Source organism: Amblyraja radiata, chromosome 30 (assembly GCF_010909765.2).
Source record: "Amblyraja radiata isolate CabotCenter1 chromosome 30, sAmbRad1.1.pri, whole genome shotgun sequence".
NCBI lineage: Eukaryota > Metazoa > Chordata > Chondrichthyes > Rajiformes > Rajidae > Amblyraja > Amblyraja radiata.
In genome coordinates this window covers 29125436-29197524 of record NC_045985.1, presented here as the reverse complement: position 1 = coordinate 29197524, position 72089 = coordinate 29125436, and the positions used below count along the sequence as shown (strand labels likewise).

Genomic DNA, 72089 nt, shown 5'->3' with positions numbered 1-72089 from the left:
TGCAGACCCAGAACCATCAAACACTCCTCATACGTTAACCCAATCTTACCGTACATTAATATGTTAACCCAGTCATACCGTGTTGTGTGCAGTGATCTCCTGATGTTGACGCTGTCTTCTCTCCCTCTCTCTCTCTCTCTCTCACAGGGTGAACAAGGAATTCCTGGAGTCCCAGGACAGGTCGGCCCACCTGGCCCAATGGTAGGTGCATCTTGGAGCCTTCCCCACTCTGTCTCTCCTTGGCGGGAGATGAGATCTGGTCAGCCAACAGGAACCGTCCGACAGTCAACCACTGCTGCTCCGTGAAACGTAACCTGAACCCTCCAGCCCACCGATACCCTGCAACCTTTGTCGCCCTTGCAAATCAACAACCTATCAATCTCCGCTTTAAAAACTCCCAATGACTTGACTTCCAGAGCCTTCTGTTGCCACAAATTCCACAGATTCATCACCCTCTGGCTAAAGAAATTCCTCCTCATCTTCATTCTAAAGGAAAGCCCTTTCATTCTGAGACTGTGCTCTCTGGTCCTAGACTCTCCCAGTAGTTTAGTTAAGTTTAGAGGTACAGCGCGGAAACAGGCCCCTTGGCCCTTAGCCCACCTAGTCCGCGATAGACAATAGACAATAGACAATAGGTGCAGGAGTAGCCAGCATCGCCATTCAATGTGATCATGGCTGATCATCCCCAATCAGTACCCCGTTCCTGCCTTCTCCCCATATCCCCTGATTCCGTTATTTGTAAGAGCCCTATCCAGCTCTCTTGAAAGCATCCAGAAAGTATCCCGTACACTACCACTATTCCACACACACTAGGGACAATTTACAATTTTATCAAGCCAATTTGCCTACAAGTCTTTGGAGTATGGGAGGAAACTGGAGCACCACCCGGAGCAAACCCACGTGGTCACGGAGAGAATGTACAAACTCCGTACAGACAACACCCGTAGTCAGGATCGAACCTGCGTCTCTGGCGCTGAAAGGCAACAACTCTACCGCTGCGCCACCTGCTGGAAACATCCTCCCCTCAACCACCTTATCTCGGCCTTTCATTATTTGGTAGATTTCAATGAGATCCCAACAGTATGGAGTCCCCTGTCCCCTCTCCCTAGTACTGAGAGACCCACATAACCCAACAGCACCACCCCTCCCCACCCACCCCACTCCACCACCACAGTTCCAAGCCTCCCAGTACTAATCAAAGACCAGTCGCACCCCGGCCACTCCCTCTTCTCCCTCTCCCATCGGGCAAAACGTATAGAAGTGTGAAAACACACACCTCCAGATTCAGGGACAGTTTCTTCCCAGCTGTTATCAGGCAACTGAACCATCCTACCACAACCAGAGAGCAGTTCTGAACTACTATCTACTTCATTGGAGACCCTCAGACTATCTTTGATCAGACTTTATTGGACTTTATCTTGAACTAAACAATATTCACGTTATTCCCTTTATCATGTATCTGTAAACTGTGGACGGCTCGATTGTAATCATGCACAGTCTTTCTGCTAACTGGTTAGCACGTAACAATAGCTTTTCATTGTACCTCGGTACATGTGACAATCAGTCTCTCAACTCACTCGAGCCCCGCCGGTTTCGAAGCCCCAACAGCAGCATCCAGAAAATTCACTGGTAATAAACCTCGATATCCTGACAGCCTAGAACCACCCTGGTTCCCACCGAAGATAGACACAAAATGCTGGAGTAACTCAGCGGGACAGGCGGCATCTCTGGAGAGAAGGAATGGGTGATGTTTCGGGTCGAGACCCTTTTTCAGACCCACAAAACTTCACCCATTCCTTCTATCGCCAGAACATTTTCTGAAAATGAAAGTGGCAATGCCTGCGGGATTGTGCAAAACAACAGAAAGGAACTGAACCAGTATATGCATTAAAAAAAACACACAACAGTAATCACTACCTGGTGAGATCAGAGTTTACAGCCCTGATGGCCCTGTGGGAAGAAATTCCGTCTCATCCTCTCTGTTTTCGCAGCGTGACAGTGGAGGCATTTGCCTGACCATAGCAGCTGGAACAGTTCATTGCTGGGGTGGTAGGGGTCCTTCATGATCTTGCTGGCTCTGGATCTGCACCTTCTGGTGTACAGGTCCTGCAAGGGGGGGGGGCCCGAGTGTAGTTCCCATAGTGCGTTCGGCCGAACACACTACTCTCTGCAGAGCCTTCCTGTCCTGGGCAGAGCTGTTGCCAAACCAGATTGTGATGTTATCTGACAAGATAATTTCAACTGCACCAGAGTTAAAGGATTGAAGGATCCTCAGAGAGACTCCGAGTTTCCTCAGCTGCCTGAGGTGGTAAAGGCACTGCCTTGCCTTTCTCACCAGTGCTGCAGTGTGTGCTGTCCATGTCAGATGTGTGTTGTCCATATCAGTGGCTTAGACGGCTGGACAGAGACCCACTGATAACCTAACAACCAGATCTGAAGAAGGGTCTCGACCTGGAGGGTCTCCATTCCTTCTCTCCAGAGATGTTGCCTGTCGCATTGAGTTACTTGCATTTTGTGTGTTATCTTCAGCTCTACCAGCTGCACCACTGTGCCGCCCCTGTCTCTCGGTGACAATATTGCCCCTCCACCACTCTCTCTCTACATACTGTATTTGATGTGCCTGGGATTTGTATTTAACCCTGTATGCTGCCTTATCGACCTTCTCTGACTCTCTGCGGATTTGTCTTTTCATCTCTCCACAAGACTATGACACACAGGAGCAGAATCAGGCCATTCGGCCTATTGAGTCTACTTCACCATTTGGCAGTGGTCTACCCCTGAAGCCATGTTCTGCCGGTTCTACGGTTTGGCTGCAGAAGGGTCAAAGCCTTCAGCGAGAGTGGTGTACAGTGCATGCCCGCCTATTCTAGTGTCGCTGCACTGTGCTCTGCTCTTACAATGTTAATCCTTTCTTCTTTACTCCTCTGTCTATAGGGTCCCCCTGGTTTGCCTGGACTGAAGGGAGATGGCGGATCCAAGGGAGAGAAGGTGAGACTTACGATACGATATGATATGATAAAACTTTACTCATCCCAGGAGGGAGCTTGGTCTGCCAACAGTCATAAAAACGTAGAAACAGAAAATAGGTGCAGGAGTAGGCCATTTGGCCCTTTGAGCCAGCACCGCCATTCAATATGTTTATGGCTGATCATCCCCAATCAGTGCCCCGTTCCTGCATTCTCCCCATATCCCTAGATTCCGTTAGCCCTGAGAACAAAATCTAACTACCTCTTAAAAACATCCAGTGAATTGGCCTCCACTGCCTTCTGTGGCAAAGACCACGGATTCACAACTCTCCAGCTGAAAAGGTTTTTCCCCATCTAAATGGCCCAGACCTTATACATAAACCGTGACCCCTAGTTCTGGACTCCCCCAACATCGGGAACATTTTTCCTGCATCTAGCCTGTCCAACCCCTTAAGAATTTTATATGTGTCTATAAGATCCCCCTCTCACCTTTTTGTAAATTCCAGTGAATATAAGGTCTGCTGATCCATTCTTTCATCATATGTCAGTCCTGCCATCTGGTTAACCCGGTTAAACACAACACGAAAGATGAAACATGAAATTAAAGTGAGGAGTGGAAAGCCCAGGATTGGGGATATGCAAAGACTTCCCAAGGTTTAGTTTTGTTTACAGATACAGCGTGGACACAGGCCCTTCGGCCCACCGAGTCCGCACCGACCAGTGATCCACACACATTATCACTATCCTTCACACACTAGGGGCACTTTTTTTTAAACAGTTACACCAAGGCAATTAGTGAACAACCCTGCACGTCTTTGGAGTGTTTGAGGAAACCGAAGATCCCGGAGAAAACCCATGCGGTCATGGGGAGAACATGCAAACTCTGTACCGACAAGCACCCATAGTCAGGATCGAATCACAAGACCATAACACACAGGAGTAGAATCAGGCCATTCGGCCCATCGAGTATTCAATCATGGCTGACCTATGCTTCCCTCTCAACCCCATTCTCCTGCCACCTCCCTTCAACCCATGACGCCCTTACTAATCTCTCCTCTGTGTTTCTCTCCTCTGTGTTTCTCCTTTAGGGTCACCCCGGTCTCATTGGATTGATTGGACCTCCAGGAGAACAAGGGGAGAAGGGAGATCGAGGAGTCCCTGGTCGGACGGGACAGGGAGGTGTTAAAGGCGATGATGTAATTACCTGCAACCTTTGCTCTTTGGAATGTCTCAGCAATGGGGTCAACCATTGATGGGGTCAGCTTTGTGAAGTTGCTCCAACACACACACTATGTTCGAACTTCCATCCTAACCTGTAGCATAGAAACATAGAAACATAGACAATAGGTGCAGGATTAGGCCATTCAGCTCTTCGAGCCTGCACCGCCATTCAATATGATCCAAAAATATTTCAAAATCCAAAATCAGTAACCTTTCTCCCCAAATCCCTTGATTCCATTAGCCCTAAGAGCTAAATCTAACTCTCTCTTGAAAACATCCAGTGAATTGGCCTCCACTGCCTTCTGTGACAGAGAATTCCACAGATTCACAACTCTCTGGCTGAAAAAGTTTCCCCTCATCTCAGTCCTTATTGGACTACCCCTTATTCTTACACTGTGACCCCTGGTTCTGGACTCCCTCAACATCGGGAACTTACCGAGGCGGAGTGTATCTTTCTCAGTTGCAGTACTGTCACGAAACACCAGGGCAATGAAAACCATTGATAACTATGTTTATTTGCTTGGATCCACAAGCAGAATTGAAATGAATGGAGATATATTTCAAAGGTGACTCCATCAGTGGACTGACAGAAGTGTCTCCACACACAGATTTTCTCATTATCTTCTCTTTGCCCCTAGGGTATTTCTGGTGGAACTGGCCCCATCGGCCCAGGAGGCCCTCCAGGTTTACCGGTAAGTTTCACCGCCGGTGAAAGGTGGTCATTGCTGGTGCTGGTGGCAGGAACGCCGGGAGGGAGGGCTCCAGCCCCCAATCCTCCCAGTTCCTGCTATCTTTGGGAGAGGGGGGGGTGGGGGAGGCGTGTGTTGGGTTGGGACATTTGCTGGGGTGGGTACACACTGAGATGGGACCTTTGCTGAGGTGGGACAGGTGCTAGGGTGGAACGCATGCTGAGATGAGATGTTTGCTGGGGTGGGACGTGCCCTGGAGTTGTTAGAGTTAGACGTCTGTGGGGTTGGGCACTTATTGCAATGTTGTTGGCTGTGAGTTCTTTTATTCGGCCGGGTGTACAGGTCCACCTCCGATTATCCGGCAACTTATGGTCCAGAACCTCCTTTAATCTGAACACAATCCCGAGAGCATTGCATTCTTTTGGGACCTGCGCCTCCATCATGAAAGAGTTAATTCTTTGTTAATTGTTAATTCTATATTTAGGTTTCTGGCAGGAGGGGCATCATTAGTGGGTCAGAGGTGTACTGTTCAATTATTATTGAAAGTGGATAAAACGATACGATATAATATGATTCGATAGAACTATTTATCTGCCAACAATCATAAAAAACAAACTACATGAAGCATGAGATTAAAGTGATGAGTGGAAAGGCTTGGGGGATGTGCAAAGACTGGGAAGGGGGGGAGGGGGGGGGGGGTGGAGGATGGGAGTCGGTCTCAGTCTACCCCACGACAGAAGGGGGTGGCGTTGTACAGTTTGAAAGCCACAGGGAAGAAGGATCTCCTGTGGCGTTCTGTGCTGCATCTTGGTGGAACCAGTCTGTTGCTGAAGGTGCTCCTCAGGTTGACCAGTGTGTTGTGGAGGGCGTGAGCTGTATTGTCCAAGATGCTCCACAGTTTGAGGAGCATCCTCTCCTTCAAGACCACCTCCCATGAATCCAACTCTGCCCCCAGGATGCCCCCAAAAGCGGGCAAGGCTCTGGAACCAAGGGTGCCGGAAAATCGGTGGTGGACCTGTATTTGGGAAGGGGTTCTTGGTGGGGCATGTTACTCTTTAGGTGGGTGCTATTTGTTTGACGGGTGTGTGTGTGTTTATGGGCACAGGCCTCTGGTAGGGGATATGATGCAGATTAGACTCATGCTACAGTAGATGCGGTACTGGGGTTAGGGGGTCTCGTTAGTTGGGGGGGGGGTTGGCATGGAGGTGATGTCAGTTCCGGGGGGGGGGGGGGAGTGTTGTTGGTCGGCTTCTCTCTCACCGATGGGTCAGCCAATTTTCTAAACCCATCTTATACATTCCCTGTAAGTTCCCGCATTCTTCCTCAATGTCATTATGCTTCATCTCATCAAATACCCATTTTGCCGCCCATGTATATTAAATCAACCAACAATTCCATGTTCGACCCTCCCTGTTCATTGTTTAGTTTTAGGCTAGAGACACAGTGCGGAAGCAGGCCCTTCAGCCCACCTAGTCCATGCTGACCAGTGATTCCCGCATACTAACATGGTCCTGCACACACCAGGGACAATTTGCAATTTGCCAACCCAATTAACCTATGAACCTGTACGTCTTCGGAGTGTGGGAGGAAAATGGAGATCCCAGAGAAAACCCACATAGGTCACGGGGAGAACGTACAAACTCCGTATAGACAGCACCCATGGTCAGCATCGATCCCAGGTCTCTGTCACTGTAATAGCCCTGTCTCACAGTACGAGTTCATTCCAAGAGCTGTCCCGAGTTTAAAAAAAAATTAAACTCGTGGTAAGCACGGAGAATGAATGTAGCGGGTACGTCGGAGCTCGGGAACGTCTCTTAACGGCTCGTAACGCTAACGGCAGGTACTCGGGAAGACTCACTAATGGCAGGTAAGCTCGGGAAGACTTGTGAAGATTTTTCCACATGTTGAAAAATGTCCACGAGGGCCCCGAGTACCGACGAGCGGCCATTACCGTAAATCTCAGAGTTCGAATCAAGGCAAACTCGGGAGAACTCTTTGAATGAACTCGTACAGTGGGACAGGGCTTTCAGGCAGTAGCTCTACTGCGCCACCCTTAATTCCCATCTCTAGGTTAGACATGATATTCCTTCAACATATTCTTGCTGACTTTACAGTTTATTTAATCTATTATTTTATTTAATTATTTAATAAACTATCTAATCTACTCAATTCACTCTTCAAGTGACTGCATTCTGCCGCTCGATATACTAAACAAGGTTATACTTCAAGTTATACCTCGATACATTAGTTTATACAATGAACTAAACTCAACTATTGGTGTTTGACTTAGCATTGATCCCCCGTTAATCCGATGCTCCTTTGGGAGAAATGTAATCTTCAGAAAGACCAGCAAGACCTCAAGAACTCAATGAAATATGAGCCTGAATAGGAATTTTGAGTTTCTTAAAAAAAACTTCCTCCTCAATATTAATCACAAAATGCTGGAGTAACTCAGCGGGACAGGCAGCATTGCTGGAGAGAAGGAATGGGTGATGTTTCGGGTCAAGACCCTTCTTCAGACTGATGTCAGGGGAGTGGGTCTCATCAGTCTGAAGAAGGGTCTTGACCCGATATGTCATGCATTACTTCTCTCAAGAGATGCTGCCTGCCCCGCTGAGTTACTCCAGCAGTTTGTGACTATCTTCGATTTAAACCCGTATCTGCAGTTCCTTCCCACACCCCTCAATATTAATGTTTCATCTCATCAAATATCCATTTTGATGTCCATGTATATTAAATCAACTCACACTTCCATATTCGAACCTCCCAGTTCAATGTTAATTCTTATCTGTAGGTTAGACATGATATTCCTTGAAAATCATCTGCCTCCACTTTAAACACCTCCAATGACTTGGACTCTGCAAGTCTCTGGGATAGCGAACTCCAGAGGTTCATCAACCCATGTTAGACGTTTATACATATCACATTGTTAACCTATCAAGCAATCATTTCTATTGATGCTTGTGTATCAATACTCCAGTAAGCGATGGGACATACAGCCTTAGGTAGTTGTAGCTTTTAGGCGCAAAAATACACTAAAAACACCTTTGTTATTGAGAGAGTGAAATGTTCCAACTCCCACCACCGTTTTCCCCTTTGAAGTAATATGACTTAGTCATGGAGTCATCCAGCGTGGAAACTGGCTCTTCGGCCCAACTTGTCCATGCCGACCAACATGTAGTGCATCTACACTAGTCCCACCCGCCCACGTTTGGCCCATATCCCTCTAACCCTGTCCCATCCATGTACCTGTCTAAATGTTTCATGAATGCTGCAATAGTACCTCCCTCAACTATCTCCTGTGGCAGCTCGTTCCAACGCCCATCACGCTTGGTGTAAAAATGTTACGGCTCAAGTTCCTATTAAATCTTCTCCCCCTCCTCACCATAAGCCTATGTCCTCTGATTCTCGATTTCCCTATTCTGCAGCAAAAGACTGTTTGCCGGATTTTCTCCTCTCATAATTTGATACACCTTGTAAGATCACCCCTCATCCTCCTGTGCACCAAGGAATTAAGTCCTAGTCTACTAAACCTCCCCTGATAGCTCAGGCCCTCGTGTCCTGACAACATCCTGTTAAAACCTCTCTGCACCCGTTCCAGCTTGACATATTTCTATAACATGGTGACTAAATCTGAACACAATACGCTAAATGTGGCCTCGCCAACATCTTATATAACTGCTGCATCACCTCCCAACCTCTACTTTTTGACTTTACAATGTAATTTTCAGAAGCGCGAGTTTTATGAAGCATGCAATTATCACATTATAGCAGAACAACCTGTACTTGCATTCTTTAAAACGCCAAGAGTCAAGAGTGTTTTATTGTCATATGTCCCAGATAGAAGAACACAATTCTTACTTGCAGCAGCACAACAGAATATGCAAACATCGTACACTGTAAACAATATAATAAACGAGAGAGAGAATAAAAGTTCAGTGTGTGTATATATACACATACTCACAAATACACATATATGTAGATCATATATAAACATATATATAGATCATGCACACAGATGTACACACAAAAAATCAAACAATAATAGTGCAATAACAACAATAATAGTCGATGTAGTTCAGAGCTTATTTGAGGTTGTTGTGTTTAATAGTCTAATGGCTGTGGGGAAGAAGCTGTTCCTGAAACTGGACGTTACAGGTTTCAGACTCCTGTTCCATCTTCCCGATGGCAGGGGTGAAATGAGTGTGGCCAGGATGGTGTGGGTCTGTGATGATGCTGGCTGCCTTTTTGAGGCAGCGACTCCGGTAAATCCCTTCGATGGTGGGGAGGTCAGAGCCAGTGATGGACTGGGCAGTGTTCACTAATTATTGCAGTCGTCTTAGCTCCTGGGTATTCCAGTTGCCGAACCAGGCCGTGATGTAACCAGTCAATATGCTCTCTACTGTACATCTGTATCCTCTCTGACATGTGCCCATCTTAATACTCTTTGCTTTTGGTCTCTTTCTCTTCCAGGGTTCCCCTGGTCCAAAAGGTTCCAAAGGTTCTATGGTAAGTTAACCCGTTTCATAGTTATGATACGATATGATAGAACTGTATTCATCCCTGGAGGGAAATTGGTCGGCCAACAGTCATAACACACAAGGTACACAAAAACATGAAATTAAAATTAAATTCAAAGTTAACAAGAGAAAAAGACAAGCGACTGTTGGCTGGCTGCCGTTTGCACAGCGCCTTCACTGGAACAAACAAACAAACAAACAAACAAACAAACAAACAAACGTGGGCTTATCCCCTGGGCAGAGGATTTTAAAACTAGAGTGCCCCCCCTTTGTTCTACCACTGTCCCTCACGGCGATCGCCCCACACCGGGTGCTCCATTGTTCTTCAAGGTGGTCCCCCCAAGCTGGGTCCCCATTGTCTTCCCCTTCCCCACCCCCCCCCCCCCCCTCACGCTCGCGCCCGGAGCCAGATGTAGGAAGGAGAAACAAACCACAAAGGGTCAAGAGCAAACTCCTAAAGAGAGGATGCTTTGTTCAGGGATAATTGCTGGAAGCTTGTGTCCTTCCATGAGATATCGGGCGTCTAGAAAAAAAAACAAAGCAGTTGGAGACGGAAGAATCTAGAGCACTGCTGGAGGAACTCAGCGGGTCAGGCAGTATCTGAGTTTTAGAGATACAGCGTGGAAACAGGCCCTTCAGCCCACCGAGCCCACGCCGACCAGTGATCCTCGCTCATTAACACTACTCAACACCCACTAGGGACAAATTAGACATACACCAAGCCCAATTAACCTTCAAACCTGTATGTGGTGGGGGGGGAACAAACGATACCAGAGTAAACCCACGTGGGTCACGGGGAGAACGTACAAACTCCTCACAGACAGTACCCATAGTCGGGATCGAACCCGGGTTACGGGCGCTGCAAGCGTTGTAAGGCAGCAACTCTACCGCTGTGTCACCGTGGCCGTTGTTACCGATGTGTTTCACTAACTTCATCCCATTTGATTCTCACAGGGCACTGCCGGTACTAAAGGACAACGAGGTGTTCCTGGTGCTGCTGGCGCTCCTGTGAGTAGTACTTCATTACAATCTTATAACTTCATAAGCGAGAGGAGCAGAATTAGGCCATTCGGCCCATCAAGTCATCTGCAGAATTGTTAATCATATTGCCATCCAAGGCATCGTTGTATGTGACAAGCAACACAGGATCTAACACTAATCCTTGTGATCATAATTAGGCCATTCGGCCCATCAAGTCTACTCCGCCATTCAATCATGGCTGATCTATCTCTCCCTCCTAACCCCATTCTCCTGCCTTCTCCCCATAACCCCTGATACCCGTCCTGAGCAATAATCTATCTATGCCATTAAAATATCCATTGACTTGGCCTCCAGAGTCGTCTGCGGCAATGAATTCCACAGATTCATCACCCTCTGACTAAAGAAATTCCTCCTCATCTCCTTCCCAGGGAACATCCTTTAATTGTGAGGCTATGACCTCTGGTGCTGGACTTTCCTACAAGTGGGAACATCCTCTCCACATCCAGGCCTTTCACTATCCACAATCTCTGTCTGACCTTTCCTTCCTGCACAGAGCCAGACTGAGCTCAGTGAAGAGCTGGGGTCTCTGTCACAGTTGTTCCTGGTGTAGAGTAGTTGTCAGGCCAGACTGAGCTCAGTGATGAGCTGGGGTCTATGTCACAGTTGTTCCTGGTGTAGAGTAGTTGTCAGGTTGTCCACTCATGACCCTTGCCTGACAAACCAAATCTCTGGGCAAACTGAGCTCAGTGATGAGCTGGGGTCTCTGTCACAGTTGTTCTTGGTGTAGAGTAGTTGTCAGGTTGTCCACTCATGACCCTTGCTGGGGTCTCCGTCACAGTTGTTCCTGGTGTAGAATAGTTGTCAGGTTGTCCGCTCATGACCCTTGCCTGACAAACCAAATCTCTGGCCACACTGAGCTCAGTGATGAGCTGGGGTCTCTGTCACAGTTGTTCCTGGTGTAGAGTAGTTGTCAGGTTGTCCGCTCATGACCCTTGCCTGACAAACCAAATCTCTGGCCACACAAAATGGAAACATCAAAAAAAATCTACACCATGTCGTGGAAGTGTGAGATTGGTGAGTGTAGAGCGAGCTTCACTCTGAGTCTAAACCCAGGAGTGTGTGATGGGATGTGGGGAGAGCTTCACTCTGTTTCTGTCCCTGGGAGTGTTTGATGGGACAGTGTACCGGGAGCTTCATCCTGATGGGATGGTGTCAAATGAGATTCAATCTGAGTTTAACCTGTGTCTTTGTAAACTGGGATGGGACGAGCAGAAGGAGCTTCACACTGTGTCATAGAAACATAGAAACATATAAAATAGGTGCAGGAGTAGGCCATTCGGCCCTTCGAGCCTGCACCGCCATTCAATATGATCATGGCTGATCATCCAACTCAGTATCCTGTACCTGCCTTCTCTCCATACCCCCTGATCCCTTTAGCCACAAGGGCCACATCTAACTCCATCTTAAATATAGCCAATGAACAGGCCTCAACTACCTTCTGTGGCAGAGAATTCCACAGATTCACCACTCTCTGTGTGAAAAATGTTTTCCTCATCTCGGTCCTAAAAGATTACCCCCTTATCCTTAAACTATGACCCCTTGTTCTGGACTTCCCCAACATCGGGAATAATCTTCCTGCATCTAGCCTGTCCAACCTCTTAAGAATTTTGTAAGTTTCTATAAGATCCCCCCTCAATCGTCTAAATTCTAGTGAGTACAAGCCGAGTCTGTCCAGTCTTTCTTCATATGAAATTCCTGACATCCCAGGAATCAGTCAGGTGAACCTTCTCTGTACGCCCTCTATGGCAAGAATGTCTTTCCTCAGATTAGGAGACCAAAACTGTACGCAATACTCCAGGTGTGGTCTCACCAAGACCCTGTACAACTGCATTAGAACCTCTCTGCTCTTATACTCAAATCCTTTTGCTATGAATGCTAACATACCATTCGCTTTCTTCACTGCCTACTGCACCTGCATTCCTACTTTCAATGACTGGTGTACCATGACACCCAGGTCTCGTTGCATCTCCCCTTTTCCTAATCGGCCACCATACAGATAAAAGTCTGCTTTCCTGTTTTTGCCACCAAAGTGGATAACCTCACATTTATCCACATTATACTGCATCTGCCATGCCACGCCATGTCTAAGCCATGCACTAGCAATGTGTAATGGGATAGCGTAGAGGGAGCTTCATGTAAGGACAGAAGATGTGCAAAATGTGAAGCCAGAAGATTGACAATAGACAATAGGTGCAGGAGCAGGCCATTTGGCCCTTCGAGCCAGCACTGCCATTCATCGTGATCATGGCTGATCATCAACAATGAGTACCCCGTTCCTGCCTTCTCCCCATATCACCTGACTCCGCTATTTCTAAGACCCCCAGATAGAAGATAGAAGATTTAAGATAGAAGAATATAGGAGGAAGGGGGTGGATGGAGGGAGGGGGAAGGGGAGAAATTAATGCAACTCCAGATGGGGCACAGGGAAGATAGGGGGAAAAGAAACAAAAATGTGGAGGGAGAAGGGGGGATGTAATGTTGTTTGTAGGTTAGTTATATAAATTTGTAGAATCCAGTGTTTGTATCATTGAGTTAGTTGCCCAAGCCTTATGCACTTGTTACTAAGGCATTCTAAGCAATTACTTGAAGCTCTTCATCAGAATGGATGGTACTGGTTCAGGCATGTCACCTTGGTGTCTCTATTGGGAGAAAGGATATGTCAATCCATGAATTAGTCAAATCACTGAGCCTTAAGGCAGCGGCAGATAGATCCTTGAATAGTACGGGTGTCAGAGGTTATGTGGAAGGCAGGAGAATGGTGTTAGGAGGGAGAGATAGATCTGCCATGATTGAATAGCGGAGTAGACTTGATGGGCCGAATGGCCTAATTCTCTTATGATCCTATTATCTAAATGGAATATGAGGTGCTGTTCTTCCAGTTGGCTCGTGGTCTCACTCTGGCAATGGAGGAGGCCCAGGACAGAAAGGTCAGCGTGGGAATGGGAAGGGGAATTAAAATGGTTAGCAACCAAGAGATCGAGAAGGACTTGGTTGACTGAGGGCAAGTCTTGGGCTAAATGGTTGTTGAGTCTACGCCTGGTCTGGCCGATGTAATGGAGGCCACATTGGGTGCAGTAGATGGGGTTGGAGGAGGTGCTCGTGAACCCCGGTCTCACCTGGAAGGACTGCTGGGTTCCCAAGTTGGTTTTGGCTGGGTTTGACTGCAGCCACTGATGATGTCCTTGCCTCTCCTCCGTGGCCTTGCTAGGGTCCTCCAGGTGAAGTTATTCAGCCGCTGCCCATCCAGAGGCGCAAGAAGAGCAAGCGCTCGGTGCCCATCGACGGGAGCCAGATCCTGCCAGACGAGAGGATGATGGACGATGAGATCATGGACTACGCCGACGGCATGGAGGAGATCTTCGGGTCACTGAACTCACTGAAAACGGAGATCGAGCAGATGAGGCACCCAATCGGCACCAAGGAACATCCTGCCCGGACCTGCAGAGACCTACAGCTCTGTCACGAGGAGTACACTGACGGTGAGTGTTTTAACTACATGTCAGTTCCAGGATCTTTACTCCATGACAGTGGGCCGAAGGGCCTCCTCCTCTGTGCTGTACTGTTCTATGTTCTACAATAACATCAATTAGTCTAAGTACATTAGACCTTGACAGTGCAAAACAACACTCACTGGATACCCAGCCTCTGACCAGATGTTGCTAACTGCTGGAACAGTTTTCCTTGTGTAGGAAGGAACTGCAGAAGCTGGGTTAAACCGAAGATAGACACAAAAAGCTGGAATAACTCAGCGGGACAGGCAGCTTCTCTGGGGAAAAAGAATGGGTGACTTTTTGGGTCGAGACCCTTCTTCAGAATCTGATGAGGTCTGAAGGATGTTCTGATCAAGAAACGTTTTGGGTTAGGACCATTCTTCAAACATTCCAACCCGAAATGTCACCTATCTTTTTTCTCCAGAGATGCTGCCTGACCCGCTGAGTTACTCCAGTACCATGCGTCTATCTTCACCATTGATCAATGTCTCTGCAGCCTGACATCTTTGTTTATCTTTAGCCTCCTGTTTCCTGTTACTGGAAAACCAATCTTCCATTGATCTAACAAATGTGTGCTATAAAGGTCACCTCTATTTCACAAATTGACACATTCACATGTTTTAGGAGTTGAATTAGGCCATTCGGCCCATCGAGTCTACACCCCATCCAATCATGGCTGATCTCTGCCTCCTAATCCCATTTTCCTGCCTTCTCCCCATAACCCTTGACACCCATTCTAATCAAGAATTTGTCTTAAAAATATGGCCTCTGTGGCAATGAGTTCCACAGATTAACTATTCTCTGACTAAAGAAGTTCCTCCACATCTTTCTAAAAGAGCTCCTTTTAATTCTGAGCCTATGACCCAAAGCCTTAGACTCTCCCACCAGTGGAAACATCCTCTCCACATCTGCTCTCTCTATGCCTTTCATTATTCTGTAAGTTTCAATGAGGTCCCCCCTCAACCTTCTAAACTCCAGCGAGTAGAGGCCCAGTGCTGTCAAACGCTCATCATTTGCTAACCCACTCATTCTGGGATCATTCTTGTAAACCTCCTCTGGACCCTCTCCAGAGCCAGCACATCGGTCCTCAGACGTGGGGCTCAAATTTGCTCATAGTACCCCAAATGTGGCCTGACCAGCTCCTCGTAGAGCCTCAGCATTACATCGCTGTTTTTGCAATCAGTTCTATTGTCCTCAGCCAGGTTTACAACCCTCAATGATTAGTTTTGCTTTATTTAACTATGCTGTGGAATCTAAACACTGATGAAACTATTTATTACCTCTTAAAAATATCCTCACGTTCCTTTCACTATGTTGGTACCTTTTCTCATCATACTTTCCCAATGCATAAGCTCTTGGTTCAAACATATTACAAACTACTCACCTTTCTTATAATTTTCAGAATTTCATATCATAATTGTTTACAGACTCTGGTCACCTCAGTTAGGGCCTGTGCTACTTAGTTTACATTCATTTTAGAGATCTAGGTCCTTTGGCCAAACGAGTTCGCACCAACCAGCGATCCTAGCACATTAACATGGTCCTGCACACACTCGGGACAATTTACATACTGTATATACCAAGTCAACTAATCTACAAACCTTGTACGTCTTTGGAGAGTGGGAGGAAATGGAAGATAGGCCATTTGGAAGAATGGGCTGAAAGATGGCAGATGGAGTTTAATGCTGATAAGTGTGAGGTGCTACATCTTGGCAGGACAAATCAAAATAGGACGTACATGGTAAATGGTAGCGAATTGAGGAATGCAGTTGAACAGAGGGATCTAGGAATAACTGTGCATAGTTCCCTGAAGGTGGAATCTCATGTCGATAGGGTGGTAAAGAAAGCTTTTGGTGTGCTGGCCTTTATATATCAGAGCATTGAGTATAGAAGTTGGGATGTAATGTTAAAATTGTACAAGGCATTGGTGAGGCCAATTCTGGAGTATGCTGTACAATTTTGGTCGCCCAGTTATAGGAAGGATGTCAACAAAATAGAGAGAGTACAGAGGAGATTTACTAGAATGTTGCCTGGGTTTCAGCAGCTAAGTTACAGAGAAAGGTTGAGTAAGTTAGGTCTTTATTCTCTGGAGCGCAGAAGGTTAAGGGGGAACTTGATAGAGGTCTTTAAAATGATGAGAGCGATAGACAGAGTTGACGTGGACAAGCTTTTCCCATTGAGAGTAGGGAAGATTCAAACAAGAGGACATGACTTCAGAATTAAGGGACAGAAGTTTAGGGGTAACATGAGGGGGAACTTCTTTACTCAGAGAGTGGCAGCTGTGTGGAATGAGCTTCCAGTGGAAGTGGTGGAGGCAGGTTCGATTTGATCATTTAAAATTATATTGGATAGGTATATGGATGGGAAAGGAATGGAGGGTTATGGTCTGAGTGCAGGTAGATGGGACTAGGGGAAAATAATTGTTCGGCACGGACTTGTAGGGTCGAGATGGCCTGTTTCCGTGCTGTAATTGTTATATGTTATATGGTTATATCGAAGCAGCTCTACCCGCTGCACCACCTCATTGTCTGTGGAGTTTTTACACCTGCCTTTCTCCTTGTCCGCTCAGGTGAATATTGGGTCGACCCCAACCAGGGCTGTGCGGCTGATGCCTTCAAGGTTTACTGTAACTTCACCGCAGGAGGAGAGACCTGCATCTTCCCAGACAGAAAATCCTCAGGGGTGAGTGGAGAGACGGGACCGTCTGGGGCAATCCTTGGCATCAGCTTCAGTTTCAGTTTAGAAACATAGAAACATAGAAAATAGGAGCAGGAGTAGGCCTTTCGAGCCAGCACTGCCATTCAATATGATCATGGCTGATCATCCTAAATCAGTTCCCCATTCCTGCTTTCTCCCCATATCCCTTGATTCCATTAGACCCAAGAGCTGTATCTAATTATTTCGTGAAAACATCCAGTGAATTGGCCTCCACTGCTTCTGTGGTAGAGAATTCCACAGATTCACAACTCGCTGGGTGAAAATTTTTTTCCTCTTCTCAGTCCTAAATGAGGAAATTCTTATATTGATATTGTGACCCCTGGTTCTGGACTTCCCCAACATCAGGAACATTTTTCCTGCATCTAGCCTGCCCAATCCCTTAATAATTCGATATGTTTCTATGTTTCTATAAGTTCCTATAAGTTTAGTTTAGTGTCACCTGTAACAAGGTACAGTGAAAAGTTTTTGTTGCATGCAATCCGGTCAGAGGGAAGACAATACATGATTACAATCGAGCCATTTACAGTGTACAGATACATGATAAGGGAATAACGTTCAGTGCAAGGTAAAGGCAGCAAAGTCCGATCAAGGATAGTCCGAGGGTCACCAATGAGGTAGATAGTAGTTCAGGACTGCTCTCTGGTTGTGGTAGGATGGTTCAGTTGCCTGATAACAGCTGGGAATAAACTGTCCCTGAATCTGGAGATGTGCGTTTTCATGCTTCTGTACCTCTTCCCCAATGGGAGAGGGGAGGAGATGGAATGGCCAGGGTGTGATTGGTTCATGATTATGCTGCTGGCCTTGCCCTCACTACACACACAAACATGAGAAGCAGCAGAACAAAGAAGGACCCGGCCACTGGGGGGCCATTGGAGGGGCTACAGTTAAACGAAGAAGGACCCAGCATGTGGGGGGCTGCCGAGAACAATGGGGGACCTGGCGTGTTGTGGGGGGGGGGGGCTGCCGCGAGAACAAAGAGGGCCAGGAAGGCACAGTGGGCTGCCAACAGCTACCCTGCCCCACAACCCCAGAGACCCGGTTCGATACTGATCTCTGGTGCTTCCTGTGGTGAGTTTGCAATGTTCAGTTTAGTTTAGAGATACAGCGCCGAAACTGGCCCTTTGGCCCACCGAGTCCGCGCCGACTAGCGATCCCCGCACACTAACAGTTGCAGTCACAGTTTACTTTAGAGTTACGTGTGCCGAGGTGCAGTGAAAAGCTTTTGTTGCGTGCTAGCCAGTCAGCGGAAAGACAATACATGATTACAATCGAACCGTTCACAGTGTATGGATGCAAGATAATGTAAGACATGTTGCTGCAGGAGCAGAGATTTAAGAGAGTGGACCTTGTAATATGTGATTGGAGATTTGCTTCTGTGGCTAGCACACATATAGTTGCCTGGGTTGGGGCCATCTTGAAATCCTACACACACTAGGGACAATTTACAATTGTACCAAACTAATCACCTTACAATCATGTACTTCTTTGGAGTGTGGGAGGAAACCGGAGCACCCAGAGAAAACCCAAGCGGCCACAGGGAGAACGTACAAACTCCGTACAGACAGCACCCATAGTCAGGATCAAACCCGGGTCTCTTGCGCTGCAAGGCAGCAACTCTACCGCTGCACCACCGTGCCACCCTGGAGCGCTGGTTGCGCAGGACTCCTCCCACATATAGTAGACCAATGGATATATAAAGTGTTCAATGCGGTTCCCAATGTTCATGAGGGCCCCCTTTGTACTCTCGACACTCCTCCTTGCTGGGATTAGTCAGAGCGTGGTGAATCTATGGAATTCATTGCCACAGACGGCTGTGGGAGCCAAGTCAGAGATAGATAGATTCCTGATTACTACTGGTGACAGGGGTTATGGGGAGAAGGCAGGAGAATGGGGATGGAAGGGAGAGATAGATCAGCCATGATTAGATTTTCTGGGCCGAATGGTCTAACTCTGCTCCTATCACTTATGACCTTATGGATCAGTTGATTAATTATCCCCAGTACAATTCCCAAGATGGACACTAAATGCTGGAGTAACTCAGCGGGACAGGCAGCTTCTCTGGAGAAAAGGAAAAGGTGGCATTTTGGGTCAAGACCCTTCTTCAGATGCTGGCTGTCATGCTGAGTTACTTCAGCATTTTGTGTCTCTCTTTGGTGTAAACCAGCATCTGCAGTTCCCTTCTACACATTTCCCCTGGTGTTCAGATGAGTGGTGGGGTCAGGAGGGAGTTGAAGGGAATGTAGGAATTGTGTGGTGGAGTGGAAGCATAGCTGATGGAATGGACTTGGTGACCTGTTTCTGCACTGAATCTCTCCAAGTTCTTGCCACATTGGCCTTCAGCAGTCAGAGTATTGAGTATAGAAATTGGGAGGTTATGTAGCAGTTTTACAGGACGTTGGTGAGATCACATTCAGAGTATTCCATTCAGTTCTGGGCACCATGTTATAGGAAATATATTCTCAAGCTTGAATGGGTTCAGAGAAGATTTACGAGAATGTTGCTAGGACTAGAGGGTCTGAGCTACAGGGAGAGGCTGAGCAGGCTGGGTCTCTATTCCTTGGAGCACAGGAGGAGGGGGATTTCTTATAGAGGTGCACAAAATCAAGTGAGGACTAAATCAGGTAAATGCACAGAGTCTCTTGCCCAGAGTAGGGGAATCGAGGACCAGAGGACATACTGTAGGTTCAAGGTGAAGGGGAAAAGATTGCATAAGAATGTTAGGGATAACTTTTTCACAAAAAAGGGTGGTGGGTGTATGGAACAAGTTGCCAGAGGAGGTAGTTGAGGCTGGAACTGTCCCAACGTTTTAAGAAACAGTTAGACAGGTACATGGGTTGGACAAGTTTGGAGGGATATGGACCAAACGCAGGCAGGTGGGACTAATGTAGCTGGGACGTGTTGGACGGTGTGGGCAGGTTGGGCCGAAGGGCCTGTTTCCATACTGTATCACTCGATAATTCTAAGTACGGGACTGGTGGCAGGGAATGTCTTGGTTCATGGGGAATACGGTTGAAATGTTGTACAGTGCGGGGGTGAAGGCCGGCTGTGCAGGGGTGTGAGAACACGCATGGTTGTTATAGAATGTAACGTGGGCAGTCACGTTATCTGATGGTCTGACCTACAGGTGAAGATGTCCTCGTGGAACAACGAGCACCCCGGCGCCTGGTTCAGTGAGTTCAAACGAGGAGCGCAGGTAAGATTCAGGAACAAAATAACTCATCGCGATCGGTACTATGGGACAGTGGAACCAGGGGAGTGTGAGTGTTTATGTATGTGTGTGCGTGTGTTTCTGTGTGTGTGAGTGTATTTCAGTAAATGTGTGTTTGTATGCATGTATGTGGCTATGTGTGTGAGTGGTTGTGTGTATGTGTCTATGTATGTGTTTGTATGCATGTATGTGGCTATGTGTGTGTGTGAATGTGGTTGTGTGTTTATGTAAATATAGTTGTGTTTACATGTGTGTGTATGTGTGTGTTTCTGTATATATGGTTATGTATACAAGTATGTGTGTGTGTGGTTGCGTGTATGTGGGTTTCTGTATATATGGTTGTGCGTACATGTGGTTGTGTGTCAATGCAGGTGTATGTGAGGGTGTGTGTACATATGTGTGTCTGTGGTTGTGTATATGTGGTTGTGTATATGTGTGTTATGTATGTGGCTGTCTGTATGTGCGTTGGTGTATATATGCTTATGTGTACATGTGTTTCTGTGTATGTGATTGTGTGTGTGTGCATGTGTTTACATAAGTGTGTGCTTATGAGTGTGTGTGTGGTTTTCCGTGTGCATGTGTGTATGTGGTTGTGGTTTGCATGCTTGTATCTCATGTGTGTGTCTTGTGTGTGTATTGCATGCTTGTATGTGTGTGTGTTTGCATATTTGTGTGTGCATTTGTATTCACGTGTCTGCTTGTGTGCATATGCTATACAGTCAACCACATATACACATAATCACAGACAAACACAACACTCTACCATATATACACAAACGCACATATACACAACCTCATATGCACAAACACACAACCACAAACTATACAGAATAGTGAAAGGCCTAGATAGAGTGGTTTCTAAAGGCCTAGATAGAAAAGGTTTCCACTAGTGGGAGAGTCTAGGACCAAAGGTCCTCAGAATTAGTTCTTAGTCAGAGCGTGGTCAATCCGTGGAATTCGTCGCCACAGAAGGCTGTGGAGCCCAAGTCAACGGATATCTTTAAGGCAGAGACAGTTATATCTAAGGTACACAAAATTGCTGGGGGAACTCAGCGGTTGCAGCAGCATCTATGGAGCGAAGGAAATAGGCGACGTTTCGGGCCGAAACCCTTCTTCAGACGGCCCGAAACATCGCCTATTTCCTTCGCTCCATAGATGCTGCTGCACCCGCTGAGTTTCCCCAGCAATTTTGTGTACCTTCGATATTCCAGCATCTGCAGTTCCCTTTTGGACAGTTATATCTAGATTGGTACGGGTGTTAGGAGTTATGGGGAGAAGGCAGGAGGTTGCGGTTAGGAGGGAGAGATAGATCAATAGACAATAGGTAGGTGCAGGAGGAGGCCATTCAGCCCTTCGAACCAGCACCGCCATTCAATGTGATCATGGCTGATCATCCACAATCAATACCACGTTCCTGCCTTCTCCCCATATCCCCTGACTCCACTATCTTTAAGAGCCCTATCTAGCTCTCTCTTGAAAGTATCCAGAGAACTGGCCTCCTCCACCCTTTGAGGCAGAGAATTCCACAGGCTCACCACTCTCTGGGTGAAAAAGTGTTTCCTCATCTCCGTTCTAAATAGCTTACCCCTTATTCTTAAACTGTGGCCCCTGGTTCTGGACTCCCCCAACATCGGCAACATGTTTCCTGCCCTCTAGCTTGTCCAAGCCCTTAATAATCTTATATGTTTCAATAAGATGCCCTCTCATCCTTCTAAATTCCAAAGTATACAAGCCCAGCCGCTCCATTCTCACAGCCATGATTGAATGGTGGAGTAGGCCGAATGGTCTAATTCTGCTCCTATCACTTATGACCTTATGACCTATTGGGAGAGGTTTAGTTGGCAAGGAGTTTTTCCTTGGAGCACAAGAGGATGAGGAGTGATCTTACAAAGGTGTACAAGGTCATGAGTGGAACAGAGAAGGTAAATGCACCCTTTTACCCAGAGTGGGGGTATCAAGAACCAGAGGATATAGGTTTAAGGTGAGTGAGGAAAGATTTAATAGGAACCTTTTTACACAAAGGGTGATAGGTATATGGAACGAACTGCCAGAGGAGAGACTATCACAATGTTTAAAATACATTTCGGCAGGTACATGGATAGGATAGGTTTAGACGATTATATTGGCCAAACGCAAGCTGGTGGGACTATTGTAGATGGGACATGTAAGTCAGTGCGGTTGGGCAAGTTGGGCTGAAGGGCCGGTTTCCATTCGGTATGACTCTATTACTCTTTGATGTATGGGGGTTTTGACCAAGTGTGGTAAATGGGATGAGTGGAGGTGGATAGTATACATGGACATGTTGGGCTGAAGGGTCTGTTTCTCTGTTGTAGGACTCTATGACTCTATGATGTAGAAGGGCACAGATCAAGCATGAGAAATGAGATGAATGGACATGGTGTTCAGTTTCAGTACAGTTTAGTTTATTGTCACATGTACTGAGGTACAGTGTAGACCTTTTGTTTCGTGCTAAGCAGCCTGTAGAAAGACAATGCATAATTACCATTGAACAATTCACAGTGTATAGATACATGATAAAGGAACAACATTTAGTGCAAGGTGAAGCCAATAAAGTCCAAACCGAATAAAGGTAGTCTGAGGTAGATAGTAGTTCAGTACTGCTCTCTAGTTGTGGTAGGATGGGTTTGTTGCCTGATAATAGCTGGGAAGAAACTGTTGCTGAATATGCAGGTGTGCGTTTTCACACATCTATACCTTTTGCCCGATGGGAAAGGGAAGAAGTAGAGTGGCCAGGGTGTGACACATCTTTGATTATGCTGTTGGCCTTGCCGAGGCAGCGTGAGGTGTCAATAGAAGGGAGGTTGGTTTGCGTGATGGTCTGGGCTGTGTCCGCAATTCGCAACTCCCTGTGGCCTTGGATGGAACATTTAGGCTGAAGGGTCTGTTACTGTGCTGCAGGACTCTATGAGTTGGGAACATCATGTAAGACCGTTATTATAATTGCTGCTTCAAAGAGATTTGTGCCAATTTGGGCCGTTGTATATTCCTGCGTTATCAACCCTTGCTTCGTTGACAGAGAGAGGCTTTGGGGGAGTTCCGTGGTGTGTTCTAAACGCAACGCCTTGTCTCCCTTGCAGTTATCCTACGTGGACTCGGACAATAACCCCATCGCTGTGGTCCAGATGACCTTCCTGCGGTTACTGAGTGTGGCGGCACGCCAGAACTTCACCTACCACTGTCACCGCTCGGTTGCCTGGTACCACATGGCAGCCGACAACTACAACAAGGCCATGCGCTTCCTGGGCGCCAACGATGAGGAGATGTCCTTCGATAACAATCCATACATCAAGGCCATCGTGGATGGCTGTGCAGTAAGTCCGAGTCCTTCACCTTGGTGATACTTTATTGCCTAATATAGCCAAGTAATATATTTCTCATTTACCTTATCCCTAACCAGTCTGAAGAAGTGTCTCGACCTGAAACGTCACCCATTCCTCCTCTCCAGAGTTGCTGCCTGTCCCGCTGAGTTACTCCAGCATTTTGTGCCTATCTTTGGTTTAAACCAGCATCTGCAGTTTCATCCTACATGCAAAGTAAGCAAAGGGTCGCCACATACAGGGCACCAACAAAGTAACAAAACTATTTATTATAACCCTGTTACAGGCACCACTCAATAGACAATAGACAATAGGTGCAGGATTAGGCCATTCGGCCCTTTGAGCTAGCACCGCCTTTCAATGTGATCATGGCTGATCATCCCCAATCAGTACCCCTTTCCTGCCTTCTCCCCATATCCCCTGGCTCCGCTATCCTTAAGAGCCCTATCTAGCTCTCTCTTGAAAGTATCCAGAGAACCTGCCTCCACCGCCCTCTTTTATATGCACTCCGGAGTGCATATATAAAATGAACAGTCACAGAGTGATACAGTCTGGAAACAGGCCCTTCAGCCCAACTTGGCCACACCAGCCAACATGTCCCAGCTACACTAGTCCCACCTGCCTGCTAAAAGGTCATAATATTCCTCCAAACCTGTCCTGTCCAAGTACCTGTCTAACTGTCGCGATACGCCCTGTGATAGACCCTGTTTCTTAAACGTTGCGATAGACCCTTCTCTGGCAGCTTGTTCCATGCACCCTTTGTGTGAAAAAGTTACCCCTCAGCTTCCTATTAAATCATTCCCCTTTACATTAAACCCATGTCCTCGTTTCACCTACTCTGTGCATCTACCCAATCTATTCCTCTCATGATTCTATACACCTCTATATGATCACACCCTACCCTCCTGCACTGCAAGGAATAGAGTCCCAGCCTACTCAAACTCTCCCCACAGCTCAGACCCTCAAATCCTGGCAACATGTTCGTAAATCTTCTCTGTATCCTTTCCTGTTTGACAACATCTTTCCTCTATAATGGTGCCCAGAACTGAACACAATACTCCAAATACGGCCTCAGCAACGTCTTATATAAATGAAACATGACCTCCCAACTTCTATATTCAATTTGACCAGCACATCTCCTTTGAACATTTCCCCTCTGATGTTAAAGCTATGCCACTTTGTCTTTGACAATTCCATCCTGGAAAATAGTTGCTGACTTTCTATGCTATCTGTGCCTTTCTGCCTCTCATCATTTTATATACTTCTATCAGTTCTCCCTTCAATATTCGATGTTGCAGAGAAAACAACCCAAGTCTTTCCATCCTCTTCTAATGGTGAATATCCTCTATTCCGGACAGCTCTCCTGCACCCAGTCCAAAGCCTCCACATCCTACTGCATGGGTCTGTAACATAGGACAGTACAGGAACAGGACCACAATGTTGAAGATGATGCCAAGATATACTAATCTCCGCTGCCTGCATGCAGTCCTTGTACCTCCATTCCTTACAATATCAGAGTACCTAATCCTACTGCATATCCGTGTGTCTATTCCTAATGCATATCCATCTGCCTATTCCTACTGAAGATAGACACAAATAGCTGGAGTAACTCAGCCAGTCAGGCAGCATCTCTGGAGAAAAGGAATAGGTGACGTTTCGGGTCAAGACCCTATTTCAGACTGGCTGCAAAACATGTGCTTATTCCTACTGCATATCCATGTGTATCTTGTTATGTGCCTACTCCAGTTTCCTCTCACATGCCGCTTAGTAGGTTAATTGGTGGAAACGTTAACTCCCCCCCCCCCCCTCAGAGTTGGAGGGTGGCTGGAGGATTGATGGGAGGGGTGGGAGAATCGGTGGGAAGGAGGGGAATTGGTGAAGATGGAGGAAGGGCCTTGATGGGAATGCAAATGGAACAATAGGATTGGTGTAGACGGGCATTTGACAAGGTTTGCCGAAGACCATGTTTACCACGGTGGCACAGCGGTAGAGTTGCTGCCTCACAGCGCCAGAGACCCGGGTTCAATCCTGACTACGGGTGCTGTCTGTACAGAGTTTGTACATTCTCCCTGTGATCTGCGTGGGGTTTTCCTTGTTTCCTCCTACACGTGCAGGTTTGTTGGTTAATTGGCTTTGGTACACATTGTAAATTGTCCCTAGTGCATGCAGGATAGTGTTAATGTGCGGGGATCGCTGGTCGGCACAGACTCGGTGGGCCGAAGGGCCTGTTTCTGCGCTGCATCTATAAACTAAACTATACTGATGAACCTGTCAGAGTTTGGCATGCCCGGTGCTGTAGATGTTTTGTGTAGGAAGGAACTGCAGATGCTTGTTCAAACCGAAGATAGACACAAAAGTCAACTCAACGGGACAGGCAGCATCTCTAGAGAGAAGGAATGGGTGACGTTTCGGGACGAGACCGTTCTTCAGACTGAAAGTGACGGGAAAGTGAAACGAGAGATATAGACGATGATGGAGAGAGATACAGAACACTTAATGCCAGATATGCAAAAAAATATCAATGATAAAGGAAACAGGCCTTTGTCAGCTGTTTGTTAACATAGAAACATAGAAAATAGGTGCAGGAGGAGGCCATTCGGCCCTTCGAGCCAGCACCGCCATTCAATGTGATCATGGCTGATCGTCCCCTACCAATAACCCATGCCTGCCTTCTCCCCATATCCCTTGACTCCACTAGCCCCTAGAGTTCTATCTAACTCTCTCTTAAATCCATCCAGTGACATGGCCTCCACTGCCCTCTGTGGCAGGGAATTCCACAAATTCACAACTCTCTGGGTGAAAAAGCTTTGCCTACCCTTTATTCTAAGACTGTGGCCCTGGTTCTGGAATCGCGCAACATTGGGAACATTTTTCCTGCATCTAGCTTGTCCAGTCCTTTTATAATTTTATACATTTCTTTAAGATCCCCCTCATCCTAGCCTAGCCTTTTCAATCTTTCCTCATATGACAGTCCCGCCATCACAGGGATCAATCTCGTGAACCTACGCTGCACTGCCTCAATCACAAGGATGTCCTTCCTCAAATTAGGAGACCAAAACTGTACCAGAGCCCTATACAACTGCAGAAAAACTTCTTTACTCCTATACTGAAATCCTCTTGTTATGAAGGCCAACATTCCATTAACTTTCTGTTGGGTGAGAACGAGAAGCTGGTGCGACTTGGGTGGGGGAGGGGTGGAGGGAGAGGGGATGCCGGGGTTACTTGAAGTTAGATCAATCAAACAGCTGGGTTGTTAGCTGCCAAAGCGGAATATAAGATGCTGTTCCTGGTGCTTTGCTCCGAATTAATTAGTGTCTCTTTCTTCTCTCCGACCAGCTGAGGAAAGGCAGTGACAAGACTGTTCTGGAGATCAACACTCCGCAGGTCGAACAGATGCCCTTCGTGGACGTGCTGTTCACTGACTTCACCGAGCCCAACCAGAAGTTTGGCTTCGATGTGGGACCTGTTTGTTTCCAGGGCTAAAGCTCAGCCGCCCAATGACCCCCACAACCAACCCGAACCACCATGACTAGCGTCACTACCGCCCGCTGACTCCCCACCCCCTCCCTCTTCTCACCCCTGTTCGCCTGAGCTACGACTCGAGGAACGGAAGTCACCCCAGGCTCGCTTTGCTCACCTTACAGAAGACCAGAAGAACAGTTACTTACGTGAAGCAAAGCGCAACACAGCAAAAATGACCTGTTGTACCATCAACTGCATCCTCCTCCCCTCATCCTCCATCACCTTTACCACCAGTTTCCCTCTGGAGGTAGTGGCCTGGTTTGGCGCTGAGTGTTATATTTTTATTAAGGAAAGCAGCCAGAAGAGAAATATTCCTTTTTTTCTAATTAAAAATGTTCTCCATAGATTGTAATATAAAAAAAACCACAGCAGAAAAGAGAGAGACGATATTATTTAATTCGTTCACCTGCCATAAAATTGAACCAAACAGCAAATAAAAGAATAATTAAGTCTGTGAAGCTTTACTAGTAAATATGGTGCTCCAAAATTGTATTTACTCTCCTTTTTTACAAAATGAAAAGGTGCTCAGAGTGTTATTATATGTTTGTAAGTATTTGTTATTTCTAATGTAAAATATATCTATAAATTGCTGCTTGTCGTGTTACTTTTCTGTATAGGAAGGTGGCTGGTGCCTTTTCTATCTCTCTTTCTCTTAATCATCTGCTTCCTTCTCTCTTGCCATTGACGCACTCTCACTGGTGCATGTTCTCCTGAAGTCACCTTCTCTCTCTCTCTCTCTCTCTCCCTCTTCCTCACCCGCTCCCGCCCTCCTCTCGCCCACCTCTCGCCCACCCTTCTTCTCCTCCCTGGCATTTATAGTTATTTGCACAATCCCGCATTTACAGATTCCAGATCCCTGGCAAATGCGTGCTTCCACTGATGTGGATCTGCATGCAATGACCCCCCCCCCCCACTCCTCCCTCCAAGGTTATCTGTAGTTGCATGTCAGAGCACTCACTGTACTGTACTGTTTCTGTCTCAGTCGAGCGAATCTTTGAATAGATCGAAAATCACCAACATCGCACTGCCTGTCTCTCTTTCTTTGTGAGTTTTCATTTGCTATTTCCAAGCAGTGGAGGTGAAAAGCAGAGTATCCGCCTTAGAACGGGATGGCACGGTGGCGCAGCGGTAGAATTGCTGCCTCGGAGCGCCACAAACCCAGGTTCAATCCTGACTGCGGGTGCTGTCTGTATATTCTCTCTGTGACCACGTGGGTTTTCTCCGAGATCTTCAGTTTACTCCCACACTCCAAAGATGTACAGATTTGCAGGCTAATTGCCTTGGTATAAATGTAAATTGTCCCTGGTGTGTGTAGGATAGTGTTAGTGCACGGTGTGATCGCTGGGTGGGCATTGACTCGGTGGGCCTGTTTCCGCGCTGTATCTCTAAACTAAACTAAAATACAGATGATGGAACCTGAAATTAAAAAATGTAAACTGCTGGAAAGACTCGGTAAGTCAGGCAGCATCTGCGGTGAGAAAAAGCAATCAGCATCTTAGGTCTGTGACCTTGGTCAGATCAGAATGTAAGGGCACAGACATGAAACATTAACACTTTTCTGCTTTCCACAGATGCTGCCTGATCTGCTGAGTTTTACCTCTATTTTCTCTTTTCATTATCTTGTTTCAATCTCCCTGTAATATAGAAATATTGAAAATAGGTGCAGGTGTAGGCCATTCTGCCCTTCAAGCCAGCACCACCAATCAAGCTGATCATGGCTGGGCATCCAAAACCAGTACCCCGTTCCTGCCTTCTCCCCATATCCCTTGATTCCGTTAGTCCCAAGAGCTAAATCAAGCTCTCTCTTGAATACATCTAGTGAATTGGCCTCCACTGCCTTCTGTGGCAGAGAATTCCACAGATTCACAACTCTCTAGGGGAAAACATTTTACCTCAGCTCAGTCCTAAATGCCCTACCCCTTATTCTTAAACTGTGACCCCCTGGTTCTGGACCCCCACCCCTCCACAACATGGGGAACATTTTTCCTACATCTAGCCTGTCCAGTCCCTTGAGAATGTTCTGTTTCTATGTTTCTACAGATCCTATTAATCAATAATCAATACTAGTGAACATTTACGCCATCATATTGCAGGGCACAAACCAGCCACTGTTACCTATTTAACCAGACAACATTGGCAAAACTACAGGAGTAATGAACCTACATTGGGTTGACGTGGACTGAATAGGTGTAATACGAATAACTTCCTTCCTCCACCAGTTCACAATGCTTTCTTTAGATTTTTATTGGCATTTATGTCTCCTGCTTCTTTAGAAATAAGACTAATTTATTGAATGTTTCTTTAAACTGTTATGCATTAAAAAAATTATATATGCGGTAATAAATAAAGGCATGATTTCTCCCTGCAGATTTTAAACAAGAGGGCTCTTCTTGCTAAATGTGCTGAACAGGGTAGATCTTTGAAGGGACACTTTCCTCCCCTTTTTAATCTCTCACTGTCCCACTGTGCCTGATTTGGGATTTAAGAGACTCCCGATAATTTCCAAACCGCTATAACCTTTGTTAAGTTTAATAGGTCATAGGGTCATAGCAGAATTAGGCCATTTGCCCATCAAGTCCATTCAATCGTGGGTGGTCTATCTCTTCCTCCTAACCCCATTTACCTGCCTTCCTTCCAAAACCTCTGACAGCCGGACTAAACAAAAACTATCGATCTCTGCCTTAAATATATCCATTGACGGCCTCCACAGCATCTGTGGCAAAGAATTCCACAGATTCACCACACTCAGGCTGAAGACATTTCTCCTCATCTCCATCCTTTAATTCTGAGGCTATGACCTCTGGTCCTAGACACTCCCACTAGTGAAAACATCCTCTCCACATCCACTCTATCCAAGCCTTTCACTATTCGGTAAGTTTCAATTAGGTCCCCCTCATTCTTCTAAACTCCAGCGAGTACAGGCCCAGTGCCGTCAAACGCTCATCGTAGGTTAACCAACTCAATCCTGGGATCATTTGTGTAAACCTCCTCTGGCCTCTCTCCACTGGATTTTTGTCAGCGAACATAGGAAGTTCAGTTCAGATCAGGTTATTGTCATGTGTACCGAGGTACAGTGAAAAGCTTTTGTTGCATGCTATGCAGTCAGCAGAAATACAAGACATGATTACAATCGAGCTATTTACATGATAAATCTTTGATTTAAACCAGCATCTGCAGTTCTTTCCTACACAAACTAAACTGAAGCCATGGGTGAATTTAGCATCTCATGCTGAACAGGTGCTTCGTAGCTGCTGGAGAGGCTGGCTGATATTAAGAGGCATGACTGTTTCTCCCAGCTTCGGTGTATATATACCACGCTGGTTTATGCAAGTCCCAGTCCATGGAAGCATCACTCCACAGCTCTAGGCTCTTCTTCTTCTTCTTATCCAGTCCACACACACGTTAGAAGTTGTTCAGCCAGAGCTGACACACTTCTCAGCATCTGCACACAATGGTGTCTGTCGTATCGCTTCTTGTGCTTCGTGTGCGTGGTGGTGGAAACAGGGCCGCGACGGGAACGCTCTTTCCTTGACCCCTCTAGGCTGTTGATGCTGTTATTATGATTCACGTACAGGACTAGAGACACATCCATTTCAGAATTCACAATGTTGGTGATATGTAGAAGGTATTCACAATTCAGGATGTTGTCAATAGCGGGGAGTAACTAAACCAGATCAAAGTAATTCATTCTTCACCTAGCAGAGCATGGACATACCCCATTAGTCTTATTCTCACATGCAGATTAGTTTTGTTTGGAGATACAGCGTGGAAACGGGCCCTTCGGCCCCACCGAGTCCGCGCCGACCAGCGATCCCCGCACACTAACACTATCCTACACACACGCTAGGGACAATTTATAATTTTTCCAAAGCTGATCAGCCTACAAAGCTACATGTCTTTGGTGTGCGGGAGGAAACCCGAGCACCCGGGGAAACCCCATGTGGTCACAGGGAGAATGTAAAACTCCATATGGACAGCACCCGGACTTATGATAGTACCAGGGTCTCTAGCACTGTAAGGCAGCAACTCAACCGTTGTGTCATTGTACTGAGGTACAGCAACTTAAGCGACTTTGAGTCCATGAAAAGCGCTATATAAATTCAATTTATTATTATTATTATTATTATTATTACAGTGAAAAGCTTTTGTTGCGTGCTATCCAGACTTCAGAGATACAGTGCGGACACAGGTTCTGAAAATGTCGATACTCGATGACAAGCAAGCCATCCACAGTGTGCAGGATTAAAAGGAATAGCGTTTAGCACGAGATAAATTGAAATCTGAATAAAGATAGTTCAAAGATCTCCAATGCAGGAGGAATTTATCAGTTCAATTAATATATTAATTCTCGACCACCTGGCAACAGGTTTTTGGAAAAACCCTCTGTGTTCATCAGACGTAGAGACAGCATTCTGGCCCCAGTTTTATGATGTGTCTTTGTGATACTATGCTATAAAACTTTACTTAAATGACCTGTAACAGTCATAAAACACAAAATACATGAAACATGAAAATAAAGTGACGAGTGGGAATGATTAGGGATGTGCAAAGATTGGAGGGGGTTGGGGAGGGGGTGGAGGGGGTTGGGGAGGGGGGGAAGGGGAGTCCGTCTACCCCACGTCAGAAGGGTGAGGAGTTGTATCGTGTGATAGCCACAAGGAAAAAGGATCTCTTGTGGCGTTCTAAACATGGGGCGGCGCAGCGGTAGAGTTGCTGCCTCACAACGCTAACAACGCCAGAGACATGGGTTCTATACCGACTACTGGTGCTGTCTGTACGGAGTTTGCATGTTCCCCCCGTGACGGCCCCGTTTGTCTCCGGGACCTCCAGTTTCCTCCTACACTCCAAAGACGTACATTGGCTTGGTATAAATGTAAAATTATCCCTAGTGCGTACAGGATAGTGTTAGTGTGCAGGTTCGTGGTCTGCGCTGACTCGGTGGGCCAAAGGGCCCGTTTCCGCGCGGTATCTCTAAACTAAACTGGAAAATTAAAGCGTGTGGAGGTGACCAATACTGCGAGCAATGCCCGCAACCCTTGAAGGGGGAAAAAAGAGGGGAAGTAAAAATGGTGCAAGCATGACAATGACAGGTAAAGAGGGATTGCACAAGAATCTATCCCAACAATGGAGAATGTCCCACTACAAACCCTGCCAGGACAATGAAGGAATCTATTGGGACGACAGATGGCACAATGGGCTAAGTGTTCCGCTGGCAACTGGAAGGTGGCCGGTTCGAATCCCGCTTGGAGTGCATACTGTCGTTGTGTCCTTGGGCAAGACACTTCACCCACCTTTGCCTGTGTGTGAATGTGTGTGAGTGATTGGTGGTGGTCGGAGGGGCCGTAGGCGCAGATTGGCAGCCACGCTTCCGTCAGTCTGCCCCAGGGCAGCTGTGGCTACAGAAGTAGCTTACCACCACCGAGTGTGACTGAGGAGTGAATGAATAATGCGATGTAAAGCGCCTTGAGTATTAGAAAGGCGCTATATAAATCCCATCCATTATTATTATTATTATGTGTAAGTAGTCACCTGGAATCAATGCACAAATTACTGGAGTAACTCAGCGGGACAGGCAGCATCTCTGGAGAGAAGGAATGGGTGATGTTTTGTATCGAGACCCTTCTTCAGTAATGAGAACCTTCTGCACTGTGTGGCACTAGAGATGGTGGCATCTTTCAGTTTATTTAGTTTAGTTCAGAGATACAGAGCGGAAACAGACCCTTTGGCCGACCAGCGATCACCCCGTTCACTGTCACTATCCTATATCCTATACACACTAGGGACAATTTATAATTTTACCAAGCCAATTTACCCACGAACCTGTACGTCTTTGTAGTGTGGGAGGAAACAGGAGATCCTGGAGAAAACCCACGCAGGTCACGGAGAGAACCAACAAACTTCGTACAGCCAGCATCCGTAGCCATCATGTAACCCGGTCTATGGCGCTGTGAGGCAGCAACTCTACGGCTGAGCCACTGTGCTGCCCTGAACATCAAGGGCAAGCCTGTTGTACAAAGACCAACATCACACGGACAGCCTGACATTGGGTTTGGAACTGGAGTCTTTCTCAACCCAGGTGATCTAACATGGACTTGCGTCCAAACACCTGGGGACTGGCCCTTTAATTGGGAGTGTTGGCCCACAAACTAGTCAAGCAATAGCCGAGATTTGCAATAGTTGATTCTTTGATTTGTTTAGTTTAGTTTATTGTCACGTGTACCAAGGTACTGTGAAAAGTTTTTGTTGCGTGCTGACCAGTCAGCGGAAAGACAATACATGATTACAATCGAACCATGTACTGTGTACACGATACATAAGGGAATGGCGTTTTTTGTAAGGTAAAGACAGCAAAGTCGGATCAATGATGGTCTGCGGGTCACCAATGAGGTGTAGGTTGAAGTTCAGGACTACTCTCTAGTTGTGGTAGGATGATTCCGTTTCCACAGGAGTGTGGAGAGTTCACAAGTTATAGGAGTAGAAATAGGCCATTCGTCCCCTCGAGTCTACTCCGTCATTCAATCATGGATGCCTCCGAATCCCATTTTCCTGCCCTTTCCCCATAACCCTGGACACCCGTTCTAATGAAGAATTTGTCTATCTCTGCCTTAAAAATATCCACTGACTTGGCCTCCGCAGCCGTCTGTGACAATGAGTTCTACAGATTAACTATCCTCTGACTAAAGAAGTTCCTCTTCGCCTATCAAAAAGAGCGGCCTTTAATTCTGAGGCTCTGACCTCTGCTCCTCGACTCTCCCACTAGTTGAAACATTCTCACCCACTCTATGCCTTTGATCAGGGCAGGGCGATGGCACAGCAGTAGATTTGTTACCTCACAGCTCCACAGAGCCGGTTTCAAACCCGATTATAGTTGTTGTTCTTTCGGAGTTCGTACTTTCTCCCCGTGAACACGTGGGTTTTCCCCAAGTGCTCCACTTTCCTCCCACACTCCAAAGACGTGCAGGTTTGTCGGTTAATCGGCTTTGGTAAAATTGTAAATTGTCCCTAGTGTATGTATGTGTAGAATAGTGCTTGCGTACGGGGTGATCGCTGATCAGCCGAAGGGCCTGTTCCCACACTGTATCTCTAACCCCAACTAAACAAAAGCAGAGCAGATAGTGAGTGATGCAACCAGTGGGACAAACTTGAATGACCACATCCTCACCCACTTACCTGCAACACATGTGACCAACTTGGCCGGCAGTGTGTCCACAGTGTAACGTCACACCTTCACACAGAGTGGAAGGAGCATTCAGGATGGGATAGAGAACCTCCAGTCCTTCGTCATGAGGTCAGAGATTACTGGTATAAGATGCAGGGGAGCACATTCCAAAAACCCCTGCCCCAGTTGTGCAAATCCGCAGCTCATCTCAGCCTCAGCCACTTTTGTAGACTTTGGACTTTAGAGATGCAGCGTGGCAACAGGCTCCTCGAGCCCACGGTGAACAACAACCACTATCCTACATGAGGAATACACCAACTACTCTTTAAAAAACTCTGCCCCACACTCCCCTTTCACATTAACGCCATGTCCAACAATATTTAATATTTCTACCCTGGGAAAAGGTTCACTGTCTACCCAGACTATGCCACAAGTTTACACACTTTTATTAGGTCTCCCATCAACAGGCCAAAGGTACAGAAGTGTGAAAACGCACACCGGGGACAATTTCTTCCCAGCTGTTAACAGGCAACTGAATCATCCTACCACAACTAGAGGGTAGTCCTGAACTACTATCGACCTCATTGGTGACCGTCGGACCATCTTCGATCAGACTTCACTTTGCAGTAAATGTTATTCCCTTATCATGTCAAAGGCTTGATTGGAATCATGTTTTGTCTTTCCGTTGACTGGTTAGCACACAACTAAACCTTTTCACTGTACCTCAGCACACATGGAACTTAACTGAACTGAACCGCAGACTCCCCAGGGGAAATAATTCAAGTCGGTCCAACCTCTCCTGAGGCCCGGAACGACATTGCATCAGGCAGCATCTCTGAGGGGAAATGGACAGTTGATTTGGATGGAGATACTTTCTCTGGACTGGGAGTGGAGGAGGGATAGTCTGGATCAGAGGGGGGAATGGTGTGGGGGGGGGGGGGGGGGGCAACAGTTGCCATCAATAGGTGCCTCCAAGTGAGGGAGTGTGGATTATTGGAGTCCAGGTTGGGAGAAGTGGCAGGGGTGATAGAGACTGGGATGAAATTGGAGGCAACCAGAGGCTGCAGTATATGGAATCTGATGGGAAAGGAAAGTGGAGCATGGGACCAAAGGGGGGAGCGGTGGGCAGATGGGAATGGGAAGGGAACCCAATGAGAGGAGTTATGTGCATGTGGAAGAGCCGAGAGAGTTAGGGTGGCGAGATGAGAGAGAAGGGCATATGTGGGAGGATGAGGAAGAATCTCGACCTGAAACATCTCGACGTGAAACGCCACCCATTTCTTCTCACCAGAGATGCTGCCTGTCCCGCTGAGTCACTCCAGCTTTTTGTGTCTATGTGTGGGAGGATGTAACATTTGCCATCCGAACCTCTTCCTGCATTGTCATGGTGTTTGTTTTGTGTACATACATTCCTGCAGCTTATAATGTCGTTATAGTGAAATAGTAAGATTAATGGAATGCAGTTACTTCGTTAAAAAGTCATAATCATAATCGTCATTTAGTAGCTGAGTATGTTTTGCAACATACAAGGAGCTTGGTTTGCCATACAGTCATACCAAAAAAGCAACAAGACACACAACTACATCAACATTTGACATAAACATCCACCACAGCGGCTCCTCCACATTCCCCACTGTGGTGGAAGGCAATAAAGTCTCATCTTCTTTCCGCCCGCAGTTGGGGGATTTGAACCATCCGCAACCAGCGATCGAGCTCCCTCGTCGGGCGAACTACACTCCCGCATCGGGGCAGTCGACATTCCTGCGATTTGGAGTTTAGTTTTTAGTTTAGTTCAGAGATACAGCGCTGAAACAGGCCCTTCGGCCCACCGGGTCCACGCCGACCAGCGATCCCCGCACATTAACTCTATCCTACACACACAAGGGACAATTTTACATTTACCAAGCCAATTGACCTACAAACCTGTATGTGTTTGGAGTGTGGGAGGAACTGAAGATCTCTGAGAAAACCCGCGCAGGTCACAGGGAGAACGTGCAAACTCAGTACGGACAGCACCTGTAGTCGGAATCAAATCCGGGCTCCGGCACTGCATTCGCTGTAAGGCAGCAACACGATTGTTGCACCCCAAGTCGGTCCCGAAGTCGATCTCTAACCAGAGACTGCGTGCTCCACGATGTTAAAGTCCGCAGCTCCCGCAGGTTGGAGCACCAAAGGCCAACCCCTGACAATGGAGAAATGGCGGATGGAGTTCCATCTGGGCCAGTATCAGGTGTTGCAATTTGGGAGGTCGCATGCTAGGATAACATCGACAGTCGTCAGAGAGTCACACCATGTGGAACCAGGCCCTTCGGCCCAACATTCCCGCGCCGAACAACAAACCCCACCTACACCAATTATATCTGCCTGCCTTTGCCCCATATACCTCTTCCTTACAAGAGTTGAGTATAGCAGCAAAGAGGTCCTTCTGCAGTTGTACAGAGCCCTAGTGAGACCACCCCTGGAGTATTGTGTGCAGTTTGGTCTCCAAATTTGAGGAAAGACATTCTTGCTATTGAGGGAGTGCAGCATAGGTTCACAAGGTTAATTCCCGGGATGGCGGGACTGTTATATGCTGAGAGAATGGAGCGGCTGGGCTTGCATACTCTGGAATTTAGAAGGATGAGATGGGATCTTATTGAAACATATAATTAAGGGCTTGGACACGCTGGAGGCAGGAAACATGTTCCTGATGTTGGGGGAGTCCAGAACTAGGGGCCACAGTTTAAGAATAAGGAGAATGCCATTTAGAACGGAGACGAGGAAACACTTTTTCTCACAGAGAGTGGTGAGTCTGTGGAATTCTCTGCCTCAGACTTTGTTGTAAAATGTATGTTTAGTTTATCTTTAGTTTTGTATTATGTGGGTGGTGGGGAAAACGTTTCTTATCTCTTTCCTAGATGGAGATGCGACTTTCTCAGTGTTGTGTCTCCGTCCTCACTACGGCCTAACAACGTGGAGTTGGTGGTCTCTTGTTTGGGAATTCTGGAGCTCCAAAACCCTGGAGCCTGTGGACGTAACATCTCGGAGTGGGGGATCCCTTTAGACAATAGGTGCAGGAGTAGGCCATTCGGCCCTTCCAGCCAGCACCGCCATTCATTGTGATCATGGTTGATCATCCCCAATCAGTACCCCGTTCCTGCCTTCTCCCTATATCCCCTGGCTCCGCTATTTTTAAGAGCCCTATCTAGCTCTCTCTTGAAAGTATCCTGAGAACCGGCCTCCACCGCCCTCTGAGGCAGAGAATTCCAGATTCACCACTCTCTGGGTGGAAAAGTGTTCCCTCGTCTCCGTTCTAAATGGCTTACTCCTTATTCTTAAACTGTGGCCCCTGGTTCTGGACTTCCACCAACTTCGGGAACACGTTTCCTGCCTCTAGCGTGTCCAAGCCCTTAACAATCCTATATGTTTCAATGAGATACCCTCTCATCCTAAATTCCAGAGTGTACAGGCCCAGCCGCTCCATTCTCTCAGCATATCACTGTCCCACCATCCCGGGAATTAACCTTGTAAACCTACGCTGCACTCCCTCAATAGCAAGAATGTCCTTCCTCAATCACGTGGAAACTGGCCCTTCAGAACACTGAGCCAACACCGACCAGCGATCATTTCGTATACTAACACTGTCCTACACAATTACAATTTACAAAAGCCAATTAAAGTACAAACCCGCACGTCTTTGGGGTGTTGGAGGAAACCAGAGCACCTGGAGAAAACCCCACGCTTTCACAACAAGAAGGTGTTGCAGCGGTTGAGTTGCGGCATCACAGCGCCAGAGTGCCAGGTTCGATCCTGACTACGGGTGCGGTCTGTACAAAGTCTGTTTGTTTCCCTCTGTGACCGCGTGGGTTTTCTCAAGGGATCTGTACAGCAGAGCCAGGGGATATGGGGAGATGGCAGGAACGGGGTACTGATTGGGGATGATCAGCCATGATCACATTGAATGGTGGTGCTGGCTCGAAGGGCCAAATGGCCTCCTCCTGCACCTATTGTGTATTGTCTATTATCTCCAGTTTCTTCCTTCGCCGCAAAGACGTTCAAAGCTCATTCCTCTCCTCACACTCATTACCCTTTTGGGCAATGTCTTTAATACAAACATTTTGATCTGATCAGATCTTTAGCAGCACTTTTAACGGAAGACTTCTATTGAGAGGGGAGAACTATTGTCTCCAGTTTCATTGAAACAGGGTCAAATAGGCTGATTGGCTTGGCAAAAATTGTACATTGTCCCTAGTTTGTGTAGGAGTGTCAGTATACACGGATCGCCAGTCGGCTCAGGCTTGGTGGGCCGAAAGGCCTGTCTCCTCATTGGTCATGACTGACCATGGGTGATGCATCCTGGTTTGTCGGATGCAAGCCTGGGCGATCGATGTGATATGGAGGACAGGCTGTTGCCCATGCAGCACGTCCCCCCTCTCCACGTCGCTGATCGATCCAAAGGAACAGCAGGGCCATTACAGTTTGGCACCAGCGCCATTGCAGGAGCTGCCAGAGCGAGGTTGTAGACAACAACGAACTGCCTTAGGGGCTCCGGCTCCGGATTTTCTTGGGGTTTACTCCTGGAGCCTTGTCCATGACTGGATATGGCCACAAGGCAGTGGAGGTTTTAAATCAGAGCTTTCCCTCTCCTAGATGGACCGCCTTCCCAGGCTGACGAGCCCCATCTGCCTCATTGTATCCCTAAACTAAACATACAAAGTCCGTACAGACAGCACCCGTAGTCAGGATCGAACCCGGGTCTCTGGCGTTGTAGGGCAGCAGCTGTCGGTCAGCTGTTATATCTCTTGCCAACTTCCAATTCGTGGCAGGATAACTGATTGTATCACACTTGGGCTGTGATACCAAGCGACTGAAAAATTGGAAGAGATAAAGAAACACAAAGTTGCTGTTTGTCCAGCACACTATTTATTAACACATTATAGGATTCATCCTACACAGGCACAAGTCAACAACAGTTTAGTTGTACAAATCTTTGCTTCAATAAACATTGAACAGGCCACAAAAGATTAGATTCGGACAATTCGAAGCTCATTCCTCTCCTCACAACCCATCATCCTGTCGGGCAACATGTTGAATACAGACATTTTGATCTGATCAGATCTAGCGCAGCCAGTTAATGGAACACTCTTATTGAGAGGGGAGCACTATTGTCTCCAGTGTCATTCAAACAGGGACAAAAGAAAGGAAATATTTTCTCTGTGAATGTCTCAGTAAAGGTGTAGAGATGGGACAGGTCACCGGCATCGTAAAAGGATACTTGTCCTCCCTTGTAATCCAGGTAGACTCCAATCCTATCAGGCTGCTTCATTATGGGCAGTGGGATGGGGTTTGGGGAGGTGAGGGCACAGTACTCATTCCCATTGCTCAGGGACAGTGTCAAGTATCCATTCTCTGGCTTCAGGGTAATGTCACCCTTCCTGTTGATGGACTCCCTGGCCACTCCCACATACCATTTGGACTTGCCCGCAACCTCCACCTCCCAATAGTGAGTCCCGTCCACAAACCCTTCTGCAGCCAAGACAGAGACGCAGATATCGAACCTTGCTGGGTCATCGGGGACAAGCAGCTTGTCCTCTGTCACCATCACACTGGCCAAGTCCTCGGAAAGCAGGAGCCACGGGTTTGCCGTTTGAGGGTCCAGTGTCAGGGCAGCAGGAGCTGAAATAAAGTTCATAACTTTATGTTTAGAATATCGGGTAGTTACACAGTCTCCCTTGCCCAGAGTGGGGGGGATCGAGAACCAGGGGACATAGGTTTAAGGTGAAGGGAGAAAGATTCAATAGGAATCTGAGGGGTAACAGGAGGTAGTTGAGGCAGGGACTATTGCAATATTTAAGAAACATTTGGACATGTACATGAATAGAACAAGTTTGGAGGGATTTGGACCAAACACAGACAGGTGGGACTAGTTTAGCTGGGACATGTTGACCGGTGTTGGCAAGTGGGCCGAAGGGCCTGTTTCCACACTGTTATCACTCGATGACTCTAGGTTCATAAGTTACACAAGCAGAATTAGGCCATTCGGCCCATCAAGCCTACTCCGCCATTCAATCATGACTGTTCTATCTTTTCCTCTCAACCCCATTCTCCTGCCTTCTCCCCGTAACCCCTGACATCCTTACTAGTCCTTACTTATCAGCCATGATCACAATGAATGGCGATGCTGGCTTCCTTCTACACCTATTTTCTATGTTTTCTATGTAATCAAGAGTTTATCAATCTTCACTAAAGCATCCATCGATTTTGCCTCCACAACCTTTGATGCAATGAATTCCACCCTTGGACTAAAGAGATTCCTCCTCATCTTTCTAAAGGTATGTCCTTTTATTCTGAGTAAAGTGTGCCATAGAGGAATAGGAACAGGCCCTTCAGCCAACAATGTACGTGTTGAACATAATGCCATGACCACCTCTTCCCAGCCTGCAGATTACCCATATCCCTCTATATTCATGTGCCTACCTAAAGATCTTAAATGCCAGCACGGTGGTGCAGCGATAGAGTTGGTGCCTTACAGCACCAGAGGCCCAGCCACTGGCTTCAATGCTGACCACGGGTGCAGTCTATACGGAGTTTTGACTGTGACTCCCTGTGATGTTGTGGGTTTTCTATGGAAGCCCTGGTTTCCACACACACTCGAAAGACATACAGGTTTGCAGGTTAATTGGCCCTCATTACAGTTTCGTTTATTGTCACATGCACATTGAGAAACGCTTCTGTTGCGTGCTCTCCAATGTGTGTAGGAGGGACAAGTTTGGAGGGATTTGGACCAGTGTGATGGGACGACAGATGGCACAATGGGCTAAGTGTTCGGCTGGCAACCGGAAGGTAGCTGGTTCGAATCCCGCTTGGAGTGCATACTGTCGTTGTGTCCTTGGGCAAGACACTTCACCCACCTTTGCCTGTGTGTGTCCTTGGGCAAGACACTTCACCCACCTTTGCCTGTGTGTGTGGATGTAATTATGTGAAGCACTTTGGGGTCAATGCAAGTTGACTAAAAATGTGCTATATAAATAAAGAAATTTAATTTAATTTAGGAGAGTGTTAGTGTGCGGGGATCGCTGGTCGGCACAGACTCGGTGGTCTGAAGGGCCTGTTTCTGTGCTGTATCTCCACATCACCATCCTATCTGCCTCCACCACCACTGGGTGCATGCTCCACGCACTGACCATGCAGTAAATCAGCGCTGCACATCTCCTTTAAGGGGATATGGGGAGATACAGCACAGAAACAGGCCCTTCAGTCTGGTGAGTCCGCACCAAACAGCGATTCCCGCACACTAACACTATCCGACACACACTGGCAATTTAGAGATACAGCACAGAGACAGGCCCTTCATTCTGGTGAGTCCGCACCGACCAGCGATTCCCACACACTAACACTATCCGACACACACTAGCGACAATTTACACAAACTAATACAAAACCAATTAACCTGCAAACCTTAAGCTTTGCCCCTCTCTGCATAAATCCGTGTTCTCTAACATTTGAAATTTCCATCCTGAGGAAAAAAAGGTTATGACTGTCTACCGTATCTTCGACTCATTTTTTGTTGGACCTGCTTTATCAACTTAACCATTCATGCCCAAAACAAAAAGTTCCCTCCAAATTGTATTCATCTGCCATCTATGCACATGACAAACCAGCTTTTTATCCTGCATAGTTAGTGGTCTTACACTTCAGCTTAAACTGAAAGGTCCCAACACAAAACCCACCTGACAGGGACGTTTACAATGGTCACCATCATATTTGAAATAAGCTCAACAGAGACACAAAATGCTGGAGTAACTCAGTGAGACAGGCAGCATGTCTGGAGAGAAGGAATGGGTGACTTTTCGGGTCGAGACCCTTCTTCAGACTGGTTCGGGATAAGGGAAACAAGAGATATAGACAATGATGTAGAGAGATAAATAATGGCCCTGTCCCACGGTACGAGTTCATTCCAAGAATTCTCCCGAGTACTCTGATTCGTACTCGGAGATTTACGGTAATGGCCGCTCGTCGGTACTCGGGGCTCTCGTGGATATTTTTCAACATGTTGAAAAATCTTCACGAGTCTTCCCGAGCTTACCTGCCGTTAGCGAGTCTTCCCGAGTACCTGCCGTTAGCGTTACGAGTCGTTAAGACACGTCCCCGAGCTCCGACGTACCCGCTACATTCATTCTCCGTGCTTACCACGAGTTTGATTTTTTTTAAACTCGGGAGAGCTCTGGGAATGAACTCGTACCATGGGACAGGGCTATTACAATGATGCGTGAAAGATACGTAAACAAAGTAACGATGATAAAGGAATCCGGCCATTGTTAGCTGTTTGTTGGGTGAAAACGAGAAGCTGGTGCGTCTTGGGTGGGGGAGAGATAGAGAGAGGGAATACCGGGGCTACCTGAAGTGAGATAATCAATATTCATACCAATGGGCTGTAAGTTGCCCAAACGACATACGACATGCTGATCCTCTATTTAGCCTCACTCTGACAATGCAGGAGACCGAGGACAGAAAGGTCTGACGGGTTAAGATTGTAGCCGTTGCAATATAACAGGGAAGACTATTGCAAAAATTAATTTTCCCCTCCTTTCATGTATTTTCCCCATTCTTGATTTATTATTAATTTGCCACAGTCGTTTCAGTGGACGGACTCACACAAAGGGTGATACGTGTATGGAACCAGCTGCCGGAGGGGTTAGTTGAGGTTGCGAAAACGGCAATGTTTAAGAAGCAAGTACGTGGTTATGAATTAATGAAATTTTGTCTCTTATGTGACAAGTCACAGTGATATTTTTTGCAAGGTATGCAATGAGTCGCTACATAAAGGGCACTGACAGAATTACAAAGTGCTCCATTTTACTCAAACTATGAACACATTCCATTTGCTATCATCATTAGTTCTTAGTGGTTCCCCCATGTCAGGTCCTCCTTTGTCTCGGCCCCCTTCATGGTAGTTCCTCCACACCAGGTCCTCCTTGGATGGAATAGATTTAGAGTGTTTGGATGAAACACAGGCAAGTGGGACTAGTATAGATGGAAGACTTTAGGCGATGTGGGCAAGATGGCCCAAAGGGCCTATTTCCACACAGTATGACTGACTATGACATTTTGAGGAGAGTGATCACAATTCTACAAGCTTTAAGAGTGTTTTGAATAGGGAGAAGGCTGGACCTTGCAGGAAAGTACTAAATTGCAATAAGGCAAACTAGGAATTAAATAGGCAGGAGCTTGGGAGAGTACACAGAGATTCCCCATCCGACTCATGGCATTCGTTTAAAGACCAGGTAATCAAAGTTGGGAAAGGGCATGTTGCAGTAATGCGGAGGAAGAAGTATGACAAAGTAAGGGAACCTTGGATGACCAAAGAGGTCATAAATTTGGTCTAAAAGAAAAAAGTGCATGCAAGGTTCAAGAGGCTAGAATCACACAGGGCCTTTGAGGAATGTAAATAAAGGGAAAAACTCATGCAAGTGATTAGAAAGGCCAAATATAATATATAGATGACATTATTCGAAGACAAAATTAAATAGGATATTTCCAAATATTTCCCCTCTGATAAATGTCACTTTCAAGAAGCCAACTTAACTTATACCTTTGTAACTTGTATAAAAATTCATAATTTTTGGGCAGACATTTTTAAAATTATATCTGAAGTTATCGATATCCAACTGGACCCAGATCCAAAATTAATAACATTAGGATTATCAGAGCATAGCACAAACTTTACGATAAGACACGTTCTTGATTAGTCTAATAACAGCGAAAAAATTAATACTAAAATACTCAAGGATAAAGGAGGAAATGTGTAGGAAGGAACTGCATATGCTGATTTAAATTGAAGATTGACACAAAAAGCTAGAGTAACTTAACAGGTCAGACAGCATCTCTGGAGAAAGGGAATAGGTGGCTTTTCAGGTCGAGATCCTTCTTCCGACAGTCAGGGGAAAGGGAAATGAGGAACATAGACAGTGATATGTAGAGAGATATCAAACACATGATTGATATGCAATAAAGTAAAGATAATAAAGGAAACCAGCCATTGTGAGCTGTGGGCTGGGTGAAATTGAGTTCGACAATGAGACTCAACAAGACCACGTTGAAACGTACAATGACTAGGGTGGGGGAGGGATGGAGAGAGAGGGGATGCAAAGGTTACTTGAATTTAGCAAAATCAATATTCCTACCGCTGGGTTGCAAGTTAATTTGTGCTTGGTTCTGGGGATGTAGGCAAGTACTTTGTTTCTGTTTTCATCAAGGAAAAGGACAAGGAGGGCAGTGCGATCAGTGTGGAGAATACTAATATGCAGGGATGGTTTGGGATGAAGATGGTATGGAGACTCTTGACGAGCATTCAGGTGGATAAATCCCCAGGACCTGATGGGATTTATCCTAGGTTATTTACAGGGGCCAGAGAAGAGCTTGCAGGAGGCTTGATTAAGATATTTGCACCATCTCCCTCCACAGGCAAAGTCCTGGAGGACTGAAGACAAGATTTTGTTCCTTTAAAAAAAAAAGGGAAGTAGAGGGAATCCAGGGAAGTATAGGTCAGTGAACCTCACGTCACATGTAAGGAAGCTATGGGAGATAATTCCTTGGGATAGGATTTACTCAGATTTCAAAGAGAATGCGTTATTTATGGAAAGTTAACAGTTTTGTATCTTTTACCGTTTTACGGTGGTTGGGTGGAACAGTGGTAGATTTTATACCGTACAGCGCCAGGGACACGGGTTCGATCCTGACACAGGGTGCTGTCTGTATGGAGTTTGTACGTTCTCCCCGTGACCTGCGTGGGTTTGCTCTGACAAGTTTGGTTTCTCCCACACGGCTAAGACGTACACGTTTGTAGGTTAATTGGCTCACTCCTTCTCCCATCAGGCAAAATGTACTAAAGTGTGAAAGACACACACCTCCAGATTCAGGGACAGTTTCTTCCCAGTTGTTATCAGGCAACTAAACCATCCTACCAACAACTAGAGAGCAGTCCGGAGCTATTATCTACCTTATTGGAGACATTCGGATTACCTTTAATGAGACATTACCTTGCATTAAACATTATTCATGTTATTCCCTTCATCATGCATCTGTACCCTGTGGACGGCTCGAGTGTAATCATGTATTGACTATCCACTGACTGCATAGCACACAACAAAAACTTTTCACCGTACCTCAGTACACGTGACAATAAACTGAACTCAAACCAGCTGTGCTACAGCTGGATGCCAAGAATCTCCCAGTCCTCTGTTCTACTACCAGCCCGTTACACTTTGTATCCCCTGCTCTTCAATGTAACATCACCCTCGGCTGCTTTGTTAACCAGACTGATCATGGAGACTCTCTTTGTAATTGGGATAAATCCCTACTGAATGCTGCAGATCAGTTATTTAAACATCCTAACCTGTTGATTTATATGATAAGGAATGGAATTGTATATTTTCTCAGCACTATCTGGGGGGGAAGGGATTGACATCCCTGTATTGGGATTATAAAGATGGAGTTAAAGGGGAAGTGAGTACAAGAAATGTTATAAAAGACTCCCAAATTAATGGGAAGGAAAGTTCAAGAAGGGATAAGAGAATGAGGTCAGAGCCAATACTGACTGTTGTGAGAGGGGAGGTGAATACCGGTCAAAGTGTTGTATATGAATGCGCGAAGTATAAGAAATAAAGTGGACGAGCTTGAGGCTCAGTTAGAAATTAGCAAGTATGATGTTGTGGGAATTACAGAGACATGGCTGCAAGAGGGCCAGGGCTGGGATCTGAATATTCAAGGGTATACGTCCTATCGAAAAGACAGACAGGTGGGCAGAGGGGGTGGGGTAACTCTGTTGGTGAAGAATTAAATTCAGTCCCTTGTGAGATGTAACATAGAATCAGGAGATGTAGAGTCAATATGGATAGAACTGAGGAATTGTAAGGGTAAGAAGACCCTAATGGGAGTTATCTACAGGCCCCCAAACAGTAGCCTGGATATAGAGTGCAAATTGAATTGAGTTAAAATTGGCATGTCACAAAGGTAATGCTGCGGTTGTTATGGGAGATTTCAACATGCAGGTAGACTGGGAAAATCAGGTTGGAACTGGACCCCAAGAAAGGGAGTTTGTGGAGTGCCTCTGTGATGGATTCTTCGAACAGCTTGTATTGGAGCTTAAGAGGGAGAAGGCAATTCTGGATTTAGTGCTGTGCAATATACCGGATTTGATAAAGGGAACTTGAGGTTAAGGAGTTATTAGGAGGCAGTGACCATAATATGATACGTTTTAATCTACAATATGAGAGGGAGAAGGGTAAATCGGAGGTGTCGGTATTACAGTTGAGCAAAGGGGACTATGGAGCCATGAGGGAGGAGCTGGCCAAAGTTGACTGGAAAGAGACCCTAGCAGGGATGACAGTGGAACAGCAATGGCAGGTATTTCTGGGAATAATACAGAAGGTGCAGGATCTGTTCATTCCAAAGAGGAAGAAAGATTCCAAGAGGAGTAGGGGGAGACTGTGGCTGAAAAGAGAAAGTATAAAAATAAAAGAGACGAAGTATAACATAACCAAAAAAGTAACCATCTCAGGATTACTGCCTGTGCCACGCGAGAGTGAGAGTAGGAATGGAGCGAGGTGGAGGATAAATGCGTGGATGAGGGACTGGTGCAGTGGGTATGGATTCAAGTTTCTGGATCATTGGGACTTCTTTTGGGGAAGGTGCGACCTGTACAGAAAAGACGGGCTGCACTTGAACCCGAAGGGGACCAATATCCTGCGGGGAGATTTGCAAAGGCTACTGGGGAGACTTTAAACTAGAATGGGAGGGGGGGGGGGAGGGACTCAAATAGAGAAAGCTAGTAGACAGAATGGGAGGCAGGAAGCAGAGAAGGGAAGCACTCGGACCCAAAATCTAGGGGAGAAAGAAGAAAAAGAAAATAAACAGAGAATAAGAGGCTGTGGGTTTCTTAAATGTGCATATTTTAATGCTAGGAGCATTGTAAGAAAGGTGGATGAGCTTAGAGCCTGGATTGACACCTGGAAGTATGATGTTGTGGCGATCAGTGAAACATGGTTGCAGGAGGGCTGTGATTGGAAACTAAATATTCCAGGATTTCGTTGCTTCAGGTGTGATAGAATTGGAGGGGCAAGAGGTGGAGGTGTTGCATTGCTTGTCAGGGAAGATATTACAGCAGTGCTTTGGCAGGATAGATTGGAGGGCTCGTCGAGGGAGGCTATTTGGGTGGATCTGAGAAGTGGGAAAGGTGTAGCAACACATAGGGGTGTATTATAGACCGCCAAATGGGGAGTGAGAATTGGAAGAGCAAATATGTAAGGAGATAGCAGATATTAGTAGTAAGCACAAGGTAGTGATTGTGGGAGATTTCAACTTTCCACACATAGACTGGGAAACACATTCTGTAAATGGGCTGGATGGTTTGGAGTTTGTAAAATGTGTGCAGAATAGTTTTTTGCAGCAATACATTGAGGTACCTACTAGAGAAGGGGCAGTGCTGGACCTCCTGTTAGGAAATGAGACAGGTCAGGTTGCGGAGGTATGCGTTGGGGAACACTTCGGGTCCAGTGATCACAATACCATTAGTTTCAATATAATTATGGAGCGGGTCAGAACTGGACCTAGGGTTGAGATTTTTGATTGGAGAAAGGCTAACTTTGATGAGATGCGAAATTATTTAAAAGGAGTGAATTGGGACATTTTGTTTGATGGGAAGGATGTAGAAGAGAAATGGAGGACATTTAAAGGTGAAATTTTAAGAGTACAGAATCTTTATGTCCCTGTTCGGCTGAAAGGAAATAGTAAAAATTGGAAAGAGCCCTGGTTTTCAAAGGAAATTGGACAAGGTTCGGAAAAAGAGGGAGATCTACAATAATTATAGGCAGCATGAAGTAAATGAGGTGCTTGAGGAGTATAAAGAATGTAAAAAGAATCTTAAGAATGAAATTAGAAAAGCTAAAAGAAGAATATGAGGTTGCTTTGGCAAGTAAGGTGAAAGAAAATCCAAAGGGTTTCTACAACTACATTAATAGCAAAAGGATAACGAGGGATAAAATTGGTCCATTAGAGAGACAGAGTGGACAGCTATCTGCAGAGCCAAAAGAGATGGGGGAGATATTGAACAATTTATTTTCTTCGGTATTCACCAAGGAGAAGGATATTGAATTATGTGAGGTAAGGGAAACAAGTAGAGTAGCTATGGATACTATGAGGTTCAAAGAATCTTGGGACGACAGATGGCACAATGGGCTAAGTGTTCGGCTGGCAACCGGAAGGTAGCCGTTTCGAATCCCGCTTGGAGTGCATACTGTCGTTGTGTCCTTGGGCAAGACACTTCACCCTCCTTTGCCTGTGTGTGAATGTGTGTGAATGTGTGTGAGTGATTGGTGGTGGTCGGAGGGGCCGTAGGCGCAGATTGGCAGCCACGCTTCCGTCAGTCTGCCCCAGGGCAGCTGTGGCTACAGAAGTAGCTTACCACCACCGAGTGTGACTGAGGAGTGAATGAATAATGCGATGTAAATCGCTTTGAGTATTAGAAAGGCGCTATATAAATCCCAGCCATTATTATTATTATTAAAGAAAAAGAAGTACTGACACTTTTGAAAAATATAAAAGTGGATAAGTCTCCAGGTCCTGACAGGATATTCCCTAGGACATTGAGGGAAGTTAGTGTAGAAATAGCAGGGGCTATGACAGAAATATTTCAAATGTCATTAGAAACGGGAATAGTGCCCGAGGATTGGCGTACTGCGCATATTGTTCCATTGTTTGAAAAGGATTCTAAGAGTAAACCTAGCAATTATAGACCTGTTAGTTTGACTTCAGTGGTAGGCAAATTAACGGAAAAGATACTTAGAGATAATATATATAAGCATCTGGATAAACAGGGTCTGATTAGGAACAGTCAACATGGATTTGTGCCTGGAATGTCATGTTTGAAAAATCTTCTTGAATTTTTTGAAGAGGTTATTAGGGAAATTGATGAGGGTAAAGCAGTGGATGTTGTCTATATAGACTTTAGTATGGCCTTTGACAAGGTTCCTCATGGAAGGTTGGTTAAGAAGGTTCAATTGTTGGGTATAAATGTAGGAGTAGCAAGATGGATTCAACAGTGGCTGAATGGGAGATGCCAGAGAGTAATGGTGGATGGCTGTTTGTCAGGTTGGAGGCAGGTGACTAGTGGGGTGCCTGTCAGGGATCTGTGTTGGGTCCACTGTTGTTTGTCATGTACATCAATGATCTGGATGAAGGTGTGGTAAATTGGATTAGTAAGTATGCAGATGATACTAAGATATGTGGTGTTGTGGATAATGAAGTAGATTTCCAAAGTCTACAGAGAGATTTAGGCCATTTGGAAGAATGGGCTGAAAGATGGCAGATGGAGTTTAATGCTGATAAGTGTGAGGTGCTACATCTTGGCAGGACAAATCAAAATAGGACGTACATGGTAAATGGTAGCGAATTGAGGAATGCAGTTGAACAGAGGGATTTAGGAATAACTGTGCATAGTTCCCTGAAGGTGGAATCTCATGTAGATAGGGTGGTAAAGAAAGCTTTTGGTGTGCTGGCCTTTATAAATCAGAGCATTAAGTATAGAAGTTGGGATGTAATGTTAAAGTTGTACAAGGCATTGGTGAGGCCAATTCTGGAGTATGGTGTACAATTTTGGTCACCTAATTCTAGGAAGGATGTCAACATAATAGAGAGAGTACAGAGGAGATTTACTAGAATGTTGCCTGGGTTTCAGCAACTAAGTTACAGAGAAAGGTTGAATAAGTTAGGTCTTTATTCTCTGGAACGCAGAAGGTTAAGGGGGGACTTGATAGAGGTCTTTAAAATGATGAGAGGGATAGACAGAGTTGACGTGGATAAGCTTTTCTCATTGAGAGTAGGGAAGATTCAAACAAGAGGACATGACTTGAGAATTAAGGGACAGAAGTTTAGGGGTAACATGAGGGGGAACTTCTTTACTCAGAGAGTGGTAGCTGAGTGGAATGAGCTTCCAGTGGAAGTGGTGGAGGCAGGTTCGATTTTATCATTTAAAAATAATTTGGATAGGTATATGGATGGGAAACGAATGGAGGGTTATGGTATGAGTGCAGGTAGATGGGACTAGGGGAAAATAAATGTTCGGCACGGACTTGTAGGGCCGAGATGGCCTGTTTCCGTGCTGTAATTGTTATATGGTTATATGGTTATATATATAGCAAAGATGAACGGAAAGCCAGAGGATTGGGTAACTTTTAAAGGCAACAGAAGAATTAAAAAGGCAATACGGGGAGAAGAGATGAGGTACAAGGGTAATCTAGCCAAGAATATAAAGGATAGTAAAAACCTCTTTAGGTATGTGAAGAGGAAAAAACTAGTTAAGGCCAAAGTTGGACCCTTCAAGACAGAAAAGGGTAAATTTATTATGGGGAACAAGGAAATAGCAGACGAGTTGAACAGGTACTTTGGATCCGTCTTCACTAAGGAGAACACAAACAATCTTCCTGATATTGTAGTGGCCAGAGGATCTGGGGTGGCAGAGGAACTGAAGGAAATCCACATTAGGCAGGAAATGGTGTTGGATAGACTGATGGGACTGAAGGCTGATAAATCCCCAGGGATTGATGGTCTGCATCCCAGGGTACTTAAGGAAGTGGCTCTAGAAATCGTGGATGCATTGGTGATAATTACCAATGTTCTATAGACTCGGGATCAGTTCATGTGGGTTGGAGGGTAGCTAATGTTATCAAACTCTTTAAGAAAGGCGGGAGAGGGAAAACAGGGAATTATAGAACGGTTAGCCTGACATCGGTGGTGGGGAAGATGCTGGAGTCAATAATAAAAGATGAAATAGCGGCACATTTGGATAGCAGTAACAGGATCAGTCCGAGTCAGCATGGACTTACGAAGGGGAAATCATGCTTGACTAATATTCTCGAATCACTTGAGGATGTAACTAGGATAATGGACAAGGGACAAGGGACAAGTTGACGTGGATAAGCTTTTCCCACTGAGAGTAGGGAAGATGCAAACAAGAGGACATGACTTGAGAATTAAGGGACAGATGTTTAGGGGTAACATGAGGGGAAACTTCTTTAATCAGAGAGTGGTAGATGTGTGGAATGAGCTTCCAGTGAAAGTGTTGGAGGCAGGTTCGATTTTATAATTTAAAAATAAATTGGATAGTTATATGGACGAGAAAGGAATGGAGGGTTATGGTCTGAGTGCAGGTAGATGGGATTAGGGGGAGAATACGGGTTCGGCAAGGACTAAAAGGGCCGAGATGGCCTGTTTCCGTGCTGTAATTGTTATATGGTTATAAGGGAGAGCCGGTGGATGTAGTGTACCTGGAGTTTCAGAAAGCATTTGATAATGTCCCACATAGGAGATTAGTGGGCAAAATTAGAGCACATGTTATTGGGGGTAGAGTGCTGACATGGATAGAAAATTGGTTGGCAGACAGGAAGCAAAGGGTAGGAATTAACTGGCCCCTTTCAGAATGGCAGGCAGTGACGTGGGGTACCGCAAGGCTCGGTGCTGGGACTGCAGCTATTTACAATATATATTAATGATTTGGATGAAGGGATAAAAAGTAAAATTAGCAAATTTGCAGATGACACAAAGCTGAGTGGCAGTGAGAATGGCGAGGAGGATGCTATCAGAATGCAGAGTGACTTGGACAGGTTGGGTGAGGGGGCAGATGTATGGCAGATGCAGTTTAACATGGATAAATGTGAGGTTATCCATTTTGGTGGCAAAAACAGGAAGGCAGATTATTATCTAAATGGGAAAAGGGGAAGTTCAACGGGATCTGGGGATCCTTGTTCATCAATCACTGAAGGTAAACATGCAGGTACAGCAGGCAGTGAAGAAAGCTAATGGCATGTTGGCCTTCATAACACGAGGAGTTGAGTATAGGAGCAAGGAGGTCCTTCTGCAGTTGTACAGGGCCCTAGTGAGACCAACATGGAGTATTGTGTGCAATTTTGATCTCCAAACCTGAGGAAGGACATTCTTGCTATTGAGGGAGTGCAGCGTAGGTTCACGAGGTTAATTCCCGGGATGGCAGGACTGTTATAGGTTGACAGATTGGAGTGGCTGGGCTTGTATACACTGGAATTTAGGATGAGAGGGAATCGTATTGAAACATATAAGATTATTAAGGGTTTGGACACGTTAGAGGCAGGAAACATGTTCCCAATGTTGGATGAGTCCAGAACCAGAGGCTATAGTTTAAGAATAAGTGGTAAGCCATTTAGAAAGAAGATGAGGAAAAACTTTTTCACACAGAGAGTTGCGAGTGTGTGGAATTCTCTGCCTCAGAAGACGGTGGAGGCTGGTTCTCTGGATGCTTTCAAGAGAGAGTTAGAGCACTTAGGGATTAGCGGAATTAAAGGAAATGTAGAGAAGGTAGGAATGGGGTACTGATTGTGGATGATCAGCCATGATCACATTGAATGCCGGTGCTGGCTTGAAGGACCGAATGGCCTACTCCTGCACCTATTGTCTATTGTCCAAATACTCTAAACTCTAAACACCTCTCCTAAAATGGAGCGCAATCATTCAGCTCAGTTTTTTAGTTTTAGTTTTAGAGATGCAGCACAGAAACAGACCCTTTGGCCCACCGAGTGCGTGCCGATTAGCGACCCCTATAGACTAGCACTATCCTACACACTAGGGGCAATTTACGATCTTTACCAAAGCCAATTGACCTACAAACCTGCACGTCTTCGGAGTGTTGGAGGAAACCGGGGCACCCGGGGAAACTAAACTAAACTAATAACCTACAGACCTGTATGTCTTTGGAGGACCCAAAGATCTTGGAGAAATCCCATGCATGTCACGGAGGGTCTTAGCATGCGAAATACATGAACACGAGGTCTTTCATTTACCTGGACGGATGAAACTCTGCATTTCTCTCCATAGTTTGTATTGTAAAGGTCCCTTGAATGTTCCTAGGCAGATGTTCCTTGATATAACTTTCGGAATTTTTCCAGGGAACCTGCGGATAACAACGATGTTACCAATCCATTGTATTCGGACCTCTGACGCGGGAAAGGAGAACTATTACAATGGTTCAATAATGAAATGCTTACCGGTGCCTCCAACAGGTGATCTCCTGGAAGAGCAAAGAACAACGCGAGTCTTTTTGCAGCCAGAGGGCGGACAAAGAACAGGGAGAGTTAGAGTCATAGAGTGATACAGTGTGGAAACAGGCCCTTTGTCCCAACTTGCCCACACCGGCCAACATGTCCCAGCTACATTGGTCTCATCTCCCCGCGTTTGGCCCATATCCCTGTAAACCTGTCCTATCCTTCTACCTGTCCACCTGTTTCTAAAATGTTGAGATAGCCCCTGCCTCAACTACCTTCTCTGGCACGTGTTCTATCAAACCAGGACCAATCTTTGCTGAAGCCAATTAAACTATAAACCTGCACGTCTTTGGATGGTGGGAGGAAATCAGGGCACCTGGAGGAAACCCACAGGGTCGTGAGGAGAACTTGCGAACTCCATACAGACAGCACCCGTAGTCAGGATTAAACCTGCATCCCTGCCACTGTAAGGCAGCAGCCCACCCCTGTGCCAAACTATGTTCTAACCCGAGTGTTTGCGAAAGGGTCCCGACCTCAGTCATCGCCCATCCATACCCTCCAGAGATGCTGCCCCTGACATTGAATTACTCCAGCACTGTGTTTTGTAAACCAGCATCTTACAGTCCCTTGTATTTCCATTGCAAGGACCAGGTACCTGGAGGGAGATAGACACAAACAGCTGGAGTAACTCAGCGGGACAGGCAGCATCTCTGGAGAGAAGGAATGGGCGAAGTTTCAGGTCGAGTCCCTTCTTCAGACACAAAACGGTACCCATTCCTTCTCTCCAGAGATGTTACCCCTGAACCCCCGAGTTACTCCAGCACTGCTTTGCAAACTAGCACCTGCAGTCCCTTGTGTTTCCCCAAGTAAGGACACGGTACCTGGAGAGAGGTCATATCACTTTGCTGCAGCTTGTTCTCGATGCTGGTCACATCCTGCTCCATGGAGTGGAGGGAGGCTCGCATGCCGGTCAGGTTTCTATCCATCGCCGCCAGGTTGATTTCCACCTGAAACTCCAGCGTACGCGTCAGCTGCTGCTCGGCTTCGTGGAGAAACTGGTGCAGATCAGCGAACTGCTCTGCAATGTGGCAGATCAGATCACAGCCCATTTCCTCAACGGGACAAAACACACAAGTTAGAATTCAGTCCGGCTGAATTTAGTTAATCTCCTGGTTGCTAAACACTTTAATTCCCCTTCCCGTTCCCACACTGACTTTCTGTCCTGGGCCTCCTCCATTGTCAGAGGCGGACAAACACAAATTGGAGGAACAGCACCTCATATTGCACTTGGGCAGCTTACACCCCAGTGGTATGAATATTGACTTCTCCAACTTCAAATAACCCCAGCATTTCCTCTCTCTCTAACCCTCCCCCACCCAAGTTGCAGCAGCTTCTCGTTTACTCGCAAAAAAAGCTAACAATGGCCCGTTTACTTTATCATCCTTACTTTCTTGCATATCTTTCAGTCATTGTTCGTTATCTTTCTATATCATCTATATCTCGTTTCCGTAAACCCCAACTAATCTGACGAAGGGTCTCGACCAGAAATGTCACCCATTCCTTCTCTCCTGAGATGCTGCCTGTCCTGCTGAGTTACTCCGGCATGTTGTGTCTATCTTCGGTTTAAACCAGCATCTGCAGTTCCTTCCTCCACACAGAATTCAGACAAGTAAGCTCCTGGCCAAGTGTTAAAAAATACACCGTGTAGGAAGGAGATGCAGATTTTGGTTTACACCGAAGATAGACAAAATACTTGAGTAACTCGCGGGTCAGGCAACATTTCTAGAGAAGAGTCTTGACCCGAAGAGTCACCCATTCCTACTCTCCAGAGATGCTACCCGTCCCACTCAGTTACTCCAGCATTTTGTGTCTACGTAAAACTCTACCATCAGTCTGAAGAAGTATCCCGGCCCAAAACGTCAACCATCCCTTCTATCCAGAGATGATGAGTTACTCCAGCATTTTGTTCCTATCTTCTGTCAAAAACTACAGCCTCAGTTTGGCAGATTTACATACATTTCCAAATCCACAGTTTATTGTCAACCTCAAGGCAAGTCCTATCCAGAAGTCCCGAGTCTGAAGAAGTATCCCGACCAAAAGCATCACCTGCCCCTCTATCTGCAGATGCCGTCTGACCAGCTAGGTTTGCAGAAGGTTAACAGATTAGATGAACAGACTAACCATTGGTAAGTGCAGTCTAATGTGGACATCAAGCATTTTGTAAGGAAGAGTCAAAATAAACTAAGTGTATAAAGACAGCGGAAAGTCGCAGGAAGAAGATTGGGAGGCTGATGGAATGAACAACAGATGGTTCATTGTGGATGCAGTAGAATTGATACATTTTCTTCCAAGTGTGGTGGAGCATAGGAGCAAAGAGGTCCTTCTGCAGTTCTGGAGTACTGTGTGCAGTTGTGGTCTCATAATTTGTGGAAGGACATTAACCATATAACCATATAACAATTACAGCACGGAAACAGGCCATCTCGGCCCTACAAGTCCGCGCCGAACAATTTTTTTCCCTTAGTCCCACCTGCCTGCACTCATACCATAACCCTCCATTCCCTTCTCATCCATATGCCTATCCAATTTATTCTTAAATGATACCAACGAACCTGCCGCCACCACTTCCACTGGAAGCTCATTCCACACCGCTACCACTCTCTGAGTAAAGAAGTTCCCCCTCATGTTACCCCTAAACTTCTGTCCCTTAATTCTGAAGTCATGTCCTCTTGTTTGAATCTTCCCTATTCTCAAAGGGAAAAGCTTGATCACATCAACTCTGTCTATCCCTCTCATCATTTTAAAGACCTCTATCAAGTCCCCCCTTAACCTTCTGCGCTCCAGAGAATAAAGACCTAACTTATTCAACCTATCTCTGTAATTCTTGCTATTCTTGCTATTGAGGGAGTGCAGCGTTAACGAGGTTAATTCCCGGGATGGCGGGACTGTCATATGATGAAAGAATGGAATGACTGGGCTATTATTCACTGACATTTAGAAGGATGAGAGGGATTCTAATAGAAATATATAAAGTTATTATTGGATTGGACAAGCTATATGCAGGAAACATGTTCTTTATGTTGGGAGAGTTCAGAAACAGGGTTCACAGTTTAAGAATAAGGGGCAGGCCATTTAGAACTGAGATGAGAAAAACCTTTTTACCCAGAGAGTTGTGAATTTGTGTAATTCTCTGCTTCAGAAGACAGTGGAGACCGATTCACTGGATACGTTCAAAAGAGAGTTGGATAGAGCTCTTAGGGCTAGCGGAATCAAGGGAAATGGGGAAAAGGCAGGAACGGGATACTGATTGTAGATGATCGGCCATGATCACATTGAACGGCGGTGCTTGCTCGAAGGGCCGATTGGCCTACTCCTGCACCTACTTTCTATGTTTCTATGTACAAAAGTTGGGAAGCCAAGATCAAAGTCGATGGTCCTTCCACTGCTGGATATTGAGGGGTTTAGTTTAGAGAAACAGTACACTGACACTATCTTACACACAATAGGGACAATTTACCCAGAGCCAATTAAACTACAAACCTGTACATCTTTGTAGCGCAGGAGGAAACCGGAGCACACGGAGAAAACCCACACAGTCACAAGGAGAACGTACAAACTCAATGTACATAACACCCATTCTTAGGATCAAACCAGGATATCTGCCGCTGTAAAGGAGCAATCATGCTGCCCGGTTGAGTCTGGTTTAGAAAGGATATTTGATATAATGGATGAATATAGAAGTTGGGAGGTCATGTTGCAGTTGTACAAGACCTTGGTGAAGCTACATTTAGAGTATTGTGTTCAGTCCTGGGCACCGTATTATGGGAAAGATGTTGTCAAGTTGGAAAGGGCATAGAGAAGATTTATTTATGAGGATGTTGACAGAACTAGGGGGTGACTAGGCTGGGGCCATTCCTTGGAGCGCAGGAGGATGATGGGTGATCTTATAACGGTGTATAGGACAATGAGTGGAATAGATCGGGTAGATGCACAGAGTCGCTTGCCCAGCGTAGGTGAATCGAGGACCAGAGGACACAGGTTCAAGGTGAAGAGGATAAGATTTAATAGGCATCTGAGGGATCGCTTTTTCACACAAAGGGTGGTGGGTGTGTGGAACAAGCTGCCAGAGGTACAGGAGGCAGGGACTATCCCAAGATTTAAGAAGCAGTTAGGCAGGTGGGACTAGTATAGCTGGGACAAGTTGGTCGGTGTGGGCAAGTTGGGCCGAAAGACCCGTTTCCACAATGTATGACTCCAGCACTGTGATATCATCCCAGATGGCTACATGATCAGAAAGGTATTTCATGCAAAGACAGGTGCTAAGACGACAAAGAATGACACTAGCAAACATTGACACCAACAAGGTACTAGGATGTTTTGAAGTTGTTTTTATATACATTTTGAATTAATTTAATTTTTGAAAATAGTAATGTTTTACTACAGCTGTGACAAACCACAGCATCACGAGTACAATGAACTGTTTTAGTCTTCTTATACCTGAATGGGAAATTTGCATTTAGATTGCAGTGTTTAGTACCTTAGAAATAGCAGAGATATGGTTTAGTTTCAATGGTTTTGGGAAAGTAAATGAAACTGCATCTTCTGGAAATCCAAAATGGTAACAGGAAGTACTCGACGCATTTAGATCAGGCAGCGAGTCAGACTCGGTCATACAGGGCTTAAACAGGCCTGTTGGCCCAACTTGCCCACACCAACCAACCAACCTATTCAGTTCAGTTTAGTTTATTGTCACGTGTACCGACCATGGTACACTGACAAGTTTTTGTTGCCTGCGAACCAGTCAATGGACAGACAATACATGATTACAATCGAGCCATTTCTAATGCATAAATATATGATAAAAGAATAACATTTAGTTGAAGATAAAGCCAGCAAAGTCCAGTCAAGGATAATCCGAGGCACACCAAGAGGTAGATGGTAGTTCACGACTGTACTCTGATTGTGATAGGATGGTTCAGTTGCCTGAATACAGATTGGAAGAAGCTGTTCCTGAATCTGGAGGTGTGTGTTTTCACACTTCTATACCATTTACCCAATGAGAGAGGGGGGAAGAGGGAGTGGCCGGGCTGCGACTTGTCCTTGAGTGTGCTGCTGGCCTTGCCGAGGCAGCGTGAGGTGTAGATGGAGCAAACAGAAGGGAGATTGGTTTGTGTGATGGTCTGGGCTGCGTCCACAATTCGCTGTAAACATGTCCTATCGACACTAGCCCCACTTGTCTGCATTTGGACCATATCCCTCTTAACTTGCCCTTTCCATGTAGCTGCCCAGTTGCTTCTCAAACATCACAATAGTCCCTGCCTTAACAACTTCCTCCGGCAGCTACTCCACCCACCATCGTTTGCTTGAAAAAGTTTCTCCTCAGATTCCTATAAAATCTTTCCCCCTTCACCATAAACCTATGCCCTCTGGTTCTTGGTTTCCTCACTCTGGGCACGAGACAATAGACAATAGGTGCAGGAGTAGGCCATTCGGCCCTTCGAGCCAGCACCGCCATTCAATGTGATCATGCCTGATCATCCCCAATCAGTACCCCGTTCCTGCCTTCTCCCCATATCCCCTGACTCCGCTATTTTAAGAACCCTATCTAGCTCTCTCATCCAGAGAACCTGCTTCCACCGCCCTCTGAGGCAGAGACTCTGCGTCCATCCAATCTATTCCTCTTACGATTTTATCCACAGCTATAATATCACCCCTCATCCTCGTGCTCTCCAGGGAATACAGTCCAAGCCTGCTCAACCTCTCTTGGCAACTCAGACCCTCAAGTCCAGGCAACATCCTTGTAAATTTTCAATGCACACTTTCCAACTTTACATCTTTGCCAGAAAATGGTGCCTTGAACTGAACATAATACTCTCAATGTGGCCTCACCAGCATCTTGCATAACAGCAACATGACCTCCCAACTTCTATGTGTAGGAAGGAACTGCAGATGCTGGATAAAAACAAAGATGGACCCAAATTGCCAGAGTAACTCAACAGGACAGGCAGCATATCTGGAGAGAAGAATAGGTGATGTTTCGAGTCTCAACCCATTCTTTCTCTCCAGAGTTGTTGCCTGTCCCACTGAGTTACTCCAGCTTGTAGTGTCTATCTCCCAACTTCTATACTCAGAGGGAGAAACAACTAACTATTCAGGTCAAGGGCCCTTCAATGAAACAGGACCGGCAAGACTATAACTCTTTCCACAGACACTGCCTTCCCACTCTTCAATTTCATGGAGCACAAGGAATTGCAAATGCTGGAAATTTGAGCAAAGCAAAGTGCTGGAAGAACTCAGCGGGTCAGGCAGCATCTGTGGAAGGAATGGACAAATGACATTTCATGTCAGGACCAGTTTTGTATTTGTGCACTGAGCAGTTGCTGCAGACTACAGGCCTTCCAGTGTACGGGACTCATTCACCTTTGTGCCAGCAACCTCCAGTTCTTGATTCCTCAGAACTGGATTCAAAGCTTTCACCTTTTGATTCAGTGACTTCAGGAGAGCAGCACCTTGAGCCTGTAGGGGACAGAGAGAATGGGAGTGAGCAGTAAACAGTGGAAGGAGATACCACACAAGTGGGCTGCATGGTAACACAATGGTACAGTTACTGCCTCACAGCATAGCAGCGCTGGAGACCCAGGTTCGATCCTGATTACGGTTGCTGTCTGGACCTAGTTTTGTGTTCTCCCCTTGACCGCATGGACTACCTCGGAGAATTTCAGTTTCATCCCACACTCCAAAGACCTACAGATTGTAGGTTAATTGGCTTGGTATAACTGTAAATTGTCCCTAGCGTGTGTAGTATTGTGTTAGTGTACAGGGATCGCTGGTCAATGCGGACTCAGTGGGCCGAAGGGCCTATTTCCGCATTGTTTCTCTAAACTAAATTAAACAACATGCATTGGTTGTATTATGGCCTGATGCAGCAACTCAAATGGCCATGACCAAAGATTACAGAATGGTAGACACTGCCTTGCCCATCTTGGATACTGAACCTCCCACCGTTAGACTCAAACGGCAGTCAATATCAAAGACCCACACCACCCTAGCCATGCCTTCTTTTCACTTCTACCATCTGGAAAGTGATTTAAGACTGAAAACCATGATCGCCAAATTCAAAGACAGCTTCTTCACAACAACCAGTCTGTTGAACCCAAAACAATAACCTCAATGAATTATCGGCTAACTTTGGTTGCACGAAGGACTTCTGATTTTTTGCAATGGGATTGGGGTTATCTATGTACATTGTTATACTATGTATAATCCAGCATATCCATGGGCTTTTCAAACAGCTTCTGAAATATCACCGGTAGTCAAAAATGCTGGAGAAACTCAGCAAGTGAGGCAGCTTCTATGGAGCGAAGGAAATAGGCAACGTTTCGGGCCGAAACCCTTCTTCAGACTGAAATATCACCACCTGCTTCCACCATCCCTCCGCATCATCTACATCACACAATATCATTGAACATTGGCACCTACTCTCTAAAAATGTTATGTATCATTTGCAGAATTGTTAATCAGATCCTATATTGTCATCCAAGGGATCATTACATGTGACAAATAAAGGATCTGACACTGATCCTTGCAATCATAAGGTTTTAAGTAATAGGAGCAGAATTAGGCCATTCAGCCCATCAAGTATACTCCACCATTCAATCATGGCTGATCTATCTCTCCCTCCGAACCCCATTGTATCTTCTCCCCATACCCTTTGACATCTGCACTAATCAAGAATCTTCCCATCACTGCCTTAAAATATCCACATGAGCCTCCACAGCCTTCTGTGGCAAAGAATTCCACAGATTCACCACTCTGACAGAAAATTCCTCCTCATCCTAAGAGAACGTCCTTTAATTCTGAGGCTATGACATAGTCCTAGACTCTCCCACTAGTGGAAACATCCTCCCCACATCCACTCTATCCAAGCCTTTCACTATTCTGTACATTTCAATTAGGCCCCCCCTCATTCTTTTAAACTCCAGTGAGCACAGGCCCAGTGCTGACAAAAGCTCATCATAGGTGCAAGAGTAGGCCCTTCAGCCCTTCGAGCCAGCATTGCCATTCAATATGATCATGGCTGATCATCCAAACTCAGTACTCCATTCCTGCTTTCTCCCCACATCCCTTGTTTCCATTAGCCCTAAGAGCTACATCTAAATCTCTCTTGAATATATCCAGCATTGGCCTCCACTGCCTTTTGCAGCAGATAATTCCACAGATTCACAACTCGTTAGGTGTAAAGGTTTTTCCTCATCTCAGTCCTAAATGGCCGACCCCTTACTTTTTTTTTTTTAAGCTTTGTTTAGAGATGCCCACAGAGTCCTGACTGACAAACGAACCCCCCACACTAACATTACCCTACACACACACTAGGGATAATGTTCACGTACACAAGGCCAATTAACCTACAAACCTGTACGCCTTGAGTGTGGGAAGAAACCGAAGATGGAGAAAATCCACGCGGTCATGGGGAGAACGTAGAAACTCCGTACAAACAGCACCAGTAGTCTGGAACCTGTGTCTCCAGTGCTGTAAGGCACAACTTTACCACTGCGTCACCATCTATTCTTAAACTGTGATCCCTGGTTCTGGTCTCCCTCAACATAGGGAACATTTTTCCTGCTACTAGCCTGTCCAATTCCTTAAGAATGTTATATGTTTCTATAAAATCCCCTCTTATTCTTCTAAATTCCAGTGAATACAAGCCCAGTCGATCCATTCATTCATCATATGTCAGTCTTGCCATCCCGGAAATTAACCTGGTGAACCTACGCTGCACTCCCTCAATAGCAAGAATGTCCTTCCTCAAATTAGGAGAACAAAACTGCACACATCCATATAACCATATAACAATTACAGCACGGAAACAGGCCATCTCGGCCCTACAGGTCCGTGCCGAACAACTTTTTTCCCTTAGTCCCACCTGCCTGCACTCATACCATAACCCTCCATTCCCTTCTCATCCATATCCCTATCCAATTTATTTTTAAATGATACCAACGAACCTGCCCCCACCACTTCCACTGGAAGCTCATTCCACACCGCTACCACTCTCTGAGTAAAGAAGTTCCCCCTCATGTTACCCCTAAACTTCTGTCCCTTAAAGGTGCGATCTCACCATGGCCCTGTACTACTGCCATAGGACCTCCTTGCTCCTAAACTCAAATCCTCTTGCTATGAAGGCCAACATGCTATTTGCTTTCTTCACTGCCTGCTGTACCTGCACCCTTCTGGACCAGCCTGCTATGCGAGACCTTGTCAAAAGCCCAGCTATCAGCCGTGAACATTATGTCTACTGCCCGACCTTCCTTCATTTTCTTAATTGCTTCCTCAAAAAAAAAAAATCAGAAGCAGATTTGGAATCAGGATTTCCGCTGCAGAAAACCATGCTGACTGCCCATAACCTGTATGGAATTTGTACACTCTCCTGTGACCACATAGATTTTCTCAGGGAGCTCCTCATTCCTCCACTAGAGGACTAGTTGGAGAGTCTAGGACTAGAGGTCACAGCCTTATAATTAAAGGATGTTCTTTTAGGAAGGAGATGAGGAGAAAATTGTTTGGTCAGAGGGTGGTGAATCTGCGGAATTCTTTACCATGGAAGTCTGTGGTGACCAAGTCAGTGGATTTTTTTCAGGCAGAGATAGATAGATTCTTGATTGGTACAGATGTCAGAGGTTATGGGGAGAAGGCAGGAGAATGTGGTTAGGAGGGAAAGATAGACCAGGCATGATTGAATGGCAGAGTAGACTTGACAGGCCGAATGGCTTAATTCTAGTCCTATCCCTTACGACCTTATGACCTTTCCACCCACCAAAGACATACAGGTTTGTAGGCTGATTAGTAAAATTGTATATCGTCTCCAGTGTGTGTGTGTAGGATATAATGTCAGTGTGCAGGGATCACTGGTCGGTGTGGGCTTGTGGGCCGAATTCCCCATTTCCATGCTTTATCTCAGACTAATCTAATCGGTCCCTGCTTTTCCAAGTGTGCATGAGCCCTGTCCTTTGGTATATTGTGCCAATATTTTCCTAACTGAGGCAAGGCACGTGAGCCTGCAGATTTCTAGTTTATCCTAACTGTGCTTTTTAAATAAGGGAGCAACATTTACTGTCTTCTGGTATGTTGTGTAAAGCTGATAGAGATGTATGAATCCCTGTCAGAGTCCCAGCGATCTCCTGCTCTCCCACAGAATCATGGAGTAGATGCTGTCAGGTCCTGGGGATTTGGCCACCTTAATCTGTATCAGTGTAGGCAGAAACCGCAGATGGTGGTTTACACTAAAGACAGACACAAAACTTGAGTAACTCAGTGGGTCAAGCAGCATCTTTGGAGAAAAAGAAAAAGGTGACTTTTGGATCAAGATCCTTCTTCAGTCTGAGAATCAGAGGGAAGAAAGAGTCAGAGATCAGAGTCAGAGATCTTGTGAAATAGACAATAGATGCAGGAGTAGGCCATTCCGCCCTTTGGGCCAGCACCGCCATTCAATGTGATCATGGCTGATCACCCACAATCAGTACCCCGTTCCTGCCTTATCCTCTGACTCCACTATCTTCAAGAGCCCTATCTAGCTCTCTCGTGAAAGTATCCAGAGAACCGGCCTCCACAGCCCTCTAAGGCAGAGAATTCCACACTCACAACAGATTATTAAGGGTTTTTAATAATCGTTATTAATGGACATGCTAGAGGCAAGAAACATGTTCCCGATGTTGGGAGAGGCCAGTACCAGGGGCCACAGTTTAAGAATAAGGAGTAAGCCATTTAGAACAAAGATGAGGAAACACTTTTTCACAGAGAGAGTTGTTAGTCTGTGGAATTCTCTGTGGAGGCAGGTTCTCTGGATACTTTCAAGAGAGAGCTAGATATGGCTCTTAAAGATAGCAGAGTCAGGGGATATGGGGAGAAGGCAAGAACGGGATACTGGTTAGGGATGATCAGCCATGATCACATTGAATGGCAGTGCTGGCTCAAAGGACCAAATGGCCTACTCCTGCATCCATTGTCTAGGCTGGAAAGGGTACAGAGAAGGATTGCGAGGATGTTACCAGGAATAGGTGGTCTCGAGTAGGCTGGGACTGGGAGTGCAAGAGGCTGAGTAGTAATGTTTTTGAGGTGTACAAGATTATGAGAGGAATAGATTAGGTTGATCCACAGAGCCTCTTGCCCAGAGTAGGTGAATAGAGTAGATGTCCAGAGAACATAGGCTTGAGGCGAAGGGGAAAAGATTTAATAGAAATCTGAGGGGTAACTTTTTCACACAAAGGGTGGTGGGTGTGTGGAACAAGCTGCCAGAGGGATGAACCCAACAATTAAGAAGCAGTCAGACAGGTACACGGATAGACAGGTTTGGAGGGACATGGACCAAATGCGGGCTAGGTGACATTAGTGTAGCCGGGATATGTTGGCCAATGTGGGCAAGTTTGGGCTAGTTTCTCTATGACTCTGTCCCGAGCCAAACCCATTACGACCACAACCCCCGCTCGTTGTTTTCGGCCGACATTACCCTGCATCTCACGATGAACTCGCTCCGCTGCCTGAACTTGTGATGTTTGTGGAACTTGGAGTCGCGGCAGACGGGGCAAACCAACATCCCGTCCGTCTCGCAAACCAGGCTCAGCTTCTCCCCGTGGTGGTCGCACACATTTTCCCGCTCCCCCTCTTCCTCCTCTAGGCCGACCAGCCTCCGCACCAGCTCCGTCACATTCTTCAAAATCCGGTTGGATTGTAGGCTCAGATCCAGCGTGTCCAGGGCGCACTCCGGACAACACAGCGATCCTTGCTGGGACTGCCGGTAGCAAGCGATGCAACTCCGGCAGAAGTTACGCTCGCAGTGGACGAGGACTGGGTCGACAAAAAGCTCCAGGCAAATGGGACAGCTGAGAACGTGTCGTTCATCCCCATTGCCTTGGCAGTGGGCCATCGAAGCTACTTACATCAACCTATCTCCCACTGTTTAAATATCCCCGCATTCACTCGTTGGCCCAATCTAGATCATTACTTCCACCTGGTATATACTGCGCTGAGGTTGTTTTTGGCCTGAGTTTAATGAATCGTGTAATTAATTAATTAATTAACTCTTGGTTATAACGGGTGTCAGGGGTTGTGGGGAGAATAGGTTTTGGAGGGAAAGATAGATCAGCCACGATGGAATGGCGGAATAGATGTGATGGGCCGAATGGCCCAATTCCGTTCGTAGAACTACGCAGTTGTTGTTGAATCTGAACCTATCTTTGTTACATGGTCCCCAAATGGCAATTCAACTCAATTCACGTGTGATAAGAATCATTAGACTTAATTAGTCACCAGCGACTGGTCAGTGTTGGGATACTAGGCCTTTAAGGACAGTTATTTGCTCAGATTCAGGTTTAGCAATAAAGAGTTTACAGCACAGCCATTCAGACAGTAGACCAGACATTTTGATTGAAATACAACAAACACTATTCAGAATTCAAATGATGGGGCTTACAGTCATATTTTTATGGGTACCAGCACACATTGGCATTAGAGGAAACGAAATGGCAGATAAGGTAGCAAAAGGGGTAGCAAAAAGAAGTAAAATTGATTTAAGTATTAACATAGGTAAAATTGAAATCAAAGACATTATTAAGCAAAGACTGAAGGAAAGATGGCAAAAGCAATGGGATGAAGAGTGGAAAGGACGGTGGTTCTACAGAGTCCAGAGGAAAGTGGGAGAAATGAGATGTGCAGGAAAAAACAGAAAAGAGGAGACAGTAATCTCAAGAATTAGATTTGGACACACTGGTCTGAACAGTACACTTTTTATAATAGGCAAGCATAATACAGGTAGATGTGAATACTGTGGGCAAGAAGAGACAATAGAGCATGTCATTGTACATTGTGAGAGGTATGAGGAGGAGAGAGAACGGATGAGTGAGCAGTTCAGAAAAGAAAGAATACAATTTGATTTGGTAGATATTTTGCAAGGAAGTTCATATAAGTGCTATCAAATCCTGTTGCATTTTCTTAGGGTAACCAATTTGTTCGGAAGGATATAGGTTATTAGTATATGTAATGGTGTTGTTTGATCCACACTCCATACCAGTCGGTGGCGGTAATGCACCAAAAAAGTTGTTTGCCAACCGCCAAAAAACACCACATAGAAGTAGAAGAAGACTGGTCAGTGTTTGGCCTAAAGTCTACCAGCAATGCGCGATGCTTGATTCTCCAATATCTTTGGGCGGCATGCTGTCCCAGTGGTAGAGTTGTTGCGTTATAGCGCCAGAGACCCGGGTTCGAACCTGGCCACGGGTGCTGTCTGTACGGAGTTTGTACTTTCACCCTGTGACCGTCCGGTTTCCCCCCAAATTTAAATTTCCGTGAAATTTAAATAATCCCTAGTATGTAGGATAGAGCCAGTAGTGAACTCGATGGGCCGAAGGGCTGTTTTCCGCGCTGTATATCTAAAATCTAAACGCCTATCTCATTTGGTGTTGTGGATAATGAAGTAGATTTCCAAAGTCTACAGAGAGATTTAGGCCAGTTGGAAGAATGGGCTGAAAGATGGCAGATGGAGTTTAATGCTGATAAGTGTGAGGTGCTACATCTTGGCAGGACAAATCAAAATAGGACGTAAATGGTAGCGAATTGAGGAATGCAGTTGAACAGAGGAATCTAGGAATAACTGTGCATAGTTCCCTGAAGGTGGAATCTCATGTACATAGGGTGGTAAAGAAAGCTTTTGGTGTGCTAGCCTTTATAAATCAGAGCATTGAGTATAGAAGTTGGGATGTAATGTTAAAATTGTACAAGGCATTGGTGAGACCAATTCTGGAGAATGGTGTACAATTTTGGTCGCCCAATTATAGGAAGGATGTCAACAAAATAGAGTACAGAGGAGATTTACGAGAATGTTGCCTGGGTTTCAGCAACTAAGTTACAGAGAAAGGTTGAATAAGTTAGGTCTTTATTCTTTGGAGCGCAGAAGGTTAAGGGGGGACTTGATAGAGGTCTTTAAAATGATGAGAGGGATAGACAGAGTTGACGTGGATAAGCTTTTCCCACTGAGAGTAGGGAAGATTCAAACAAGAGGACATGACTTCAGAATTAAGGGACAGAAGTTTAGGGGTAACATGAGGAGGAACTTCTTTACTCAGAGAGTGGTAGCGGTGTGGAATGAGCTTCCAGTGGAAGTGGTGGAGGCAGGTTCGATTTTATCATTTAAAAATAAATTGGATAGGTATATGGATGGGAAAGGAATGGAGGGTTATGGTCTGAGTGCAGGTAGATGGGACTAAGGGAAAATAAGTGTTCGGCACGGACTTGTAGGGCCGAGATGGCCTGTTTCCGTGCTGTAATTGTTATATGGTTATTTGCGGACTTGGACTTTGTCTATGGAACTGATGCGCTGTATTATGCATACTGTATCTTTCTATTCGCTCGCTATTGTAATGACATTTGGTTTGGTTGTATTTCTGCGTAGTATCGACAGATTTTGATGGGATACCATGCATAAGAACACTTTTCGGTATAACTCTGCACACATGACAATAATTGACCTAAACCTCAATTGAGATCTTCGATATTCTTTAATTAAATACCCCAATTGAGTTCCATCCATGTTTCACGCACTCTGAATAAAGTGGATCAGCCGCACTGAAATGGAGTGAGAGTCACGTAGTTATGGAGTCATGGGGAGAGAAATAGACCCTTCGGCCCACCTTCTTTATGCTGTCCAATCAAGTACCTATCTGCACTATCCCCATTCACCAGCTCTTGGCGATTAGCCTTCTATCACTGGGGTTTGAAGTGATTGTCCAGACAGTTCTTAAAATATTGTGAGGGGTTATAAGTCTCCACCATCATGACGAGCAGTATGTTTCAGATTGCAAGCAACCTCTGTGGGAGTAATTGTTCTTCCGATCCCCTTTAGAGCAATGACCACTTGCCATGACCCATATCATCTAGTTTAAGGTAGACAAAAATGCTGGGGAAACTCAGCGGCTGAGGCAGCATCCAGGCACCGAAGGAATAGGTGACATTTCGGGTCAAGACCCTTCTTCATTCTAGTTTAAGATACACCTGGCTCGTTTGAAAGTCCATAGACCATAGAATATAATACAGAGACTGGCACGTGTGCCAACGATGTCTGTCTAACATGATGCCATGTTAAAGTAATAGACAATAGACACAGGAGTAGGCCATTCGGCCCTACGAGCCAGCACCGCCATTCAATGTGATCATGGCTGATCATCCCCAATCAGTACCCCGTTCCTGCCTTCTCCTCATATCCCCTGACTCTGCTATTTTTAAGAGCGCTATCTAGCTCTCTTTTGAAAGTATCCAGAGAACTGGCCTTCACCGCCCTCTGAGGCAGAGAATTCCACAGACTCACCACTCTCTATGAGAAAAATTGTTTCCTCATCTCCGTTCTAAATGGCTAATTCTTTATTCTTAAACGGTGGCCCCTGGTTCTGGACTCCCCCAACATCGGGAACATGTTTCCTGCCTCTAGCATGTCTAAAACATTTATAATCTTATATTTTTCAATAACATCACCTCTCATCCTTCTATATTCCAGAGTATACAAGCCCAGCAGCTCCATTCTCTCAGCATATGACAGTCCCGCCATCCCTGGAATTAACCTTGTAAACCTGCGCTGCACTCCCTCAATAGCAAGAATGTCCTTCCTCAAATTAGGGGACCAAACCTGCACACAATACTCCAGGTGAGGTCTCACTAGGGCTCTGTACAATTGCAGAAGGACCTCTTTGCTCCTATACTCAACTACTCTTGTTTTGAAGGCCAACATGATATTCGCTTTCTTCACTGCCTGCTGTACCTGCATGCTTACTTTCAGTGACTGATGAACAAGGACCCCCAGATCCCATTGTACTTCCCCTTTTCCCAACTTGGTACCATTTCAAAGGTATCAAAGGTATTTTATTGGTCACATTCACATACACCTAGGTGTAGTGAAGTGAAATGCTTCTTGCCATTTTGCAGCACATAAAGAAGGAATACAGACATAACATTAATAAGAGTTTTAAACATAAAGAACATCCCCCCACAATGGTTCCCATTATGAGGGAAGGCACAAAGTCCAGTCCCCAACCCCAGTTCACCCATAGTCGGGCCCATTGAGGCCTCCACAGTTGCCTCTACGGAGGTCCGATGTTCCAGGCCGTTCTCGCCGGTGATGTTGCTCCGGCGTCGGGAGAGTCCTCTCAGCGGCTTGGGAACCCCGGAACGGCTGCTTCCGTACTGGAGGCCGCGGCTTCCGAAGCCAACAAGGCCGCGCCGGTTGGAGCTCCACAACTGGCGATCTCATCTAGAGATCCCAGGCTCCCGGTGTAAAGTTCAGCGCCACCGCCCGCAGCTGGTCGCTCCACAGTCCCGCAGCTCCGCGATGTTTTCCTCAGCGAGCTTCAGCTCACCGGAGCTCCAGCGCGGCGACCCGGGCAAGGCATCGCCCGCTCCACGATAGCGCTCCAGCTTATGTCAATAATCTGTCTTCCTGTTTTTGCTACCAAAGTAGATAACCTCACATTTATCCACATTAAACTGCATCTGCCATTCATCTGCCCACTCACCTAACCTGCCCCTGCATTCTCATGGCATCCTCCTCGCAGTTCACGCTGCCACCCAGCTTTGTGTCATCTGCAAATTTGCTAATGGTACTTTGAATCCTTTCATCTAAAACATTGATATATATTGTAAATGGCTGCGGTCCCAGCATCGAGCTTTGCGGTACCCCACTAGTCACTGCCCGCCATTATGAAAGGGACCCGTTAATCCCTACTCTTTTTTTTCCTGTCTGCCAACCAATTTTCTATCCATGTCAGCACTCTACCCCCTTTACCATATGCCCTAATTTTGCCCACTTATTTCCTATGTGGCACCTTACCAAATTTTGCCCACTAATCTCCTCTGCCTGCATGTGACCCCTCTGCCCCCTCCGCGCCCCCCTCTGCGCCCCCTCCATCAATAATTTCTTAAACACCACTATTTGCCTACATGACAATCTCTGTCAACGCGTTCCAGGCACGCACCACCCTCTGGAAACAAAATGTTGCTCTGTACATTTCCTTTAAAATATCCCCCTCTAACCTTAAAGCAGTGCCTCTAATCTTTGACATATCCACCCTGGGGGAAAGGAAGCCTATCTGTGTTTCTGGGGGGCGGGGCTGTCAATCACTGGCAGTCTGGGGGCGGGGCTGTCCATGAGTGGCAGTCTGGGGGCGGGGCTGTCAATCACTGGCAGTCTGGGGGCGGGGCTGCGTATCTGGGACAGGGCTGGGATCGGGGGCGGGGCTGTGTATAGGGGGCGGGACCACAAGCCTCTACGTCACGCGCTCCGTGAGTGACGGCGGGTCGGTCGGTCACGTGGTCCGGTGCCGGCATCGCCGAGGCGCCGCGTGACGTGAGGGCGGAGCGAGGCCGCGGTGACGGGTTGAGGCGACAGGTCAGTCAGTCGGTCCCGGGGCCGCCGGCGGGATCCGTGCAACCGGGGCGTTGGCGGGAAATAGTGGAGTCAGGGTTGTGTGGGGAGGGGAGGGGGGTTGCTGGGGGTCAGAGTGCAGTGGGGTCAGGGTCAGTTGTTTACAGTTCACTGACTATGTTTACATATTGTGACTGTTGTGCTGCTGCAATGAAGGATGTCATTGTTTTATAACCATATAACAATTACAGCATGGAAACAGGCCATCTCGGCCCTTCTAGTCCGTGCCGAACACGTATTCTCCCCTAGTCCCATCTACCTGCACTCAGACCATAACCCTCCATTTCTTTCTCATCCATATAACTATCCAATTTATTTTTAAATGATAAAATCGAACCTGCCTCCACCACTTCCACTGGAAGCTCATTCCACACAGCCACCACTCTCTGAGTAAAGAAGTTCCCCCTCATGTTACCCCTAAACTTCTGTCCCTTAATTCTCAAGTCATGTCCCCTTGTTTGAATCTTCCCTACTCTCAATGGGAAAAGCTTATCCACGTCAACTCTGTCTATCCCTCTCATCATTTTAAAGACCTCTATCAAGTCCCCCCTTAACCTTCTGCGCTCCAAAGAATAAAGCCCTAACTTGTTCAACCTTTCTCTGTAACTTAGTTGCTGAAACCCAGGCAACATTCTAGTAAATCTCCTCTGTACTCTCTCTATTTTGTTAGCATCCTTCCTATAATTAGGCGACCAAAATTGTACACCATACTCCAGAATTGGCCTCACCAATGCCTTGTACAATTTTAACATTACATCCCAACTTCTATACTCATTATCTGGGACATGTGGCAATAAAACACTCTTGACTTGAAGTTCAAGGTTCATGTGGTTCAGGGGCTCTGGGACAGAAGGTCAGGGTTCAGGGAAGGTCAATAGACAATAGGTGCAGGAGTAGGCCATTCGGCCCTTCGAGCCAGCACCGCCATTCAATGTGATCATGGCTGATCATCCCCAATCAGTACCCCGTTCCTGCCTTCTCCCCATATCCACTGACTCCACTATTTTTAAGAGCCTTATCTAGCTCTCTCTTGAAAGCATCCAGAGAACCTGCCTCCACCGCCCTCTGAGGCAGAGAATTTCACAAACTCACGACTGTGAGAAAAAGTGTTTCCTCGTCTCCGTTCTAAATGGCGTACTCCTTATTCTTAAACTGTGGCCCCTGGTTCTGGACTCCCCCAACATCGGGAACATGTTTCCTGCCTCTAGTGTGTCCAAGCCCTTAACAATCTTATAGGGAGGTTTCACGGCAGTCGTGTCACGACCCATGACCCGTACTGTTGCTACGCTACTCCAAATGGATTACACGCGATGAACTGCAGGTAGGTACTTACCATTGTTTCCAACGTAGCGGGCCCATTAAAACCCGCTGAAATTGTCAATTTTTGCACTGTAAATAATTATGGAAATCGGGATAAGCGTGTGAGACATTTAGCCTACTTCAGAATTCCAAAAGTGAGGAGAAATGACGGTAGATAGAAACAAGAACTGAAGGGACAACAACAGCCAGAGTGCTTGGCGAACATTGGCCGTTTGTTCACTGCATTTCATCAACTAAGGCATTATTTGTATTTTTTCTTGATTCCTTTGGCATCTAAAAAGTTTCAGAAGTGATAAATCTGGCTGTAATTTTTTTAAATCGCCCATGGTTCTCGTGGGTTTTTACATACAAAATGAAAACGCATCTGAAGAAAAATTTACAGCCAGATTTAT

At 46.1% G+C, this 72089-nt stretch overlaps 2 protein-coding genes across 2 annotated transcripts in view; one reads left to right on the top strand and one right to left on the bottom strand.

Annotated features, from left to right (window-relative positions):
• LOC116990221 (collagen alpha-1(V) chain-like) overlaps positions 1-27733 on the top strand; it is a 131893-nt gene extending 104160 nt beyond the window's left edge. The window contains exons 45-55 of the mRNA XM_033047766.1: positions 148-201; positions 2935-2988; positions 4055-4162; positions 4826-4879; positions 9350-9385; positions 10351-10404; positions 13646-13916; positions 16498-16610; positions 19771-19839; positions 22953-23186; positions 26529-27733. Of these exons, the coding sequence (XP_032903657.1) occupies positions 148-201; positions 2935-2988; positions 4055-4162; positions 4826-4879; positions 9350-9385; positions 10351-10404; positions 13646-13916; positions 16498-16610; positions 19771-19839; positions 22953-23186; positions 26529-26675 (1194 nt within the window). The 3' untranslated portion in view covers positions 26676-27733. The remainder of the gene's footprint in view (positions 1-147; positions 202-2934; positions 2989-4054; positions 4163-4825; positions 4880-9349; positions 9386-10350; positions 10405-13645; positions 13917-16497; positions 16611-19770; positions 19840-22952; positions 23187-26528) is intronic.
• An 11072-nt stretch (positions 27734-38805) lies between these two features.
• On the bottom strand, positions 38806-64839 carry LOC116990053 (zinc-binding protein A33-like). Its single transcript, XM_033047579.1, has 6 exons — positions 64423-64839; positions 59340-59435; positions 53801-54031; positions 52923-52945; positions 52719-52828; positions 38806-39528 (listed from the first exon to the last, which is right to left on the bottom strand). Exons 1-6 carry the CDS (start codon positions 64837-64839, stop codon positions 38984-38986), a joined length of 1422 nt encoding a protein of 473 aa, XP_032903470.1. The 3' UTR covers positions 38806-38983.
• Positions 64840-72089: the final 7250 nt, after the last annotated feature.

Excerpts from the sequence above, each read along its gene's own strand:
- LOC116990053 (XM_033047579.1), bottom strand. The coding sequence starts at position 64,839 with ATGGCCCACTGCCAAGGCAATGGGGATGAACGACACGTTCTCAGCTGT. Across the intron at positions 52,946-53,800 it reads GTGATATGACCTCTCTCCAG|GAGATCACCTGTTGGAGGCA; the intron begins GTACCGTGTCCT and ends TTGCTCTTCCAG. Across the intron at positions 52,829-52,922 it reads ATCACCTGTTGGAGGCACCG|GTTCCCTGGAAAAATTCCGA; the intron begins GTAAGCATTTCA and ends TGTTATCCGCAG.